General features: G+C 39.3%; 5 protein-coding genes across 6 annotated transcripts in view; 1 reads left to right on the top strand and 4 right to left on the bottom strand.

Annotated features, from left to right (window-relative positions):
* Positions 1-1,541, top strand: part of cnih2 (cornichon family AMPA receptor auxiliary protein 2) — an 8,746-nt gene extending 7,205 nt beyond the window's left edge. Inside the window, exons 4-6 of the mRNA XM_040150850.1 lie at positions 76-188; positions 267-410; positions 563-1,541. Coding sequence (XP_040006784.1) covers positions 76-188; positions 267-410; positions 563-590 — 285 coding nt within the window. The 3' untranslated portion in view covers positions 591-1,541. The remainder of the gene's footprint in view (positions 1-75; positions 189-266; positions 411-562) is intronic.
* A 7,432-nt stretch (positions 1,542-8,973) lies between these two features.
* Positions 8,974-17,942, bottom strand: tm7sf2 (transmembrane 7 superfamily member 2). Its single transcript, XM_040149652.1, is given in 13 exon segments — positions 8,974-9,600; positions 10,441-10,563; positions 10,798-10,878; positions 10,972-11,140; positions 11,276-11,395; positions 12,981-13,084; positions 13,944-14,138; positions 15,145-15,199; positions 15,478-15,674; positions 16,363-16,445; positions 17,641-17,672; positions 17,675-17,730; positions 17,733-17,942. Coding segments are annotated over 13 exon segments (1,431 nt in total). The 5' UTR covers positions 17,788-17,942; the 3' UTR covers positions 8,974-9,439.
* Positions 17,943-18,062: 120 nt separating this feature from the next.
* Positions 18,063-24,445, bottom strand: vps51 (VPS51 subunit of GARP complex). The gene is made up of 11 exons (XM_040151295.1): positions 23,952-24,445; positions 23,175-23,304; positions 22,934-23,080; positions 22,577-22,796; positions 21,165-22,080; positions 20,687-20,902; positions 20,457-20,540; positions 20,187-20,321; positions 19,948-20,069; positions 19,214-19,301; positions 18,063-19,128 (listed from the first exon to the last, which is right to left on the bottom strand). The coding sequence occupies exons 1-11, from the start codon at positions 24,141-24,143 to the stop codon at positions 18,868-18,870; spliced, it is 2,511 nt and encodes an 836-aa protein (XP_040007229.1). The 5' UTR covers positions 24,144-24,445; the 3' UTR covers positions 18,063-18,867.
* Positions 24,446-25,327: 882 nt separating this feature from the next.
* frmd8 (FERM domain containing 8) lies at positions 25,328-39,884 on the bottom strand. 2 transcript variants are annotated; one of them, XM_040150575.1, is made up of 11 exons: positions 39,438-39,884; positions 37,746-37,843; positions 37,482-37,649; positions 37,086-37,187; positions 33,284-33,342; positions 32,357-32,523; positions 29,851-30,066; positions 29,597-29,720; positions 29,294-29,443; positions 28,345-28,573; positions 25,328-28,197 (listed from the first exon to the last, which is right to left on the bottom strand). In XM_040150575.1, exons 2-11 carry the CDS (start codon positions 37,834-37,836, stop codon positions 28,085-28,087), a joined length of 1,419 nt encoding a protein of 472 aa, XP_040006509.1. In that variant the 5' UTR covers positions 37,837-37,843; positions 39,438-39,884; the 3' UTR covers positions 25,328-28,084. The 2 variants fall into 2 exon arrangements, with proteins under 2 accessions (XP_040006509.1, XP_040006510.1); XM_040150576.1 differs by lacking the exon at positions 39,438-39,884 and adding an exon at positions 38,724-39,380.
* A 2,264-nt stretch (positions 39,885-42,148) lies between these two features.
* Positions 42,149-45,422, bottom strand: rom1a (retinal outer segment membrane protein 1a). The gene is made up of 4 exons (XM_040151090.1): positions 45,273-45,422; positions 42,939-43,369; positions 42,564-42,810; positions 42,149-42,355 (listed from the first exon to the last, which is right to left on the bottom strand). The coding sequence occupies exons 1-4, from the start codon at positions 45,420-45,422 to the stop codon at positions 42,149-42,151; spliced, it is 1,035 nt and encodes a 344-aa protein (XP_040007024.1).
* Between the last annotated feature and the right edge of the window lie 12,153 nt (positions 45,423-57,575).

Raw genomic sequence — 57,575 nt, forward strand, 5'->3', positions numbered from 1 at the left:
GTGATTACCTAATCACTTCAGTTTCTAAGTAATATGCGGACCTTTAACCTGACTTTTTGTATCTGTTCTGGTTAGTTGGTGGTTCCGGAGTACTCCATCCACGGGCTCTTCTGCCTGATGTTCATGTGTGCTGGAGAGTGGGTCACACTTGGCCTAAATATCCCACTGCTCTTCTACCATCTTTGGAGGTACAGTCCCACAAGTGATGTCTGACAAGCTTCTGTATGTCTGGTGGATGAGTGAGTCAAACCTCTTTGCTTTTTTAGATTTTTTCACCGGCCAGCTGACGGGTCAGAGGTCATGTATGATCCTGTTAGTGTGATGAACGCTGACATTCTCAACTATTGCCAGAAGGAGTCCTGGTGTAAGCTGGGCTTTTATCTGCTCTCTTTCTTCTATTATCTCTACAGGTAAATATAAATTCACAATCTTTTCATTTATAGTATTCAGTGGAGATTTGTTATGATGTTGTATGAACTTACAAAATGGGAAAAACCCCCAGCTCAATTACGTTTTTCTCACGATTTTTTCATCTGTTGCCACGGTCTGTGTCCTGCTGAAGTATGGTCTATGCCTTGGTGAGCTTCTAAGACAAAGGAGATCTGGACCAAAAAAAAGGAAATATCTGTAAGAAAGACCCAGAAGAATGAATGGAGACATCAACTCTTCCTCTCTCCATGTGTCATTCCCATCTCTAGCTTGGGTTTTCAACAGTCTGACCTTGGACAAAACAAGAAGACCAATCTGAGTGAAAATGTGAATGTAAAGGTGTTGCGTCTGCTGCTGTCGGGTGGCTGGACAAAGTTTTGAAAGATGGAAGTGAAACAGACAGAGGAAGCAGCAGGTGTTTGTGTTGCCTTTGACCCAATATATGATTTACTAATATGAAGGGCTGGAGTTTTCCCATGCTGCTCTTACTGATCCAGTCACTCAACTCACTGTGAATCTCCAAACACTTTTAGGGGCTGGAAAACGAAATAGTACGTCTGTATTCTTTGAGTTTGAAAATGCTCTCAAAGCAGGATTGTTTTGGTTTCATTCCATGTATTTAACATGAGAGTCACCTCTGATATTAAACAACTGCTTTGATTGTGTTACAGGTAAATAAAACTGTAAGTAACAGGTTAAATTGTGCAGGAGAACATTAAAACACTGTAAGAAATGCAGAAGGCCTAACAGGGAAATAACAGATTGGTGTGTTTACACACCCTTTTAACCAGGATGAAGATAAAGCATAGACCAACACAACAGTTCCCTGATGCCAGCCTCTGTCAAAAGTCAAATTTCACACTGTAACTAAAACAACAAGGAATTAATCATAAGTTTGACTTTAAGAGTCAACGCTTGTATTGTGCATTCAAAATAAGTAAGTCCATAGCTGTAAGGACGTATTTTATGCTACACTCTAGGTTCATGCTTTCAGAGGAGCTTTACGCTCAGACATATAATGCCAAAAGTTTATATCTGAAAAACATTGTGCCAAATTAAAAAAAAAAAGTCAATTAGGAGAAGTGAAAAGAAAAATGATGAGGCTAGAGAGTGACTGCAGTATATTCATCTACACTCTAAGGCACTGTCAGTCCTTGTCTTTATTTTCACTCTTTAACAAACATTTGATTTTGGCACAATGTTTTTTTTACTTGAAAAAAACAGGAAAAAAAACTTAGTTCTGTTGTATCTTTTTGTGTGCAGGGAGCGCCTTATTCCTATTTCCAGTGAAGTTTACTCTTAGTCATCTGCATCTATACTATAGTCATTTTAGCACAGCAACTTTTCTCTTATATGAGGTAGAATATAGAAATCTCATGTACAAAAAGCAATTAAAAACAGAGAACTAGCAAGGTAATTTGATTCATGACACACATCGATGCAGTGTTATTAAGTGTATGTAATAACAGTGAGTGGGACAAAAGTGACAGATGAGACAATAATGTCTCTATGACCATGTCTCAATTATTTCAGAAGTGTAAAGACAATGAAGTCATCTCAGTACATCTACAATCATATATCACAGTTTCAAGGGACAGACAAAGACTTTTCTCAGCTGGTGCTGCCTTTGCTATCATGTGTTCATAAGTTTGATCTGTTTGTGGATAAGTGATGTTTCATGCGTGATTTTCAGTAGAAAAACAGAAACTCTGGAGCCTGCAAACAAAATGTGATGTTTGTCATAGGCCGGCTCCACATGTAGTAAATGGTGGTGATGACACATCTGGTACATCAACCGTGGGATTCGAAAAAGGAAAAAATGTGTTGAATACTGCAGCCAATGAAGGAATTTCTAATTATGTCAAATAACTGACAAATAAAATTCAAATTTTAACGTGCGCTTGCATGAATATTCTACAGTAGTTATATCACTGATCCATGGCAACCACTGACATTCAGGATTATTCTTAAATGGGCAAAATTTGTATTATTTTAAAAATGATTTTGCAGTACATGTCTTGTGTGTTACAAATATCTATAACTAAATTTTCATTGGAAGCACATATGAATACCAATATTAATTGAATACCAATACCAGTATAAAGGATAAGGTTGGCATGGTTCTATATTTTATTTATTGTCAACAAATCTAATCAAAAGACTAAAACCAACATGTTGTTGCATCTCTCAATACTTTCTGACTTCCCTACCCAGTATGTGGCAGTCAGCCCCAAACCAATTTGTTTCTACTGAAGATGTAAACCTTTAAAAATAGGTCACAAATATTTTGTTTAATATTTAAAAAGGCTAAGTAACTTCCTGAGATTACTGGGCACTGTAGTTTTTAGCAAACGTTACTCCAACGGGAGTAAATAGTGCATTTCTTGGGGACTATTTTCAGCAGCGGAATGATACGCATTTGTCGCACCAGTTTTTATGGCAGCAGGACAGTGTATGTAGGATTGACTTGAAAACACTAGAGTGCCCATATTTATCATAATAAAGGAACATGTCCCACCGGTCTAACACTGTGGCTCGCTGATGTGCTTTTCATAGTTTTTGGACAACAACGGAGCTCTATGGCACAGAGGAAGAAGCTATATTAGGCTTTTGCTCCACAGGCAATAGTAGAATAAATTAAATGTTGGTTTTGGGCTTTTCATCGAATCTGTAGACAATTAGAAAAATATAGCATATCAACAGTCTTATCCTTTATATAAGAGTCGAATTTCCATGACTTTCAAAATGGTCTAAATTCATTTGTATTGACTGATTCATAAGGTACATTTCATATGTTCTACATTTCAGGAAGCCTCTTTGCTTTTAGTTGAGGAAGCTCTGTGGTAGCGCTTCACACACACGTACACACACACACACACACACACACACACACACACACACACACACACACACACACACACACACACACACACACACACACACACACACCTCCTGTGTCAATCACAATCCATTTCATATCAGTTGTGTACTAATGAAGGGTTAGGGGGAGCAACTCAAACTGTTTGCATGATTTGAATTTCAACATTTACTTGACTGAAGCAACTTTAATAGTCTGTCCATGTTCACAAGGACAACGTAGAGAGTACATGCTGTGCCAAATGATGTTTCCATGAGAGTAATCACAGGACACTGAGACCACAAAACTCTGCCAACAATGTGAGTGTGTTGAGTCTGGACAATCACTATTAAAGCACAGGAACACGAGGAAAGGAGGAGAAATACAGCTCGGTTGAATGTCATTATGTAGTTGCTCTGAACAAAGCATTTTAGAAAATTGTATTTAAGTATATCTATTTGTATCTGTCTTTTATACATTTATCAGTGTATGCTACAGTACATTTGGTGGATTACTTTATATTTATTAGGTTACACTATGATGTACAGCAATTCACATGCTGTATTCTAATAAAACAGTAATGCCAAAATGATCATCTCCAAGTTTCTTATTTCTTGCTAGTCTGTGATGAGTTTTGTAGACGTGATGCTCTGCCAACCCCAGAGAGAAAAAAGTAACTCTGAGGATGATGAGGGGAATTCATAAGCGAGGACAATAAGTGGTGCATTAGACATGCTGTTGCAAAAAAGCTGCATTTAGAAGTGGTTTCAGACCCATTCACACAACCTATTAAAAGGCACCAAAATAACTGAATTCCCTGAAAATGCCTCCCTGATGTGAAAAGAGCTCCTACTGGAGAGGCAGCAAAGAGAGGATGATAGCCTTTCATTAATGTCTGTACCTCCACAATACTAACATTTCAAATTATAGGGCACTGCATTCCTGTTAGATCGCATAACAAAACTAAGCTGACAGAGGTCCTCTGCGCAGCAAGAAATCACTGATGAAAATGTCACTGTAGCTGTAATACATTTATAAATTGTGTGGTCGTTTTATGCTCGTCAACATTTTCTCCTTCTGATTTCGAAAAGAAAAAGGCAGCAGAGCAGAAAATGCTGAGTATGTCTCTGAGCCGGCTCAGGGACTCATTTGTAGGGTGTGTAAGGTTTGCCAGGTTATCACTTGTCTAAATAATGATTCAGACAGAAAACAGAGCAACAACGAGGCTTCAAGCTGTTTTCCCTCTGTTTGAAAAGGACATATCCTTCCCTGCTGTCACCATGGAAACTAAATTGTATTAGAGATTCCTGTTGACTCGCTCTGAGGCTATCACTCAAAAAAGAAAAATCCAATTCAAGTTGGTGTACATGCTGTACTGCTCGTCTGCACAATACATTTTTGGTTTTAAATTTGTATTACATCCGGTAATTATATAACAGTTTCATGTATGTGGTATAGACAACCACAACCACAGTGCTTCTATACATGACACCTGCTCATACACACACAAACACGCACGCAAACATGCTCGCTCATTCACAACACATGCATCTGCTTCTCATTCTGTCTCATTCCACGGCTCACACCATTTCACACTCATCATCCTCGGCGCTTCCTTTTTCAGCACCCTCCACCACGATAACTGTCTCAACTCCCTTCCCCTCTCTCCTACGTCTGTGCTCTTGAGATGTTGCCATGGAAACTGGCTACAACTGATGGGACTGAAACGTCACGATTGGCATACACAATTGGCAAGTGCACGCACATGCAGAGGTGCTTGCACAAACACACACACACACATAAAAATACACAGTAGGACACAAATTTTGCTCATTCATTATTATGCAAGGCACTCTGAGCTGTTGAATATTGTTATGGCTGTACAGACATGCATATTTAGGAAAACCGTAAGGACAAATATTAAGGTCATGCACTGGATAAGTAAACATGTAATCCAAGTTGCATGTTAAATTACAAGGAGGCTGGAGATACTGAGATATGATAGCACAACAAGCAAAACTAAACTATTTTATATAAAGAATAAGAAGAGAGATCTAATTGAGAAGGAAAAAGGAGAAAAGAGAAAAGAAATAGTTCCTTTTTGGCCTGTTTGGTCTGCATACTCACATTCCTGCCAAACACCAAATGAAATGTGTATAATTGATTTATATGCATACTTTCTCGTGACAATTTTCACCTGAAAATCAACAGCTTATTCACAAATCAACTCCAGTCCATAAATTAATTTTGGTTGATCTTTTTTTTTTTTCGGATCATTTCTATTTTGTCATAACAATATTAAGATATTGTGTTTGATTTTTTTGCATCGTACAAATGAAAAAGGAGCAGATGTGCTTTCTTGACAGTGGCTGTTTGTGTCTAAGAATGTGTCAGACCTGTTCACACTTATGTTTTTATTTGGACTGTGGATCGTCTGTCCAGAGACTTGAGCGTGACTCATTCTGACTGTCAGCTGCTGTCCCATTTATAAAAATATCTTTCGCTTTTGTGTGTAACTCAATGTAAGTTCATTTTCAATTAATCGTCTAATTTATAAAAAAAAAATCACAACATTTCACACGTCAATGAGGTGCAAATTATTCTATAAAACAAATTAGAAGATTTGACCTTCCAAATGTGTTTTTGCTGAAACAAAAACCAAGTCAGTACTTTTTATTTATTTTGATTAACTGTGGTGGGAAACAAAATCCATTTATTGTAGCCATGCTGGTGTTTTTGTGAGACGTCTTTAAGACTGCAGTACATGGGACAGGTATGATAGGGGAACATTAAGTCTGTTGATATATGGTGAAATTCCTGAGGCAATTTTAAGGCTATTTTATAGAGGAAAATTATTCAGCTCTAATGGTCTTTTTAATCAGACAGGTTTGCTTATAACTAATTTCAAGATTCAATTTTGAGATCAAATCCCACTATATTTTTCATGAATGAGGCCCTGAGGCTTTTCTATCTGATGTTTCTGCTGTTCCAAGTTTATTATCTTCACTAAAAATAGATGAAGAGCAGCAGTTCAGTGCTGTGTGTTTTGATCAAAGGTAAGAGAAGTACTCCGATCCTTAACTTAAGTAAAAGTACCAATTCAAGAATGTAGAAGTACTCCATTACAAGTAAAAGTCCTGCACTAAAAATGCTGTGTATTATCAGCAAACTGTGCTTAACAGTATCAAAACATTCTGCACATAAATGCCCCTTGTAGCTTATACATTATCCTATATGGTATTATTAGAGTATTACTGATGCAGTAATGTGTAAAGCAGAATTCAACAGCTGTAGCTGCTCAATGTGGAACAGATTTTGACTACTTTACTTACAGTTATTCCAGTGGTTCCGAACCTATTTAATAATCACACACGAGAAATGGGAGGAGATATCCAGAATGTGAAAAAAACCAAACTTTCAATATTGGTGAGAATTAAACTTGAAGAATGTTATTCATTTTTCTTTCTGTACCCCTCCCTAAAAGCAGTCGTATTCAAATCAGACTGTCTGCTGGACATCCTGTGGGAACACAGATGCAAATCCTCTTCACATATATTGGAGTTGTCCCATTGTGGCTCCATTTTGGAATAAATAGCATCCTGACTGTCTTAGTGAACAAAACTGTGTTGCGTTTTTGAGCTGATGCACTTAATTAAACTGGAGAAACTTGAATGGAGGAAGAAGGTTAAATATTTGTTAAGAATACTGATGGTGGCTTGTAAGCAATCCTTGACTAAGATAGGGCTTAAAAAAATACCTTGATGCATGGATTGACCTGGTATACAACATCAACGTATTTACTCTAACCTTGAGAACCCGGAATGATACGTTTGTTTAGAACTGGACAAAATGGACAACTTATGTCTCAATCTTCAGACCAGACTTTGTGTAAATACAAATCAGAAGAACATTCCAGTTTCTCCCTTTGGTTCTTATTATTCATGTATAGGTTTTTTTCTTTTTCATGCATAAAAGATCCTTATGGTGTTAATTTTGCTTTTGTAGTTTTTTCTTTGTCTTTTGAGTTTGTTGTAAAATGTTGAATAATTTGACCCCTTTGAACAATTATTTAAATGAAATCAAGTTTAGAGAATTTTTTCACATCAAAAAAGTTGGAAACCACTGATTCAATCTTTACAAATGTGTTGTATTTTAAAAGTTTATCCCGTTTTTTTAAATGTAAAATTTTACAAACTCTTAATCTTAATTTGAAAAGTAACTAGTGTACAGCTGTAGTGAAGTACAAGTAGGAAGTCGCATGAAATGGAAATACTCAAGTACAAGTACCTTAAAACTAATTAGGTACAATACTTAAGTAAATGTACTGAGTAACTTTCCACTGCTTGTTACGATGGGACTATATAAATAAAATGATAGAGTGAGTTGTCTGTATTAACTGACTAATAAAAATAACTCATCTTGTATGAGAATTACAATTTTACATTTTACCGTGCACTTTTCTTAACAGAATTATAAAGTGATACGAGAGCCATTCAAATGAACCGGATAAAAAAAATAAATGTACACACAGTAAATATACACACATATACATAAAGCCTAAGAAGCTTATATATTAATTCATAATGAATCCAGGCACCATGTAGACAGCCGTGGCATTATACAAGCACATTCCTAATTAGCACTTAGCATATGAAAGACAACACAAAATAGCTTGAGTGCTGTGTGGGCGAAGCCAGAGGCCGACTGTACTGTAAATGGGTTGAAAAGGGGAAAAATGAAGGTGTGCAGAGGGCTCGCCATCAGTATGCACACACCTCACTGCATTCGAGAGAAATATCCTTTGCAGTGTAAATGCAGGGTGATTCATAATTGAAAAGGGCAAATATGATTTTCAGACAGAACTGCACTGTATGGAATAGGGGTCTAAATCTGTTTAACAAAAATAACTCCAGCATTAAAATGCCATATGAAGCAGGTTGCTGCTCATAATAGCCAACTATTTACTTCTTAGTAAACACTTATTCAAAGAACCTTCAAGATGATGCACCAGTCCATTAACAATAAAATCACCCGTCACCTCACCTCCACAGTGACTCAACATGCTCAGAAGCCCTACTTCAAACGAGAACACTGCTTTAATGCTGATTGAGATCATTTCTCAGGCGCCCCTGACTGCATTTCCTCGCACTAATACAGCTACCCAGCTACTTCTTGTTCCTTCAGAGTAATTCGGAGCAGAACATATTCAAAGCTGAAGTCTGACTGACGTTAAAAAAGCACAGAGGCTTGGTGAACATCTGCTATTAACGTCTGTCTGCTGGAGAGAGAATCCATTTAAACAGGGATGATAACAGGTTGGAAAAGGTTATTGAAAAGTCACCCAACTATTAGCTGATATTTGTACAGGCTAATAGCTGTTCTGGTCTTTCAGCTGTCTCTCATAATTTCAAAAGGTGTAGATTCAAATCTTCACACAAAGCAAAAATGCATTTTTCTACATATGTGATGCAAAGTAATGACATTAGTACTCCCCCACAATGCTCAGAGAGGTTCAAATAAAGGTCTGTCCAATAAGTGCAATGAAGATGCATGATAACGTGCTGTTCTGTATTTGTTTATTTCAAATGTAATTCACAGGTTAACAACACATTTCACAAAAATGTAGACACTGTAAAAAAAAACATGGTAAAATGATGTGACCCAGTCTTTTTAGATTAAAAAAGGCACTGATATTTACCATTTTGGTTCAGTTTTTCAGTTAATGTTTTCCCATTCAAAGTAAAAAGAGTAAAATAATAATGTTTTAAATAATATTTTTTACCCTCATTTTGATACAAGATCTCATTTTTATGACAAACGAATCACAAGGCTGACAGCTTTAGCCTCTTATGCTGGGATGCTTGAGCTGTGTAAACACAGAAAAGAGACGTGTATTGCAGACTGCCTTTACCTACAGCAGATCAGATTGCCGTGAGGTTTCAAATTAAAAATGCAAGGAATTAGAAGCAGTGATCCATCATTTTGTAACTGGACCGTAGCCTTACAAATGAAGGCTGATTAAAATTGTGAGCTCCCTGCAGATTCCCAGTAGCAGCACCAGTTATTACTTTTGGTCCATTTAGATGAAAATGGATTTACATGTATTGCTGGGTTTCTGTGGATTTGCGTAGTCACAAGGATCTCCTTTCTTTTTCAGTATATATAAGGGAAGATCCTGTAGGGGACGCGTCGGCAGTAGGTGTCCCATGCTAGTCCGTATTTGGCCCTACACTGTCTCTCGTCACGGGCCTCTCGGTGAATCAGCAACACGGTGAAATATATGACATAGAAGTAAGGCAGCAGATGCGAGAATCCTAAAGAAAAGAGAAGCACACAGACTTTTTAGCAGGACGAAACCAGTATAAATTATATTTCAAAAAAACAAAACAACAAAACAACATGGTATCAAAGAAAACTATAAAATATTTATCATTCACTGACGAAATTATGAATTTCAAAAGACCATCAAAGCTTAGGGAAACTAACACCTTTTACTATTGACATCAGTGATTTACATAAAACAAGCTGAAAGCTGAAAGAGTACACCCTCCTCTAGTAGCTGTACTTATAAATTTCAGTCTGTATCACACATATTTTTTATATATTTCAGTCAGTGTTTCTGCAGTCAGGGTTTACATGTGACTACTGTTCCTTTTTGCCAGTGCAGCTTTCATCTGTCATCATTTTTTTTTTTTTGAGTGCATAATTTATCAGTTTGTGACTTTTGCTGCAGTAATTAAGCCAGAAACAGCTGTACATCTCAATTACAAAGGCAGCTACACAAGTGAGTCACAAAAAAATCGAATACCAATGAGGGACCGTGTGTCAGTTGTAACAAAAGTCTGACAGTCACCATTTCTTCTGCACCAGTATTAAACACAGTATAATTACAGGAAGTATGTTGACAGGAAAGAAATCTGAAAAAAAAAAAAAATAATAATAATCACAATAACTACGGCTGGGTTTCAAAAAGTGCTTTTGGGATACAACCACTATGGTGATAAATATGGCTGGATATGATTCATACTCAGCCTGACATTAATCTTATCTATGACATCATCCACATTTTTGAATAGAACCTCTCCTGGGCTTGTGTTATGTCCGTGTGGCTTGCGTGCAAGACGAGCCTTGCGGTGGCTCTTAAGTTGTCTCACCACATGGCAGGGACCAAGCCAGGGCCATGAGGAGGTCACCGAGATAATTGGGATGACGGACGAGACCCCACCAACCAGACACCAGCAGCCGCTTCCCTGTTGCTGTGGCGATGGTCTCGAGTCCTGCAAGGAGTCGTGGAGAACGACAATATTTGTGAGTTAAATCAGTCGCCTCAATAAAGTCACCTCAGAGATCAACTCCAAATCGCCCTCTCCATTTTGACACAAAGAGGAAATGCATTTAATCTCTTCTTCATATGTGCGGCGTGAGTTTCAATACAATATCAGAAATAAGACATGAGCGTATTTGTAATGATTTGGAAACTATATTGAGAGAAAATTAGAAAAATAACGGACTTGCAACACTTGGATGTGTAGGGTCTCGTCTGAACTGGTTCTTCTGTGAGTTGGATCTTCTGAAAATATAATATCCAACACCTGATTGCAAAGACAAAAATGTTAGCATCACAATAGTTAACCATGGAACACGGCATTTTACATCCTTACGAAAAAGAGCTGACACGTGATTACCATTCAGGGCTATTATAGCTGTGGCTCCAGGTGAACTTAGGGCCTGCGGGTGCACGACCAGGAAGGCTGCCTGCAGGCCGTATGTGAAGGGAACCCAGGCCAGGTCTCCAAAGACCAGCATGAAGCCAAAACCGTCATGCACAATGTCCATGGTTGTCAGAACAGCCTCCTGTTATAACACAATGAAGCATTAGATTAAGTCAAAGTACAGGGATAGAAGGCAGAACAGAACAGTCTCTGGAGCTGTGTTTTGGTGTCCTCATTTTTAAATGAGAATTGAGGTATGACACTGCTGACCCCTCACCTCGTTCCAAAGAGCATCTGCCACATACAGCAGCTGGAAACTGTTGACCAGTATCATGGCGAGGGAGGGGGAACCTCGAAGCTCCACCTCTTTTATCAGCATGCCGAGGTTTAAGACCACCTGAGAGGAAGTGAATACTGATCATAGCTGTGGGTTTCACCTGCGCTCCCCGAGTACTGGTAGACAGACTCATCCTATGGTTAAGTGATTCAGAACTAGTAGTCCACTGTCAGGTGAAACTTTAAACCCCCAAAATGTATCTGTCAGAGCTGCAGTGTGCAGCAGTTCAGGAATACCGTCACTCGGGCTGCAACTAACTGACTAATTATTCATATTGTTGATTAATCTGCTGATTACCTTCACCATTAATCAGTTTGTTGCTTTAAAAAAAAATAATAAAAAAAATAGTGAAATTACATTACACAATTTCCCTAAAGCCCATGCTGACAAATGTCCTGTTTTTTCTGAGGAACAGTCCATAACCCGACGGTGTTCAGTTTACTGTCATAGAAGTGTAAAGTACCATAAACCATCAAACAATCACATTTGATATGCTGGAACCAGTCAATGATAAACTGGTTACCAACATGCCTGCTAATCAATTTTCTGTCAAGCGTCTCATCGATTAAGCAACTAGTCATAGTGTGACACAAAGTGACACATGTTCAAAACCCAACCGCTGAAGCTGCAGTATTTTCCTGAGACCAGGAGCCTCAGCGGCTGCACAAGAACAGGGCTGTACTCAAACTGTGCTCCCGAACATGAAGTTTATACCCAAGATACAAGATATCCAAGATAATAATAATTGTCATGCAATCCATTAGGTACCCTGGGGCTCTTAAAAACCCTTAAAATGTTCATTATTTAGGACATTAGCAGCAATTGTAAGATGATTAATGTTAAAAGTAAATAGTTTTAACATGCAACAGGAAATGAAAATCTCCCACACACTGTCTGTAGCCAGTCGGTGGAAGCTTTTTCTGTACTCTCCTACACACATGGCTTTAAAACATTCCGATGTGCAAAGGTTTTACTGTTTATACTGTCAATACAGAGAAACAAAAAATACTATATACTAATAATAAATGACTCATTTCATTTCCCAGAACGCCCGGATCCTTTTACTATCAATGCTGTTTTCTGTGACTAGTTAAGACATGGAGAACCTTGCTGTAATTCTTGTTAGGGTTCTTACGCATAATCTTCGCCAGAAAATCTACATCTTGTCTTATTTGGTCTGAAGACTCAAGATACAGATGATGTTGTGCACCCCTGTCCTACAACAAATCTCTCACTGTGTCGTGTCATCAGGGAGAAAAGGTTCTGACGTTGACCATGTCAAACACACAGACTGCAAACCATAGTGGACAAGCAGAGGAGAGCAACATCGCCACCTGTTGGGCTTCTTGGGTTCTCTAACAGAGATCACCATCAGTGTTAATTAATATTCACAAGTATGTATCTTAATTATACAGGCTTACAAATAAAGCGAAAGATTACAAAAGTATTTTGTTTTAAGCATTTCACTCCAATTGTCAAAACAGATTTAAACATATCAGCTTTTTATTTTAAAACACACACAGTAGTTTTTTGCAAATAAAGAAAAACCTCAGAATAGGGTATAGTTTACATGAACATTTTACCTGAAACATTTATCAGTGTCCAGATTTTCAATTTATCAGTTCACTCCTGCAGGTCAACTCACCCAGCCAATCAGTCCCGGTCTGAGCTCACAGAAATATTTAAGGTCAAAGTCTCCAATCCGGGGGTTTAACTCCCGTCCGATGAAGAAGTCATACAAGGGATTTCCTAAACAAAACAGAGGGATGAATGTTCAAAAAACAGTCTACGGGTGGGTTCTGAAATACTGTATAATCTCCACGTACATCATGTGAACAAAAAGTGAAAAGGGAATTAATATCAGCTCTTAAAAGGTGTCATGTCAGTGACTTTGTCCCCTAAACTAGCGATCAATTAATCAGCAATTAGCTGAAACTTATTTTTAGTCAGAAGACTGTTGGGACAGCAGTGCTTTGAGCTAAATGCTAACCTCAGCATGCTAACACGCTAACAATGACAATGCTGACTGCTGATGTTTGGCCGGTACAGTGTTTACCATGTTCACCACCATTTGGTTAGCGTGTTAGCATGCTAACATTTGCTAACTAGCACTAAACAGTACATCTGCAGCAGATGATTGATCTAATGAGAATGTCATTAGTTTTGAAGGAATTTGGTCATAAAACAAAGGATGCCACTAGCATGGCTAAAAATGCTAAAAAAAACATCTTGTTACCGTCCACCTCTTTAGCCACTGGTTCAATTTATATTGCTAAATCCAACATGCATGTGACTATTTTACATGTTAAATAATTTAATTTCATGGTAACTGAATCACGAAAAAGGGTTTTTCTTTCTGTTTGCTTTAGTATGATAGCATGGCATTGCAAACAAACTGGTCAGCTTACATGAAAGCGAGTGTTCACTTCATGCCTGACGCCTGCAGGCTACTGTGGAGCTTGGCAGTTAGATAGTTACCCATAGGAATACGAAAATCCTCCGTCAGACAAGAAAACAGGCCTACAGACGCACAGTGCATCACCAGTAGCTGTTTTTAAACAGTACTTTAGGGTGGATTCTTCCTTTAATGACGAAGCTCAACTCTCACCTGTGTTGCCTCCCAAAGCGAGAGCATGGGAAGGAGCCCAAAAGGAGCGGGTGTAGAGGTAGATGGAGAGCAGGAATGACACTGCTATTGCACACACTGCCAGAGGCAACAGCAGCTCAAACAGATACCCGAGAGGAGCCCCGAGCCCCAGCAACAACATCAGCAACACACAGCTGATGCACAGGCCATGAAAACCTGAGAGAGAAACAAACAAAACTTAATGTTGTAGCCCAGGGGAGAGAGACAAGCAGACTGAGAGAGGCTGGTATTAAAAAAACAGGTAAATGTTGGAAAAGGTGAGACTTCAGATTGTGTAACTTAACTAAACTGTAGCGCAAGGTTAGACCAGGCAAAAAAGTTTAGAGGTTAAACTAAAAGATACATAGGAAAAAAGGGATTTTGATTCTTCCTCAAAATAAAATGTAACAGCGGGTGATTTTTTTAGCTATACAAATGTGAACAAAGCACTTGCACTCAAAATGTGTGTAAAACTCAAGCATAGCTGTAAAATATTACAGTTATTATAATATTACTTTATCGCACTACAGTACTATAAAACATTTCACATTAGGTTATGACTAAGAGATTTAAAACTGTTCCTTTAACACAATCAGATTACATCCTAAAAATAAAAAATGATTTAAAAATAAATAAATAAATAAAAACCGTGATGTGTTTTTACTCATGTATTTTTACTTATCAGTGACATTAAAGGTGCTATATGTAAGTTGCTGCCATCACTACAGAGCCAACGTTAGCATTAACAGCTGTTTACTTACCAAGAGCTTCAGCCCTGTTGAATTTACAAGACAAGAGGTTACATTGCGCCCTCTGAGCAGCGCTTACGTCTTCATCCTCTCATGCTGAACTGAGCGCAGACTGGAAGCTAAAGTGACTCACTATAACAAAGTACCATGACGAGACAGGACAGGACAAGGCTGGCTGGTTAGCAGCTAACTTCAGTAGAGGAAAAGAAGTGACAGAAATAGAAGCTAAACAAGACTTAACACCGGCTCTGCTTTCCACCGCTGGAGACAGCTGCTGATGAGTGAAAGAATGGAGTTTGATACTGAACTCTCAACATTTCTTCTAGACTGGTAAGTAAACATCTATTAATGCTAACATTGGCTATGTAGCGGCAGCAAAAACTTACAAATAGCACCTTTAGAGCCTATTGTTGTCTCCCCAAACCCAACCATACCATTTATGGGATACTTGAGGCGTGTTCCATCCCTCAGCACTAATCCTTCAGACACCTGCAGGCAAATATACTCATTTGAAATCTGAACACACTAGAACACAAATTATGCCCTGCATATATATTAATAATTGATATTTCAATAATAGTTTACAGACAATATTATTGGTATCAATTATCACCTTACAATGCCATTAAAAATCAGTGTTTATCATTGATTATACATTGGTTTACTTTAACACACAACACACGATTCTATGGTTGGTCATATGATCAAAGCCACAACTGCTTTTAATGCAGGTTTCATCTTGAACCAGGCTGATGAACGTGTCATACCTTTCCTAATGGCATTAAATAGAGAACGGCATGCAGTGCGATCCATCCCAGCAGAAGCACAGGGGCCAAAGGGTCCCAAAGCTGGTCAGTCGAGGGAAGGGGCGGGGGCCAACGGAGAACAGTGGCCTCAGGGGATCGACTCACACAGATCAGGAAAAGTACCGTCAACGGAAGAAAGATGGGAATGCATAGAGCACCTGAGACATGAATACAAGTGTGATGCTCCTGGTTCAGTTCAGTAATGTCAGATCAGAAGTCTATGGAAATCTCATCTGTCAAAGCAGAACATTCATTCAGTTCATTTCATGTCTACAATGACAAATCTGACTTGGGTGGTTGTGAGGATTCTCAGTTAGAGGTGTAACGAAGCATGCTGATGGAGTTCCTGCTGGCAAGCTCGTGAGCTTTACTGCAGTGAAGGATTCATCATCTAATCGTTTTTATTGTGGCAGCAGTTTTGTGATCCACCAATCTAGCATTACCTTTACACATTGCATGAAACACTACATAACAATGTCTTTGTAGCACAAATAGTAAATTAGTATAAATGTTCTTCTGTATGTTAGCTGTTAACGACACCACCTTTCATTTCTTCCTTTCTTTCTTCCTAAAATCAGCTTTTGTTCACTAAGAAATACATGCAACTCTTCAACGTGTTTGACCTTCGATGAAGTTTGTATAGAAAAACAGTTGTTACCTGTAGGGCAACACATGGTAATGGAATGTAACAATTGTGCACTCACCATTTGTAAATAGAAGTATGAACAAGTGAAAGATGCTATACAATGTGGTGGTCATGGTTATGTAAAAACAAAACATCTCAAAATAAAATGAAAGTGGAAGCGTCAAAGTGGCGCCTGGGTAAGACCCTCTGCTGTGACTCACCCAGGGTTCCGCCAAATTCCCTCTCTGTGTCATGTGAGGATCTGTGTTTGGGTGCTTGACTGTTTGGTCTCATTATTGGTCTCCTGTGAAAATATTGAGGCAGATGTATTTCTGTCAAAATCAAGACATCTGAGGAACAAATAAATACCAGTAATTAGATGGTACATAACAAACAACATACATTTTCTAGAAAGAATCTTGACTGACAATTACTATAATCCTTAGTATAATCTGCAGTAAGACTTATTGCAATTAACCTCTGAATCTTATATATTAACACAGAGTTTTCCTCTTTAAACATGCCATAAATGGTTTCAGTGTAACCTTGGACCTCAGCACAGTCTAAGCCTCTCTACAAATTACCATAAACCCTTGTTAATAGCATGGTGCAAAGTGACTGAGCACATTTACTCAAGTTCTGCCCTTAAATACGACCTTGAGGTAACTGTGCTTTACTTAAGTATTTCCAATTTTGCCACTCCACATTTACTTAACAGCTGTAGCTAGTATTGACTTTGATTTGACATCCTGTACAAAGCATATGATCATTATTATAGATTAAAGGCCACAGGTGTTTTTTTTTTACAACTGTACTAATAAGAGTGATAGTTTGAGAATGATGGTGAGACAGATGTCAGCAGGTTATAAAATAGTTCAAAGTAGCTTCACTCAACCAGCTCCATTAAAAATGCTGCTTACCTTATAACGCATCAGTGATAATAACTGCTAGTGTAACACATTTAAAACTTTGAAAGGGGCTTTTATTTTGGTAGTAGGTACATTTGGTTATAATGCTTCTATACCTTTACTTTAGTAGAATTTAGAGAAGATGACCATTACTTGTGGTGGAGTATTTTTACGTGATGCATTTTCTACTTTTACTCAGTAAGGATGTGAGTAATTCTTCAGCCACTGGGAAATGGAGACATGTATCCTCTCACAGTCTTCTTTCTGTATGTGCCCTTCTGGGCCATCCCTGAGAGCAGCTCAGGAAAGCCAAGACATCGTTGCCTTCAAATACGTTGAGGAAATTCTATATAGAGTTGATCCCAAACGGACAACCCGACAAAATACACAAATAAATAAACAATTAAGGTGAAAGCGCCGTTAGTTCCTGTGTGTCCATGCAGGGACATTCCTGTTACGGAGCGTTCACCTTTACCTGGCGATGCAGAAATGATCTGAACGCGGGAGAGACAGAGGCTTTGCAGTAAAACGCAGCGTATGTAAAGAGTAAAAGGCTGTTTGTCTGGTAATACAGCAAGTATAGGGCCTTACCGGTGTGTGACATGGAGGCGCAGGCGGGACTGTAGGCATCAATGTAGCTCCTGCTTATCCATCCAGAGGCCCGCGGATGGAAACGCCCCCCGACCCGGTTCTCAGCACGAAATTGTCTCTCAGCCAATCAGATCCCTCCGTGGCCATCACAAGAGGGTGGAGAGAAGAGGGTTTAGCCAATCAAATGAGCTCTTCAGGTGGCGACAGTCAGCAGTAGGCCACATTGAAGTGTGGCTGGTAGTTGTTGTAATATACACCTGAATGGCTTGTTGCTGGTTGAGTTCAGCCACTTCTGAAACCGGTCAGTCAACACTGAGGCTGCAACTGCAAAATTGCGAGTAATTACAATATTCTTATTATGTTTTTTACTATGAGACTCCTCTAGTTTTGTAAAGGAAGATAAACACATTGTGAAACCCACATTCATGCACTTTTATTGTGGACACATACATTTAAACCGTTGCTAAACATACTGTTTATCTGCGCAAGACATGCACAGAAAACAGAGAATCAGCCTGAAGGCAAGAGATGCTGTAGTTACTTTTAGTGTTAGACATGAACAACATAATCAAATGACATTGAGATTGCAAATCATTCATCAAGAGATGCCCGAGAGAATTTATTAATACATGAGATTTCCACTGGACACAACTTTTCTCTTTAATCATTCATACTCTGTATTCACATTAAACACATTTCCCTCAAGGGGAATATGTGCTTAAAAATTTAGCTTGTATCATGGATACAAGGGGTTTCTGCTCTCATATTTTATGATTTGTAAATGACCACTACAATATTAAACCATAGCCCTAGAGGCTTGTAATGCTTTTTGAGTGGCAAGCCCCTGGAATTTAATGTAGATTTGCCCCAAATTCACTGCCAGTCAGTGACAATCCTCAAAGTGCTATCCCTATGGCTCAAACACAAGAGAAGATACTGTTAATGCAGAGCGTTTCATCATTTTTTAATTGAAGACTGAAAACTGGGGTTTAGCTGACTAGTGAAAGGAGTATTGAGATCTTGAGACTTTTTTACAGTATAATTTTGACCCTGTAAACACATTCTGAAACAACCATTTTATGAATCTAATCAATAATGTTCACATTGACAGTAACTGTGTCCCAGAAAGAGTGTTTAAATTGCACGATTCCAGTGTATATTTAATTCTGTCTGTATTTGTGTCATGGTGTTTTGCGTGGACTAGCTGGCTGTGCTGCACTTTGACTCTTAACCTCGTTCACAGATGACTTCGATCACACTCTGCTCCATCGGAGCAGGATCCAGGCAGCGGTGGGCCGAGCTCCCCACTATCTCATCCAGCAGGAAGTGTACAAGGTTCTCATCGGAGACAAAGCGCCACAGGTACATCTGCAAGTAGTGGCAGTCGACTTGGATCTGCTGCAGCCCGTAGCGGCCAAAGGTGCGCAGGCGGACGCATTCTAGGAATGTCTTTAAACTGATTTTTATGATTCCCGTCATCACAGAGACCTGGAGCAAGGGAGGGGCGTAAGAGAGATGTTTTTCACTGAAGACGATATTAAGATTTAAGAGCATAACAAAGATCTGCACTCACCTTGTTGAACTCCACTGAGCTGAAGATGTCTATTCTCTCAGAAAACAGCTTGTGGATGTTGCTCAGTAGATTGGTATCCATGGGAGCACTGCAGGCACATAAAAGACAAGTCACTCAAATAAATAACCATCAAAGCAATGACCTTACTCTTATGATTAGATTCTGCTCAATAGCAACTGCCCCCGTGCAATGGAGGTAATACAGATAAGCTGCATGCTGCTTTTTGTATGCCTTTCACACAAAACATTTGAATAGGCCACTCATTGGACTATATTTATCATTACTTCATCCTGGCTGGCATTTTCAAAATTATTCAATAATGGAACAAAAAGCAGATTTTTCAATATTAATATAATTATCTGTACATCATGCGCTACATTGGTATAAGAAGAGTACCAAAATGTTTATTTATCTTGGATGCTGAAGAATGGCAATTAAAACTGTTGCCCCACAGTAACTCTGCAGTATCTAATGGTTGATATCATCAACAAACACAGCTCTAACCCTCCATACAGACATCTGCAGTTGAATCATGCAGCTGTCACTAAACACTGTTTTGCTGCAGTATAACTGGGCTGTCTGCAACTCTGGAATGAATTCATCATTCTATCCCTGAGAGAGTCTGATAAGTTAAAAATACATTAGAGGGTTGTCAATAAACCAAACAAAACCAAAACTGCTTGATGACTCTTCTCTGTCTCACAACCTAACCAGTCTGTTTGCAGCTTATGTACCTTGGAGTGTAGCTGGCAGCATAGCGGGGCTGCTGCCTAGAGCTGCTGTAGACAGAGAAAGTCCTTTTGCTGGAGTCGCTGCTGTGCGCTTTCCTTACACCTTCTTCATACAAAAGTCCCACCTACGGTGGAGCACACAAAGTCCATAAGACAGCCTGCTCGTGCATGATGATAAAGCATAATGACTGGACTGGAAGACGTAGTGCACATGACGATGTTGTGATTATCCAGAGTTTTACCTGCACATCAATCGAGGTAGTGTCCTCTACGACTCTCTTCATCACAGCACGGACATTTCGTGGCTCGATGGTGTTAACCCAGTCTCGCGTTTCGACACTCTTTCTTAGCATCTGTGAGATAATCAGGCCCTGAACCTGCAAAAACAAAGGACAAAATATACAAACTTCTGACAAAAGGGTTATTCGTAGAAGAAATATTTTCCTGCATTGATGTCTCTGTTTTCCCTCAGTAGGAAAAGTAACTCGGTGAATGTTGTTGTGAAAACCTGCCTTGACATAATGGTTCAGTAGTTTCTGTGCTGCCTCCCTGGCTTCTGCACATAAAGTTGTGACGGATGTTACAGGACTGTGGTGCTGAGAAAGTACAGAAACAAGAATACTTGTAGTGAGATGGTAGTGAAAAAGGTTACCATTAGGAGTGAACTATGTTAATTTTACGGACTTCTTAAAAATACATTAAAAAATGATATACTGCATTTATAAGGTAACAAGCCATTTACCTGCACAAGGAACTGTTCATCTGTGAGCGTGAGTATGTAGGAGATAGTAGAGGTTTCATAATCCAAGCAAAGGCGAGACAGGAGCAACAGGAGGGCCGGAGGAGTTGAACCTCCTTTGTCTCCTGCGGTCTCACAGAACTGGCGAGAAGACTGGCACACAAACTTTATAAAGCTCACCACCAGGCTCTCACGTACACCCTGACTGCAGAACTCACCCTACAAGGAGAAGACAGACAGAAAGGATTGCCACTGTCACTGTGCATAAACAAAACAAAAGGTTACAATTACAAAGGATGTCACAAATTGAACAATGATTTCATCCCAATACCGAAACTCAGTCTTTATTTTATCAATTCCTGTGTGTTCAGTAGTGCTTTTAGCTAGTGGTCGAGCTTGAGTTCATATGGGGTAGAGCAGAAAATTATTTTTTGGGGGTAATCTGTTAATTTATCAGCAAATAAACAGATACATTATTTACCTTAAAGTACGGCTTGTTAGAGAATGTAATGTCCTTGGCTGTGAAGAGATGCACTGATGCCAGCACCGACTTAATCTGATTGAGAATAGAGGCTGACAGGGAGGAAAGCAGCTCTGGCAGGCTGGTCGGAGCATCTCTACCAGAGGCTGGCCCCCCAAGAAGAGCTCCGCTACCAGCCACTGAGGGACCAGCCACAGAGAGCCGCGGTGTCGCCAGGGCCTGCCTCACATCCGTCAAACTGTCCATGTAGAAGCTCTGCAGAGCAGAGAGGTACTGCTTGACTCGCTCTGTTGCTGCCCGTATCACAATCTCAGTCCCCTTGTTTGGCACGGCAGAGCCTGGCAGCAGTTTGGCCACAGCTTGAAGTCTGCGGTGGAAGCGGTCGAGCGCGCGGACCAAGAGGGAGTTATCCCCGACCCCTTTTTCCTCTTGTATCCTCCGCTCCACGAGCGAGAAATAACGAGCTGCCAAGGCATCCACAAAGGCATGCAGCTTGCCATTTGCCATCTGTGGGATATTTTTGGACGCCAGCTCTCCTGTCTGAGCATGGTTGATAAAAAGTTCTTGATAGGATGTAATTACTAAACATAAGCTGCTGACAAATTCATTGCAGCCTCTGTCGATAAATTCCAGGATGTCAGTGTTTGAGCTGGGAGAGGGTAGAGTGCTTGTTTTAAGGGAGTTATCAGGCGGAGATCCAGCACCCGCAGTTGATGACGACCTACGTGCAGAAGCATCTTTCACAGCTGAGGCCGAAGGGTACGGTCTTATCTCTGCTTCCAGGCCCTGTAGGTCCGACTCAAGTCGAGATCGTGCATGGCTCAGGAATTTATCACAGAGCTCCTCCGCTGGCTCATCCAACTGTAGCAGAAGCTCCACACACTCTGATAAATCTTTGGCGCTTGACCCACCATCCCTGTGAGCACAACAAAACGGGCAGAAATTGTTGATCTACAAGAAATGTAGAACTCGGGACACAAATAAAACTCTTTTCAAAATTTTTCAGTGAAAGTGCAAAACGAATTTTGCACAACCATGTACTTACATCTATTGATGACAAAGCATCTGTACCTTAATGACATCAGTACATGCATATACAATGTGGAAAGTTGTATAGAAAGAAGAAGACTAAAAAGAAAGATGTTTTACTGCCAAAATTTTCCATCAAACCATTAGTTAAAAATGATAATTATTTATGATTAAATCTGGGCAAAAGTATGTCAAAAGTCCGAATGAACAAAATTAATATTTGTCATTTTCTAATTATTTTATTTAATCTTTATTTCTTTGGTTTAGAAAATCTGCGAGGACACTTGTCGGTCACACTTCTTTCTAGATGTAAACAGGACTCTTTAGTGTCATGTTCCCTCACAGTGGCATCTCTAACGTGAATAACCTTCAGAAATTCCCACCTGAACTTCTGTCGAAGCTCCTGCGCCAGCTTGTCCATGATAGCGTGACAGTCATCCTGAATTCCTTTGAAGGAGGGCAGGTTGCTGTACTGCTGCAGCACACAGCGGGCATGGCGGTGGGAGCTCACTGCCTGAGCATACGCCTGCAGCTCCAGACACTTATTCAATCTAGCAGGCAGTTCAAACAGAAACTGCAGCTTCCTTAAAAGAGTATGAACCCCTGAAGTGAAACATGGCAAGACAAAAAAAAAAAAAAAAGACGTGAAAATAACCATCATGAAGCGACAAGCCGCACGCACGCGCGCGCGCACACACACACAGCTGACTAAGCAAAATACACTACAGCTTAGGTCTCACCTGAGAGTTTTGTAATCTGTGCGTGCTGGTCTTGAAGAGTACCACTGATAGAAGCACTGAACTCTGTGATTGCCGCCATGTTAGCAGACAGGCAGTCCATCTCATCTTCCATCTTTTTGAAGTCATTCTTCATTTTTCTTATAGTGTCTGGAGACACATGGAAGTATGGCTTAAATGTCTGGGTGTGCACGGGTCAACAAAACTTGAAATTTCAACAACAGCGTGTGACACGTTCCCTCACCTGTAGCCGATATGAACTTGTTGTAGTTTTCATACACCAGCGTCTGCATGTCACTGTCCAGAGAGCGGATCTGCTTGACCATGCAGGTCTCCTGGTCCATCAGCTCCGCAAGAGAGCACTCTCTTCTAAGCTGCATTTTCACATAAGACAAACAATGGTCACGGTCACAGTTAAAAAGAGTAGATGTAGTGTCAAATTATTATACACTGTCAGGAAATGTTCTAATATTCAACCACTACCATCACCCTGCAAAAACAGGTCATATTTGTATTCCACTTAATGCTTAGTCACTTCCTTGAGATGTAAAGTCAGCCGAATGAGCAGTGGTTCATGTATACATTGTTTGGTAATGAAAATTCAATTATATTCCCACTTAGTCTTGTTTCTTTTGGAATCGCAACTGTCTACATCTTTACATCTAAATCCATATTCCCCGGCACATTTCAGGAGACTTTGTAGCGTTTCCTTTCAATCAAATACTATTATAATTTTTCCGTATTGCATTACAGCAAATGACAATCCGGGTATTTGTATTTATATGCACTGATGGAGACAGCAACTTAGAGATTCAGTAGGATTCTTATAGAAAACAGGCTGCATCTATATTCAAATTTCGCTTGTTTAATAACAGCGTATCTATGTTAGTAGGGCTGTAACCTTAGAAGTCCCATGTAAAGCTGATATTGACTTGAGCTTTAAACAGCACACAGCGCAGAGGCCATTATGTGAGTAATTAGACAAATGTATGCAGAGGACATGACAGTAGAGGTCCCTCACCTTGTTAAGGTAGAGCTCGGGGTCAAAATGAGGCCCGTTGATGTCGCAGGGATCCAGGGACTCCGGCTCCTCTGCGGCCTTTCCTTCCTCGTTCAGCCCGTAGTAGAGCTTCAGCATGCCGTGCACCCTACGCCTCCTGCCGGGGCCACAGTCCCCCGAGTCCACCACCGTGCCGTCCGCGTCGACGTCCATTCTACACTCCGGCCAGCTGAGAAATGTACAAATAAAACGACGATAAACAAAGACGACAGGCGTCCGGCTGGCAGTAGACAGCTCTCAACCGCTGCCTGCACACGGTAAATTCTTGTTCAAGAATGACTGATATCCGTGTAGCTTAGCTGTCTGCTAATATTAACAAGGCTTCTCAGAATAATAATTAGAAAATGTCATATTTCTCCTAAAACACAAGCAGCTGGCTTGAAAACGTTATTGCTTCCGGGTGTGTAGCCTATCCGGTGTTACGTCGTCAAAGAGTCAGTGATGTCACAAAAATCGCCCGTCGCTTAAGGGAGGAACTTCTTGTAGTTCTGGTCGGGAAGTGCGCAACTGCGCATGTCATAGTCTTAACTACAACGGTAAACTGAATCAAAGATTGAATGCATTTACTAAATAAATATTGATATTTTTTGTTTGCTAATACTCAGAGGTGATAATTACTACAATGAAAAAAAACCAATCAAAAACAAAATGAAACCAAATCAAAATTATAAAATGAAATTTTAAAAAATCATACACATAATGTATTATGTATGTGTGTTTGGAATACTGTATGGTACTCTAAATTGTGGCCTTAAGGAGAAAAACTGCATGCAGATATGCACAAGGGGAATGAAGAAGAGGAGACATTTGAAGGTAGAAAAAAAAATTCACAAAGATTCAAAAGCTGACAAATATCTAAATATTAGATCATGGACAATACTGTGACAGTGGAATATATTCCTGGGATTTTGGTCAGGTATTTTAAATTAATTATTCAAAGTATAATAAATAATATTTTTAAGTGAATGTAAAACCTTTTCTACAGGAGTAATCCCAAAGCAACTCTCTAAATAGTCATTGAAAATGTTAAATAATGCTTACGTCCCTGCACATTATTACAAACATGAAACTTTAACAATACAATATTTTTCCAAACTTTATTAAATGTATCTAGTTGAAATGATACAGTGTGTGTATCAATTAAATTAATGGTTTAATTGTAAAATAAATCTACAATAGTTGTAAAAGCAGAACACGTGACAAAAAAAATTGATGCTGAATAAAATCATACATATGATAACATGTTAGTTAAAATGAGTATGGCTTCAGTACACTAAGGGTGTAGGTAGGGAGGTCGTGAACACAATTTTTCACAGCTATTCTCTGAGAAACAGGGCCACTTTGCATCTGTTTATTAAAAAGAAAAAAAAAACAACATATCGGACATATTTCAATGAAGGCAGAACTGACTGTCCACTGCACTGAAAGGAATCACCATACACTGTTCAACAGGCAGCCCAGTGTAGTTATCCAGTTTATCTATATACTCACATCCGCTAAGAAAGATGAAATGCATTGTCTAGTTGAAAATGTGGGAAATACATTACAAAACACAAATCATTTTTTTTTAAACCATAGCACTACCAACATTCCTGGTTTCCAAGCACCAATGCAGTCATTCAGATGCCAACTTACAACAAACAAAAAGGCACTTTATGTTTCTGCAAAGTGATTGCTTGAGAAGATAATGCTTAAAATGACCTCTTCATTCTAGTGTACAAACACTGTCAAGTATATGAAAAAACAAAGTAAAAATATTCTCTCATAGATACTAACAATCAATACAAAACAATCTGCAGATGTAAAAGATTTAAAAACAGTGTATTAGTATTAATAGTGCAGAATCACATAATGTGTCATCTGTCGGAATGCCTATTCTACAATGTGACATGCATAGTGTACATTAGCAACAATATACTGGACTGCTGCAGTTAGGGTACAGACAGTAGCTGACATACAAGTCAAAAGCATAGAAATGTAAGAACATTCTGCAGTTTGCATGCACAGGAGAATCAGGAAGAGTACATGATGTCACCACATGTCAAATGAGGAGATATGGCAGTGTTATATAGATGTATAACTTCTTTCACGGCCATTTCTGAGGTGAACGTATCTGTTAAATGTACAGCAGAGACAGAAACTGCCTGTATCAGCATTGGGGGTGAAGTTCAGAGAGACACCTGGAGGGACTCTGCCAGGTGGAGACTGAAATCCGTCTCTGGAGCGTTAAGGTAGCATACTGTGTTGCAGCATGTTAGATAGGCTTGCTTTGGTGTACAGATGTAGATTTCAACAGCATAGTCAAAGGTTCTTGGTCAGTTCATCCCTGCTATATACACAGAGTAGACTGTCACTGTGAAGTGACAACCACATATCTCAGAATTAAATGGTTTTGAATTTATCAGATAAACTTGGGCATTGAATTTTTCTTTATGGGTTGAAAAAATTGTCCTACTTTCTACCATGACTAGTTACATGGTTTTCTCCTGAAAAAAACCCACGGGAGTGTTTGAAATAGATTGTCACACAGCAGAAAAACAGGGCGTCAACAACATTATACAAAGATAGTGTTCCCTGCCCTATTTCAAATGTCAACCATGATTGTGTTTGTGAGAAAAACAATCATTTAAAATGGCTATCCAAAACTTATACATTTTAAGTTGCAGTTTGAAGTTTGAATTTTTTTGTGTAATGTAGTGCTGATAACAGTTTAACAGCAAGGTTTCTTTTATTTTAGTCTCTCTCATGTCAGACGTTGCAGAAGAATGATATTGCATCAGTTTTACTTTGCTAATCAGGTCTGACCAAGCCAGTGAGAGTCAAGTCCAGACCTGTGCATGGATGTCACTTGTACTGATGGTGCTGATTAGGAATATTAACTTGGATATGCAAACTCGAAAGCAACTGCAGACTATTTAGTGGCAGGAATAGCAGCATGGTACAGTACGTTAATTGCTTGGGACGAAAGCTTTTATTAGAGTAATTGTCAGTTCTTTTTTTTTTTTTTTTTAACTTACTATATGGTTTGGGTAGTTTGACTGATTTGATTCTTTCATTGGAGTGAATTAACTTATGCTCCCCAATGAACACTTAATACTATGAACTTGCAATTCTGGCTTCTACAACTGGATTCTGTAAAACGCCTGTTTTATCCTGTTATTTCACGTTTCGACCAAATTCACACTATTCTGCTTTTACAAATAAAAATTCTTTTTAAAATGTGGGATGTGCCACTTGCATTTTCTTTCCATAATAACTAGCTGCAAATAACATCAAATATTAATTATGTCAAACTCTTAAATACATGAACATACAAGAATCTTCCACAATACAGCCAATGAGCTCCCATACAGACTTTTTAAGATCAGTAACACCACACACTAAACATTTCTACCAGTACTTTTTTAAAGTGGCTTCACCCTTTCATGAGAACAAGGCACTGGCAGTTTAAAAAAGCAGAATAGTGGGAACATGCCCTTATATCGTCCCCTGAAAGTGTCTCTCATGCTGACTGTAAAGAGCTTCTGTTAACTCTTACAGATCTGAGGAGCATGTTTATTGTATAAGGGGGTATATTGCGATGTTCTTGGTGTTCAATCCCCAAGGAGAGTTAAAGTAAAAAGAGGTAATGCAGTGGTTATACTCATTTTAGGTTTAAAGTTTTTGAATAGTAGGAGTAAAAACTTCTCCAGAGCGCTGCAGAAAGGTCAAAAAGGTCATGAGATGTCACACAGTCATCATCTGAGGGTTTCTCTAAGGCTTGTCTCAGACGTATGAAGGAAGTCCATCACATGGTGCTCAGAGAATATTTTCCTTTATGTGAGGCCATCTAATGAATAGCCACTTCAGTTTAACCTGGGAAGCATAGCTGTTAATAGATCTTTTTCTTTTTCACATTGCTGTACTCTTTTAATCTACACAACTTCAAAAGATAAATATCGTCGCACGCACTTAGATCCCTAGCTTGGTCCTTTGCATGTTCATATATTATCGGTTAAATGTCTCAAACTCGTATCAAGTCTTTTCTTTAAATCTCAGTGTAAAATGTTCAGGTTTGGTCTTTGAGAGGAACGGGTCAGAGATGATCAGTGAGTTTATCCCTGCTCCAGACTCTCTGTCACTTGCACAGCAGAGTACGTGGGTGCAGACGCCTGTCGGGTGAAGAAGGACGCAGCTCTTTTCGGCTTCAAGCGTTTGATTTCTTTTCCTGAAAGACAAAAAAGGACCAGTATTGAAAAAAATTCTCCAACTGCAGTTACTACAGGGAGATTGACTTGGCATAGAAGTAGCTCTAACTCTAAAGAGATTACACCGTAAATAGGCTAGGACCACTAAATGTAACCATTAGACTCACCATTGTCCACGTAGCTGATAGTGTTAAGTGAGTGGACACGACTGCACACAACACTGCTTTGCCTGTGTAGCATCCCGCGCCGTCCACCCCGTCCGTTCTTGCTGCTGCCATCTTGCCCGGCGGGCTGCTGAGACAGACTCACCTCACCGTCTGTTTCAGCCGAAGCTCCTCCCTCAGCCGCAGACTTCAGCTCCACACAGAACTCAATGAAGCCGCTCATTAGCTCTGCCTGGTTCGAGAGAAAAAAATGACAAATTACTGAATCTAATCCTTAGAAGTAATGTAATTAACAGCTCTACTTAACTTTCTGATGGTTCATTATTGAACCACAGACATATAAAAGGTCACATTTTCCAGCCCTGGATTAGGGTCTGGTGTGATTATTTCTGACTGCCTCTACCACTATGTAACATCTCTTCACCATCTGTTTGCTCAGACAGTCTTCATCAACCCAAGAATCACTGAGTAAGGATGATATAGATAAGAGTGCAGGAAATTATTTGAACTTTTTTAGGTTTCAACCCTAATATCAAGTGTTGTGCTCCGGTAAGAAGAAATAGGTACAGCAGCTGCACCCGATCCTGAAGCGCTCCAAAAGACCAGGTGCACTGTGCTCTCCAGAGATGGCTGCATATCCTCTCCCCTTGTTGAAAACATTTGAAGTGAGACACAGATAAGAGGACTACATCTGTCACCCTCTCCAGCAGCAAAACGATGTTAAATTCATTCAAACTACAGCGGAGACGGTGGAGGTGTCACCCAGGTCAGGACGGGTGCGACCCAAAAAACAACAAACCAATAAACACAACACACTCAACAGTTCTGAGGCAATCTAGGCTACAGTATACGTGTTGGTTTGTCAAACTCCAACATACTGACGTATGTACAGATGTTAAATACATGGTTCATGATTTGTGAATTTAATTTTATTCCACAAACATTTTCTTACTTGTTTTGAGTAGATCTTTAGTAACTTGTTGACAGGAGTGCCGTCTTCCTCTCCATCAAACTCCAGCCAGAGAATGTGTGAGTCCCCCTCCTCCTCGGGGTAGCTGTGGTCCCAGGAGAGCTCACTGAAACGCAGGCCAAGCAGTACATGCTGCAAGAAAACGTGTTCAAGGTGAGAAATCAGGATAGTTTCATGAAGAGAAATAAGTGCTAAGTACACACACGCACATTGTGAGAAACATGGCGTTGTGTTGCCGTTTTACAGAGCTGTCAAAAAAAAGAAAAAGAAAAATCCAGTGCTCACCTTCTCTTTGACATCTATCACATAAACTCCCTCCAGGCAGATCCCTATGTTGACAGCTTTGCGTTTTCCCCTTTGGAGGATCCCTTGCACTGGTTTGTCAATCTCCCCACAGAAGAAAGCACACCTGTTTGTGCAGTTAATGTCAATTAAAAAATGTCAGTTATTTGAGGTATATTTATCATTGCCTTTGAGTTTTAGAACAATCTTTTGTAGACAAATATAGAGTATAGATGGCTCATTACCCAAATTCTTACCCATAATAAGGCAGAGTATGACATGTGTTGAGGTACTGGTGTAGGAGTTGTGTGGGCTCAGGAGGGTTTCCAGCAGATGTGCTGATCTTTCTGTACTCCTCCAACAGGTTCTGCTCCAGCCCTGCCTGACGGCTCGACTTCCCTCTCAGAGTGGAGAGTAAACCTCCACTCCCAATGGCAACATGTGCAGGCAGAAAAGAGGACAGCTTCTTCTCTCTGTCGAAAGTAGAGAAGAGAATTTTATAGTACACATTTAGTGCATTTTATCTGTGCAAATCCGTACAATGAAATCAAACAATTCATTTGCTAACATTCACCTCTTAAGTTCATGTCGTCCTTTGCTTCTGTTGCTCTGTCTTCATGCTTAACATGAAGGTGCATCAATGCATCGTACTGTCTTGTGCCAGTGTATTTTTTTTCTTTAATGCCTATTTCATTTAAATATTCTCTTCAGTGTGTTTTAAGAGAAAGGCGACAGGCCAAAATGCATTGGTCTCACAATAAAGTTCCTTAAAGTACAAGTGTTGCCCATGTTTTGACAACCTCTCCTCAATTGCTACCACTCACATCCTGACAAAAAAAAATCTCCTTAAGTGGGACAGCTTCTGTTCTTCAGCGTCATAAAGATGCAACTGATGATTGCCTGGAGATGCTCTGAAAAGAGTTTATAATCTGCAACCAGTAATTATAATACTGTAATGGTTCAATCAGTAGGTACCCAGATGATCTGATTTGGCTCTACTTCTGACATTAAACGTCATGTAATTTATATGTGCAGGATAAACTAAGTGTCTTTTCTGATCTGCTCTACTGCATCATGATCCATGGTCAAACAGAAAAAGAGAGAAAACAGAAAGTAACCTTTGGACTTTTGGGACGAAGAGCTAATGTTTGTTTTGATGCGGCACACACCTAAAACTATCTATTTCTGTTTAATAATTATTTAACACCAAAACGACAGATAAAAAACACTGACAAGCTAAGACCTTATTAAAACATTGCAAGCAACAAATATCTATTCAAACTATCTATTCAGATATCTGTTACTAACTGTAGGCAGCCAGTAATGTCTTACCTAAGTACCTAAATTAACAACAGTGACTACACTCCTTTAATATTTCTATATTATATGTACAGTGATTCGTAGGCTCTGTCAAGCACTTACTGAGCCCTTTAATCTCAATCAAATCGCAAAAGGCTTTAGAGAGAAAGACAGAAAAGCACTCCCATGATCATCCCGCTCCAATCAAAAATGTCATTTTGTGCATTCTTGCGCTTGGCACGTACAAACCAACAAGCAATTGTAAATTACTCCACTCGCACAATATGAGCGTTATCAACATAGGAAAAAATTAAAGCCTCTACCCAAAAAAAAAAAAAAATTGCCTTGACTTTTTTCACAGCGCATGTGGATTTTCATCCAATTCCAATGTTTTGTTGTTGATTGTGCCACAGTACTTGTAGCTGCTAAATCAACTAGCTGCCCTTTAAAATATCTGGGTTTATGGACATGAGATTAGTTGTGCTTTTTACATCATCAAAATGTTTCTAGTACATTGAGCTGTAGCTAGGCATCCTTTCAACATCTGATAAAAATCAACAGTATAGCCATGATGTACTTCTTCATTTTCTAAAAGGGCGAACGATAATCGAGTCAACTTTGAACTGCACAAAAGGTTAAGCAAATGCTGGAGCCAAAGAAAGGAAAGTCAAGTATGAGCATGTTGATTATCTTACCAGAAGATGGCAGATTTTAAAATTAATTTCAGTGTATGTCCATATAGTTACACCACATGTATCTATTGCCAACTTCATTTTCATATATTCAGCATTTATTTCAAAAAAGGCTAATTTGTTAAAAGAAATAGTTGAACACATTGGGAAATATGCTTATTCGCTTTCCTGAAGAAAGTTATCGATACCACTCTCATAACTGTTCATTAAATAAAAAGCTACAGCCAGCATCTTGTTCGCTTAGCTTAGCATAAAGACTGGAAACAAGGAGAAACAGCTAGACTAGCTCTGTCCAAAGGCTAAAAAAATACCTCTACATCTATATAAGAACCGAAGTGGAAAATCGATAAATTCTGGTTTCATGAGAGGTTATGTACTGGTCTCTCTCTTGGATTGGAACTTCAGGAAGACATTTCAGTTTTAACTAGTGAGCACCTCTATGCTCACTAGTTTTTGCAAATTAAGCAAAAATGTTTAATCTACATAAACTAGTGAGCTTTAGTGGTGCCTGTAGATAGATTAGAGCCAGACTAACTGTTTTTCATTGTTCCAGTCTTTATGCTAAAATAAGCTAAACCAACCATCATCCCCAGGCTGCAGCCTTACATCGAGTGGTATTGATCTTTTCAACTAATTCTCGGGGAGAAAGCAAATAAGTGTATTTAGCAAAATGTCACATTATTCCTTTAAGAGAAAACCAACTGTAAACAATGCCATCATGTATAGAAAGAAAAAAAACTTAATTTTTGTTTTACCAACCTTTCTATCTTACCTTATAGTATATGTAAACTGTTGGCTGTCCAGACCAGTTCCCTCATCAAGAGCAAGAGACAAGGCTCCAAGACCTGTCCAGTGCTCAGGATCGCAGGGGTATCGACCTGTGAGGATGTTGTTCCTGGCCTCCTCATACAGAAGTTTCAGCACTCCCTCATCCTCGATCTGCTCAGGAGTGAGACAATGTCAACAATTATCCAACACTTACCTGGACAATTAGTTGTTGACAGTTAGTCTAAGCCCAATATCTTTGAAAGAAAAATTTTTTTAGGTTTTTTTTTTTTTTGAATCCATTTTTTTTTTTTTTTTTTTTTAGGTTTTTTTTTATTATACTTAAATTGGTTCTAATGAGCTAATATAACATTTTTTTTTTATTTCACTTTTCTGCCTTGCGTTAAGCACTTTGTAACTTTGGGTTTTGAAAAGTACTCAGTACATAAAGATTATTATATAACAGAGCAAAACATTTTTACCCCAATAGCCCTTCTGAAGCCAATGGAATGGCAGTTCTGATTTACATGAAAAACCCATTATGACCACTGCACTCTAATGACTTTCATACATTAACCAAAAATCTTCATTAACATCCACTGAGCATGTTATGAGTCAAGAGTTTTACTAAAATTGGATCTTTAGTACCAAGTGAAAGATGGGGAGGCTGTTGCTCAGGAGGTAGAGTGGGCTGCCACTAACCAGAAGGTCGGTGGTTCAATCCCCAGCTCCTCCAGTCCAAATTTCGAAGTATCCTTGGGCAAGATACTGAACCCCAACTTCCCCCTGATGTATCATTGGTGCGTGCGTGTGTAGAAAGCACCGTCCACTTATAAGCGCGCTATATAAGTATCATAACCATAACAGTGCCTTCATAATTTGCTCATACCTAAGATTAATTGAAGTTTTTGCAGAGAATTAGAGTTAATAGTACCTGCAGCTCTTTAGATTTAGGATAAAACACATTCCGTCTGTATTGGAGGCATGGCTCATCTGAGGAAAAAGCAGAGGACAATGATGCGTTAGGATTAGGTGATTGCATTTTCAGATCATTCAAATAGATGAAATTCAGCCGAATCACCCAGAGTGGAGGAGTGAGGGTATAGAGACAAACACTGCAGTAGATGTGGGGATAACATCACATTTACGACTCAAGGCCCCTCCAACCCACTCTGCTATGGCTCACAGTCCTGTACTGTGGGTGGTATCCCTACCTACTCCAGAAAAACACAGTATTTTAACGATTATGCAATTATTCGTGATCCTTTTTGTTTTATTTGTGGTAAGCTGTCACTGTGTCACCAGTTCACTGGACGAAAGGCACACAAAAGTGTGGGCTGTTCTACTTTGACCGGCAAAGTAATCAGAAATAACACCAGACTCACACTTCACCAAAACTCCACTGTGGCTAACAATTCTGACAGAGCAATAACCAACAGTTGTACTTTGTAGAAATAAAATCCTAGTTGGGTCTTGTCCCAGTTAACTTAACAGAAAGTTGAATCCTTGACCACATTCATTAGATACATTTTGGTTTCCTTCATCAATACTAGACTATGGAGTATACTGTATACTGTATAACTGTATAACACACTGCATCATAAAAGTTGCATTCAATGTCAAAAGGAATTGTAAGTATGCATTACAATTTCTCTTAATCACAAAATGTTATCATAAATTTTTATGATCACACATTGTAATGCTTTATGATTATTATAGGACATCATAATACACTGAAGGTTTGTAACACCCATAATAATGCATTATGCATGCATTTAAATTGATAAGTTTCTATTACACATTAAATGGTATAAGATTCATTTGACTCCTACTCCTTGATTATCTAATCAGTTGATTAATCAACTTTCAAAAAGTGGTTCAAAATGTCTATCAGCTGGAACTAGGGAACTTTTGGCATTTTTCCTTGAAAAGTGACTAAGACGAATAACTATTTATCAAACATGTTGCAAAAAAAAAAAAAATCTGTTGATTGTTTAATCAATTTATTGAAGGATTGTTTCAGCTCTACTCAGATTAACTTACTTTAAAATTGGAAACAATAATACTGTTACACACTCTATATGGCCATCTCTGTATGATAGACAGGTACTTTCTCTAAAACAAAAAGGGTAAATATAGTACATGACATTTTTTTAATGTTCAGGTTATCTAATGTGGAAAGGATTTGTCAACATATGGTTGACGTTACTACACATTGACTGTAACATCCCTAATCCTAAAAGTGCTTCAAAATAATAATCATATATGGTAAAGATTTAAGGGTAGAAATGTCTAAAAAGCCAACAATATCTACTCTATACTGTAAAAATATCTCATGTTGTCTAAGTTATATTACTTCTCTTCGAAATATCCACTTAAATGCAGTAACCGTAATCTTTTCTCACTTTTTTCCTGTTCAGCCACAGGTGTTAATTGCTTATTGTGCTGACTACTACTTTTCCTTTTATTTATCCAAACAAACCTGATATAACTTGTATCCTTTAGTTGCCCTAAGTAAGCTAGAAGGCACAAACAATTTAAGTAAGCTACATATGCAGAGCGAACAGCTGAGAAAAAAGAAACAGGCGGTGCTCAGCGTACACAGACACACACTGTGTTTGGACATAAGAAACCAGGTTACCGAGAGGAACAGGCTTAATGCAGAAAATCGTGTAGTAGTGCATCTATAGTGGATATAAAAAGTCTATACACCCTTATGAAATTGCAGGTTTTTGAAATGTAAAGACAGAAATAACAACAACATAAATGTCAGACCTTTTCCATCTTTAATGTGACCTTCCAACAAACAAATCCAGAGAAAAAAAGATTTAGTTATTAAGAAAAAAAAACAAAAAAAAAAACTACAACACCCTGACTGCGTAAGTATGCACACCACACCCAACTAATACTTTGTTGAAGCACGTTTTGCATTTATTACAGCTACAAGTCTTTGTGAATAAGTCTCCATTAACTTTGCACATCTAGACGTTGGCATTTTATCCCACTCTTTTGCAAAAAAATTCTAAGTTCCTCAAATTGCGATGGGATCTCCTGTGCAAAGCTCTCTTTAGGTCATTCCACAGGTTTTCAATGGGACTGAGGTCTGGACTCTGACCGGGCCATTCCAAGATTTCGATATTTCTTTCTGAAGCCATGCCTTGGTCGACGGATTTGTACTTTGGATCAGTGTCATTTTGGAAGGTGAAATACCTCTTCATCTATAGCTTTCTGACAGAGGCCAGCAGATTTTTGCACCAAAATATCTTGATATTTGGAACTATTAGTTATCCCATCTATCTTGACAAGAGCCCCTGACCCAGCTGAAGAGAAGCAGTCCCAAAGCATGATGCTACCACCACCATGCTTCCCAGCTGGTATGGTGTTCCTTGGATGATGAGATGTATTGGCTTTGCACCTAACAAATACAGTATCTTTTACAATTAAGGCTGAAAATTTTGACCTTTGTCTCATCAGACCATAACACATTTTCCCACATTGTTTGGGGTGACTGAATGACTCTTTTGGCATAATTTAGATGGGCTTTGATGTTCCTTTTTTGTAAGAAATGGTTTCCATCTTGCCACCCTAACCCACAGCCCAGACATGCAGAATACGGAAGATGGTGATCACATGCAAGGAGTGACAAGTACCCACCAGAAATTCCTGTAGCTCCTTTAGTGTTGCTGTTGGCCTCTTGTTAGCCTTCCTGATAAAATTTTCTCCTTGTTCTCTCATCAACTTTGGAGCACTACTGGATCTTTGCAACATGTCTGCGGTGCCACATTTTCACCACTTATCGATGATGGTTTTGACAGTCCTCCATCGTACATGCAATGCCTTTGATATTCTTTTATATCCCTCCCCCGATTGGTACTTTTCAACAATTACTTCTCAAAGTTTCTTTGGGAATTTTTGTTGGACCACAACTCTCCCAGCAGGATACAGCAACATCTGACTTTAATCTGGGTTTAATCAGAATCACTTTCACTGATGGTAGGCGTATGCTATTTACCTACATACATGATTTTTGAATGGATTGGTTAACTATGAACACAGATACAGTCCCCATTATGAAAGGGTGTGCATACTTATGCAATCAGAGTGTTGTAGTTTTTTGTTTTTTCCCCTAATAATTAAATCTTGTTTTTTTTCTCTGGATTTGTGTTTGTTGGAAGGTCACATTAAAGATGGAAAAAGTCTGACATTTTTCTTTTGTTATTTCTGTCTTTACATTTCAAAACCCTGCAATTTCATATTTCACAATAAGGGTGTGTAGACTTTTTATATCCACTGTGCATACATCTTGACAAGCTGGATATATGATGGTGTATCCTGAAAAGAATGTAGCCTTTTTTTCTTTTTTGGATTGAGTTATTTGATGACGAAGGAGAGGACAGGGTCTTTAGTCAGAGAGCCTTACTTTATCTTATTTTGAACTTTTTTTTTTTATTCCACAAAGAATCTACTGCTTAGCTGTGGGAAACAACATGTGGAGTTCTTCATTTCAGTTTCACTTTTACTCGAACTTTGAATTTAAGGCATATTGTTACAAGTAATGATCTTTCCTTTTCTTTACGCTTTTTCTACACTGCTATCGCAGCCACTTTCTTTCCCTGTCCTCACTCACTTTCATGCCTTGATTAAAAAAAAACAGGTTTCTTGTTTTGCCTACTGTCAAAAAATCTGGCTACAAATTAGTGCATATAAACACAGCAACATACAGACCAAACTCTTACCTTGTGAAATGTCTTCCTCTGAGGCCTCAGTGAAGCGATACAGCAGGTCTTGCCACTGCCGACAAAGTTTGTAGGGTTGATGCCTCACCTTTAACTGCAATTCTGAGGAGTATGGACAAAATAAAATGAATACAGAGATATGTCTGTTTCCCTGCTCTGATTCTTGTGCTATATTTAATATATATCAAGTCTTTATCATTTGGACCCAGACATAGAGACACATATTCTGCCTGACATACTGCGAAAAACATCATATATTATGCAATATTTGGTAGCCACTTTTTAAGATAGAAGCATCCATATACACATCAATATTCTCATAACTTCAGTGTTTGCCTATCATTTGACCAGATAAAGAGTGATAGCATTTATGAGTGTAGAGTGTAAAGTTCTTACCGAGCAGTGGAGAACACAACCAGAAGGCAAAAGCATCCTGTGCAGACTCAGGAATACGGAGAGCCTCACGAACACCGCGGCCCAGCTCCTGCACAGTGACACTGCCTAGCCCTTCTACAGATAAGTGGACTGCACTGTCACCAAACAGGTATATTAGCACATCTTGAGCTGTGTGAACAACAGCAAATATACAAAATTAATCAAAAAATAAACAAGAAAAGAAATAAGCCAAACAATACCACATTACTATTTGCTGCATCATACCACGGGAAAGTGTTGCAGAAGAAGCAACACTTCCTCTTTGCGAGTGATCATCTGATGAGTCTGGAGGAAAACTGCAATCATCTCCTTCCATCTCTAATCTGAAACACAATGGCCAAATTCAAAATCAAAGTCAGGGTACAGTTATATCTATAAGTATTTGGACAGTGACACAATTTTCATAATTTAACCTCCGTACACCACCACATATTTTGTAATGTACATGTTATGTTACTGTGTATATACAGTTAGGTTCAAGTATTTGGACAGTAACACAATTTTAGTCATGTAGCCTCTGGACACCACCACAATGGATTTGAAACGAAGCCATCAAGATGCGACTGAAGTGTAATTATTTTTTTTAAACGGTTAATGCAATATTTTCGTTAAATGCCTTGAATTAAAGCTGAAAGTCTACACTTCAATCACATCTTGATGGCTTCATATCAAATCCATTGCGGTGGTGTGCAGAAGCAACATTACGGAAAATTGTGTCACTGTCCAAATACTTATGGACCTAACTCTATATACACAGTAACATAACATGTACATTACAAAAAATATTGAAAACAGCCTGAAAAAGCCTATAAGCCTGGACTTGAAAAGTAGTCCAGACTCCAAAACAGCATTCATGAGTGAGATGGGTTAAAAAACAAAAAAAAGATGATATATACTCCACATATGTGGCAGATACACAAATGCCAACATTGGCAGCACGTCTGCAGGTGTGTCCTATCTAGCTTTGCAAAATGCTCTACCCATACTTCCTATCCTTAACTGCCTGATGAAGGACAGAGGACCTGGAAGGATTGTTTTGATTTATATTTGTGATGAGATAGGATATGTACAAAAATTGGTTATTTTGTCAACACAGAACTGGTTTCTTAAAAATCAAATCAGAGCGGCCAGCAAATGAGTGTATGTGCATGTGGTGTTCATATTAACATAGTTATATGTAATACTTTTACTTTAGTCTCATACCTTCAAAAAAGGCCTCAGTAATTGCTTCAGTGATTACTAAACAGATAGAAACACGAACGGGTAGGTCTTTCTCAATGACATAAGCCACTTTATCCATTTCCTTCAGTCATGCTTCAATGCAGAAGTAATCAGGCTAAATTAGCCCAGATTTCACCATGCACCAGTGCCCCCATGTGGAATTAGACGGGAAAGGACCCTATACAATCGGAACATCCCAGTCGACCACTGTTGACCTCACCCTATTGAACTGAAATGATCGTTTGGCCCCAAAATTTCACTGTTACTCAGTCCCATTTATGTATTATTTTAATATGGCTTAGATCATTTACACAATAGTCTAAATAACGTTTCATGGTGATAAATACAGGGGTATCACGGGAATAGCCCGAGGCCCGTGCGACAAAGGTTAGCTAGCTAGAAAAGTTTAACTGGATTGTTCTATACATGCCTAAACAATGGCCAAGATATGCCAGGCAACTACTCAACGCTACTAAATTCCATTTCGTTGGCGTTAGCTAAGTTAGCTTGAAGACAGGGGACTGTGCTATTTATTGACGCACTGCCATTGCTACGATACTTTTAGACCTATTAATACAATAACAATTTAGTCGCCTATCTGGTGAGTTAGCTAACTTTTGGTGTTATCTCAAACAGTCTGCTACAGCTACCGTTAATGGTAAGTGATGGGACAAAATGTCTCTGTTGTCCACCTACCTGCCAGTTTCCCTATATTTTCCTCCACTCGCTGCTTATCCTGGGTATGATCCCGCTAATTCTGTAAACAGTGTAGCTAAATACATCAGCTAATCAGCGAGTCGCTGGTATTTCCCTGGCTAGCTTGCTGTCTAAAACTAGCTTTCCGGGCAGCAGCAACAGTTACAGAGAGAGTGACGGTCGAACGATCCGGTTGTTCCAAAACTGCTCTTTCCTGGGTGTGACAGTCAAGCTGTGAGATTTGAAACACCCCAGTAACTGACGTACTCATAAATGAAGCAGCTATTTAAAACATCAAATACCCCAAGCTGTTTGTCGGGAGCTAATTTCGACGCACGCCCAGTGACAGACTGAGTACGTTTTGAACGATTTTACACGGGACCGGTTCTAAAAGGTACGATCCCGAGAACGATTCGAAACGCCAGACTGCTAGTCGTCGTGCCGTCACGTGATCAAAACGTCGTCCCGGCTGTAACTACGCAGGCAGCAGACGCATTTTTTTTTTTTTAAATCTGCTGTAGGTTGCTAGTATATTTATTCACTAACAGTAGGTTGCAGCCAAAGTTAAACCAAAATTTTAATTACAATTTGAATATTAGACTGTTTATAACCAGACTCATTCCCTGTCTCGCTGTGGAATTACAAAATGCTCTGCGGGTTACGTTATTTACACTGTAATACATTTTAGTCCATTGAGTCATGCACCAATTCTGTGGTAATGTTAGTAGCACGTGGACTAGTTGTTGTTGTACCATACTGACATGTTTGTTGTAGCCCTCCAGGTTGATTTAAAAAAAAAAAACCCGTATAACTCTAATGCAATCAATTCCCACCACATGCAAAGGCTATCGTAAGCCACAGCCTAAAAAAATACCATTAGTCAACACCTCTCTGACACCTTCACAAAAGTAATATTTATTGCATGATTGTGACTTAATTTGTGTTATTGTATGATTCTAGTGATCAACAGGTGTATAACCTGCCACCACCTGCAAATATTACATAAGTCTGACATCAGTTTCAAACAAGAGTAATGAATGACTTACACAATACCATATACAGTATAACCAAATTGTGGAAATAGTGGACATCTAGTGGTGAATAACAACATTAAAGCTTAAAAAAAAAGACAAAATAATGCATATATAACAGCAATTATAGTAATAAACCTGAGTCCCAACTAGTACTGATGATTACTTTTACTTATTAAGATATGCATCCTGGCTGTTTTGCAATAACAATACATGGGAAGCCTCTCACAGCTTTATTGATTCTACACCCAAATGTTAAACTCTTGTTGTTTCAGTGGCAGTCTGCTTAGCCCCAAAAAATCAGTGAATACACAGTCATTTTTTTAAAAGGGCTTTTAATAAAGCTTTTCACATGAGTTGATATTACAAATAGATTCCAGAGATGCACCAATCGCTTGTTTCTGGTTATAAAGAGAGTGTAGAATTCTTTTATATTTACTGAAGGGCCCTGAGGGAAATTAAGGGGTAAATACTTTAGTGCGTTGTATTGTTTTTCTCAGAAAATCCCTTCATCAAAGGCCCAAGGAGCCCCGAGATCACAAACTCTCAGCACGGTATCTGCATCTGAAAAGTTAAATCTCAGTTTGATCAAGCTGAGATTTATTTTTTTTTTTAATCATTTTTTCATTATTTAGTGTTTCATAAGGGAAACTTTGCAGTGTGCTGTGCGAAGGCAGACAAAGCCTTCGCATAGTTCACTCTGCATCTTACTTCCACCTTACGCAGGTGTCTAACTGCAAGGGTAGCAGGCTGAGTATTAACAAATGGGATTAAAAGCTTTTACAAAGGTGAGAGAACAGAGGACACACTTGATGGCTTTCACTGCATTACTGACTTCGATTAATCAATCTTCTTAATCCTATTCTTGTCATTGGGAGGGAGAAGAGAGGCAGAGAGAAAGTAGCATCTTGGAGCACTTATTATGGAGGGTGACATATGAAGTTTTAAAATGTCTCCATGTATTATATTTACATTAGAGAAAGAAGGAATTAGTGACTTTACTCCATAAGGCAATTAATAACTTCAAACTTTAATAAGTCATCTGTTATATCATGTCATAGTCCTGTTGCACAGTGGAGCTTTGTGCCTCTTGTCTCTCTACAGTCAGCTTTACATCCTTTTTTTGTGCACTACCTTGTGAATTACTGTTTACCTGGTGATTGATTGGTTGATGATTGATTTATTGCTTTTTACATTGACAAGTATCGTAAGAATTAAATTAGTAATGCACATCACCTTCAAAAGCAATGAAGTGATTTGATGTATTTGTGGAACTGTAAACAAATTTAACAATAAGGGGTTTATCATTCATGTAAATGACAGAAAAATAAAACTGAGAAATAATAAAAAATAAAGAATGTGCTCATTGAGTTTGACCATATTATTCATTTTAAGCAGTACTGACAAGTATCTCAAAAACAGTAGAAATCGTGGATTTACAATAACTTCTTAACAGAGAAGGTATCATTTCAGCACATGAAATTTGGATGGGCAAGTATAGTAATATAGTAAACATTTACTTTACCTGTTATTGTCATCTGACAATAAAAAATACTATCCCTAAATCTATGAAATTCATAGAAATCTGTGTTTCATGTTCTCTTTTCAAATTTAAATGATCACGCATTGGTTGCGCTCTCTTGGTAAAAATTATTTACATGTGTGTACATCATATGTTGTTTAGGTGGTCGCTCCTTCTGCAGGAGTGCCCTCTTCCACCTTGTTTGTAAGCAGGAGGAACTTCAGCACAGGGTCGATGTACTCCATGATGGTGTCTTTCACGCTTTTTTCCAGCAGGTACCCTTCTGTCTCGATTTCGGTATTTTCCTTCCCTGCCACTGCTTCCATTGCGGTCTGCAGGAACCGCAAGCTTACCAGCACAGAACCCTGGGAAGGAGGAAGGCAGAGAAATGGGGGAGCAAGTTAGATGTACAATGCCATCCATCACATTGTTTTATAACCTCTTGGCAGCTGTACCAATCCCTAAAAAGCCAATTTTCTGCCTTGTACAACCGCCAAATTAAAAGTGCACTGTAGCACCGCCAGCCCTGCCTGAAGTCACTGTGGGACCACTGTAATTCTTCTCATAGTGTACCTGTAAAAGGAAGATTGACAGCACTCCACCCCCAATGGTGTTCATCAGACCCATATAGTAGTTGACCAGGGCCTCTCTGCAGCCTCGGAGGTAGATGTTGAGCTCCTCTGTCTGGTATTCGTAGTTGTAGTGAGCTGAGTTGTTGGTGAGTTGATACTGGATGCATGGCCGTGGAGAGCTGGGGTTGCAGCAGCTGAATGGGACACCATCTACCAAGTAACGGCCATCCACATTGCTCTTGATGCGGCTAAGGAAACAAAGAAAATATGTGTGTCAGATTGCATCTTGAAACACAGTACTGTAATTAGATGTCCTTCTTTTCCCATAAATATTCACTGATGTGAAACTCACTCCTACCATTTTCCCACAACTTACTCTTTCACTTCCTTAGAGCTGAAATCAAGGTAGCGGTTGCTGATCCACTGGACCTCAAACCAGTCCCTGTAGTCACTGTTTCCACAACACTGAAACTGCATCTGCAGGCGATCAATGTTCTGTTTCTGGAAGCAGCGGCCCGGGGTGTCTGTGTCCTTGTAGAAGCGGATGCCGTTCCTCAAGCCAACCTTCAGAGAAGACTCCAGACTGCCCTTCATTGCATAGCTCATGATGACAGCTAGCAGCATGAGGACAGTGAAGAAACACGAGACAGCAAAGTAGGGCTTCAAGAAGTTCTTCCAGCGAGGAAATCGCCCAGCATCCAGGGCATCCTGACAGATCTTTGATGAAAAGTAGTTGATACCCAAGGAGGCCAGACCAACTATCATGAGTGTATTGGGCACAACATGTATGTCTGTGTTATCCATCACCTGTAAGCAAGTCACACAGTAATGAAATCAATAAAAGTTACATTTGTTTGAGATGGAAAAAATACATAAGAATGTATCTCATTAAAAATGATGGACAATCTTTCAACAAATATCTGAACATATGCTGTATTAATACCTGACAGAAGTAACGCTTTTGCATTAAATTATCTGAAAATTCAAAATTCACCTGGAAATATATGTTGACATCCATAAACAAATTAAATTTAATTGGTTGTTTAAAGAAAAAAAAATTCACATCATTTTTTTGGTATTTGTAAAATATTCAGACTTATAATTCTATGGCTGCAATTTTAAATGTAGATGGGAATAAAGGTATTGTGCCTATTTTTATATACATCTCCAAATAATTCAGCCTGACTGTACAACCTTGAATTTAAAGTTAAGGGAAGATGTGCTAAATGCACATACAATAAATGTCATTCTCAGCTTTACAGTCAGTCACAAATACTCATAATTAATAGCATCTCGGTTTAATACGAGTCTATTTAGCACTCCAAGCTGTTGGACCTTAAATGTGTTGTTCAAGCACACCTACAGCTCTGTATGTTCTGTCCCCTGTTAAATGTGCTAGTGCCCTGTGAGGTTATGAGACTTTATGTTGTGTGCAAATGTGTTTCTAGGTTCTGGTTCCTGTTTTTTTCTACAATTGCAGAACTGAAAAAGATAACGTGGACTGATGGCTATATATTCAACAGGAAATGGGTGAGCTCCATAAACAGGATGTGCAGTATCCTCTTACTTTAAAGTGGTTGATTTTAGTTAAAAGGAAATTTTTGGTGCACTTTTTTAAAGACGTCTTGCATTCTGTGAGAGTGATGACACTGATGTGACTTTTGTGCAAAATAATGGTGTAAACTGCAGTGTAAGAAACATTGTGGCATGACATGATACATTTCTGGTAGCCTCATAAATTCTGTTTAGTTTATTTATTTATTATAGATGTCTTTCATTTTCTTTTTTCTTTTCCCATCCATAATGTTCACATATCCATTTACACTTTTTACAGCCATTAAAGCGTGTAAATAGAATACTATCATAACCCCCGCTATCAAAAGATTTAACTATCAAAATGGTTCAGGGCCCTTCTTGTCAAAAAACTTCTTAATCACTGAAAAAAAATTTTTTGGTAGTTTTAAAAATGCCAGAAACAGTTCAAAAGACTGTGATAGCATAGCTTTCACACTGAAGATGATGTTTTTGAGGCTGAAAATATTTTATTGCAAACTATTTCCATGCGGGAATAAAATACAACGAAATAAGCTTAAAAAAAAAAAAACTGTAGTTTTGTTGATGATGCAAAGTTGTGATGACAGTCTTCGAAAATGTGGATTAGGATGATTAAGACTGACAGAGCCTGGTTTATTAAATGATGAGTCAGGATCTAAAGTGGGTCACAGGTGTATCTATCTCTCCATTAACAAGGATATTTCTTTGCCGGTATCAAAATTTAATTTATCCTTTCAAAAGACTTTGTCCGATTTTTAAGTTCTCTCCCCAAATGATTGCAGCAGCATTTTAAAAGTAGGTCAGGCACAGATGGCATTTGTCAGGTATACTTGATGTTAATTATGTAATCAGTGCATTAGAGTGTAATCACTTATGTTGTCCCTGAACGTAGATATTTAATGCACAATTTCGAGTTTAGAATCATTATTAGCAGTTTATGTGTTATCTATTTTCTATATAGTCTCTATAGACTATATAATCTCTATCACGCTAAGAAAATATCATTACATGTCACTCATTTTACAATTAAACAGTAATTAAAATCATTGCAATTTTTTGGTAAATCAAATGTAAAAAAAAAAAAAAAATGTCTATAACAACAAAGCTTTGTAAGTATGAAATAATGAAGTCTGTGCATTTAAATTTGAAAAAGTACCTCTGCCCTCCGGCGGAGCTCCAACTTAAGGATGCACCCCAGGCTGAAGGTTACAGCCCCAGCCATTGTGGCACACCAGGAGAGAATCCACAGTCCCTGGGCTAGCTTCACCCTTTTCTGAAAGGGGAATTTCATTTTCATCACCACCATGGTTGCAGCGATGGGCTCTGAGTCTTACCGGGGGAATAGGGGAAGGAGTGCGAAGAGGCGACGAGGGACGATGCTGTGCTTTGTCTGTGAGAGAGGAGCAAAGGTGAGAGGCAGGACTCCAAAGGCTCAGAGATGAAGATGACAACGATGAAATACAACACGGAATTTGGAAAATGGACTAGTAGCAACAGTGCAAGCACAATCAAAAATAGCTGATAATAACTTTGTGAGAAAAAAACCTTTTTTCAAAAGAGTCAAGATAACTTAGCACAAAATCCTTGGAGAATAAAGTTTTAAAACTTTATATCCCAACTGGTGCATCTCCAACTAATCAGATGTTAGTGCATCAAAGTTCACCTTATTTGTCTCCCCAGAAAGTGCTGAAAAAAGTCCAGTTATCTCCACCGACCACTGTGTACCGTCCAGTGTGCCACACAGTGGATTTGGCACACTGGATTTGGCAAACCTGGATGTCAGGAGTGTCTTACCTCTAATACCTACCTATCCTATTAAACTGGTATGTGAATCCAGGCCATTGTCTGCTCAGCACCCATCACTCATACCAAGGATGACATGGATTCACGGACGACAAACCAAATTGAACCTGACAGGGAGATGGATATTATTACAATGCATTAACTGTGTAACACATATCCTCATGTCCTCATGACACAACATGAAATGCATGTGTAAACTGGAATAATTGTGACAAAAGACAATTAGACAAGATAAAATGAAGAGACATAGGAAAAGGATGTTTTTATTGTAATTCCAAAACATGTTGTACATGAAAGGGAACAAAATGACATAGTCAGGCCCTGATTTAGGTAATAGCAATAATACAATCAAGAAGACAGCACACAACAAGTCACCATTAAAGAATAAAAATAAGTAAATAAATATATAAATACAAGTGTAAAGTGAGCAGAGGGTGAAGATTGGAATAAGACTGTAAAAATCTAAAAGATAAACAAGTTGCCGAAATGCCCTGATATGGAGTAATAGTAATAATCGCAGCATTGTTCAATGAGATGCAGAATTTGTCAATCTCAAAGCATCCAGGAAGGAGTTGTTCCTGGGCCCGGTGGTTCTGGCCTTGATACTACAGAGCCTCCTGCCTGAAGGGAGGGGGGCAAACAGTGCGTTAGCAGGGTGGGTAGAGTCCTTCAGGATACAGGAGGCCTTTTTCCCGCACCTGCTTTTGTAAATGTCACTGATGGTGGGTAGGCTGCTGCCAATGACCCTCTGTGCAGTCTGTGCCTGTCTGTCCTCAGCAGAGCAGTTACCGTACCACACGGTGATGCAGGAAATGAGGATGCTCTCCACCACACACCTGTAGAAGGAGATGAGGACTGAGATGCCAGGGCCAGCGCTCTTCAGCCTCCTAAAGAAATAGAGGTGTTGGTGGGCACTTCTTCACCATGCTGGCTGCTTTTTTATGCTCTAGGTGAGGTTATCAGAAATGTGCACCCCCAGGAATTTAAAGCAGGAGACCACCTCAACAGCTGCTCCCCAAAGGTGGATGGGGAGAGGTGCCGGTCTTCCTAAAGTCCACATTCATCTCCTTAGTTTTCTTCACATTGATGTAGAGGTTGTTTACTTTCTACCAGGCCTCCAGTTTTTCCACTTCCTGCATGTATTCTGACTCATCGCTGTGAGTGATGATTCCCACCACTGCCGTGTCGTCAATAATGATTGCTCAGATAATGGCTGAGCAGTCGCAGGTCAGCAGTATGTACAGTAGGGGGCTTAGGAATAAATACCAGCTCCTCCCTGGGGGGACTGGAGTCTATTTGTTAAAAATTCCAGTACCCGGTTCTATCAGGTTTGCAGGATGATGGTGTTAAAGACGGAGGATTCCTTGCTCTCCAAGTGAGTGAGGGCCAGGTGAACCACAGATGAGATGGCATCTCATGAGCCTGGAGCCAGGAGAGGTGTTGAAATCCTCAGGCGTTAAGGGCATCAGGAAGAGACAGGTCTCTGGGGCATTTTGCGTCTCTTCTGGTGTAGTCCGGGATGCTCTTGATGCCCTTATATATGCTCCGGGGGTCATTTGTGGAGAAGTGACCCTGGATTTTGAGAGCATAGGTAGCTTAGGCCCTCTTCATACTTAAAGTGAGGTTTCTCCCTGCTGCTTTGAGTGCAGATACATGTATTTCAATAAATCAAGATTTTTGATAAATATCCGAATAATTTATTTTCAAACATTTTATTTGATTCCCATTTCTGCTTCTTATAATTATGTGTGAATTTTAAAGGAATTAAAAAAAAAACTCCACTAAAATCTTTGGTCAGTGAATTAACATTAACATCGAGGAAATGTTTCTCTTCAGCCATGGCACAAACAAATGTGTAGTGGCAAAGAGAATAAGTGTTGATTATCTTATAATACCTGTGAGGAGCTCAGAGGGATAAATATAACTCTCTGGTGCCTACATGCTGATCATAAGGTTGCAGGTTGTCTGCAGAAGTTAAACAAGTTTCAGGCAGAACCAATGTAGCAGGAAGAGACTCTTTATGCCACCCTTTATGCCACCCTGAATATGGTACAAGCTTGCCTTTTTCTATAAACCAAAAGCAGGAACAGGATCCATCATTTCAAAAATATGAATTTTGATTCACAGCTGAGCTGAAAATGGTGCTCTCAGTCACCAGTGAAGGGGGGCCCACTGGTGATTCAGTATAGTCAGTTTACTTCGTAGATTTGTTGATAAAGATTTGTTCGTACGTCCATTGAACACTTTTAACTGTGGGGTCCTGAGTGTTGCTAGCCAGAGCTTCTCACCCCTAATAGAAAAAAAGTATAGTTAGTTTATATAGTACTTCTAGACTACACTTCATAGCATGTAATCTAAAAGTTCTGAATAAGTACCAAAAATATATTGTAAGTATTCTGTAGTATGGATAGAATCAGATTTGTACAATTTTTAATACAGTTCATACACAAACAAGACTAAAATTCTCCAGATATTCTAGCGGATGTGTGGCTGTAAATAGGAACAGCTTTGCTAACATTCTCACAAGGACACTGCTAACATGCTGATGTTTAGCAGGCATAATGTTTACCATGTTCACCATCTGAGGTTAGCTTGTTAAAATGCTAACATTGGCTAATTAGCACTAAAGAAAAAGTAGCCTACAGCTGAGGCTGCAGGGAATGCCATCAGTTTTGCAGGTATTTGGTCATAAAACAACAAATTAAAATTTTGACCTGATGATATTGCTAGATGAGAGGTTAGGGGATCACCAAAGTTATAACAATTCATCCTGAGGAGGACATGAATGTCTGGACCAAATTTCATGGCAATCTATCCAATAGTTTTTGAGACATTCTCTTAACACCAAATGTGATAAGGAAAAGTCAGGGGATCATCAGTGTCATTAGTTTTCTCCCTTTTAGCACCATAAAATATTCCATGGCATTCCTCCATGCACTAGTTATTGACATACTACACTCTGGACCTAACTAACTAACATTATCACTCACTGAGCCGCAATTAACTTGACTAAAAATGTCCTTTATTTTCGAAAAAATATGCTAATTGTCACAGGTGCACTGTTTTTGGTTTGAATAATGACTAAATCAGCACATCAACTGTATTTTAATGATAATAATTGCATTGCTTCCTGTCCATTGTCCTATATAAAACATGAAACCTGGATAAGATCCAGTCCTGAGGCTAGAAAAGACCTGACACTTCACCCAGCTACAATCTCCTTTCACAGCTTGATCAGAAATAAAACAACTGTTGACAGCTGCCTCATTGTTTCTTCATCTTTTTTATTAGATGCGACATGGACAGAGTTACATGGGTGACATTTACACAGGCTTGTAGAGTTTGCTTTTCTTTTGGCAGGTTAATTATTGTAACCAGAGAAAATAAACATCTTGCATGAAGACAGGACAATACTCTTGCAATTACACATACCATAATTAAAGCTATTACATAGCTGTATTTGTAAGTATGCATTGTGTTATATAATACATGCCTACTAAGACTACTTTTTACAACAGGAAAACACAACAGGAGAACACAAAAAATCTTTCAGGAAGTTTTTACATTTTGCTTAAAATTTGGAGTGTACGACCTAAAACAATGCCTTCAACAATTCATAATTATGACTACCTATACAAGAAGTACACCTTATATGAATATATAATGTTTCATGCAATAAAGCAAAAAGATAAAATAGCTACATTTTTCAGCTGAGATGAAAGAATAGGAAAGGAAATGTCTATATCTGCATTTATACAACAAAAGTTTACATTTTACCAGTAAATGACCAAATCTAAGTTTAAGAGGATGTTTCAAGGTACAGAAAAATATTGTTTATGCTTAAATACATACAGTATATTATTCATCTGCATTCAATGCCACTTAGCAGATGCTGATAAAAAACTTTTTTAATAGGTTTGGTTAAAAGTGAGAGTGTGTATTGAATATATGTAATATGATTATTCATTTTAGTGCGGATTTTTAATGAGAAACAAAGGAGGGAGCTCTATGTGCTGTCTGAAAAGTGTTAGTTAGAGACAGGCTGTCAAAGTAAATCCAGTAAGTCTTACAGTTTGAATTCAAAGGTTAAGTCTCCTCAAACCACATGTAAATAAGTGAGCTGCTGAACTTTCCCTGGTAAATTAAGATCAAAGTAAAGTATGATTCAGACACAGCAAACAGTTCCCTCAATTTACTGTCACAGCTGTGTTCGCTCCCCTTTCAACACCTCGTCCGGAATCCCTCCTGTCCAGCCGTGCACCTCAGCCCTGCCCTGACCTTTTCCTTCACGGGACTCAGGTTCACATATGAAGTGGTTGAGCAACTGCTCAACTGACTGCAGGCTGGGCAGGCTGCTATCTGCCTCTGACATCCTGCTTTCTATCGGCCTCCCAATAGCTGCCTCCCTGTCGTTGCTTGTTCTCCAGTGATGAATGATCTCGTTATCTAAATCCTCGATAGCGTCATCCCCCGGGTGGTGGAGGTCCATGATGGCCGCCGTGCCTCTCATCTCCTTTCGCATGTGATGGCGTGCCAGAGGAATTTCCTCTAGGCTAGCTGAACGGATCAGGATAGAAGAGCAAAGGTTTGGACTCGAGGTGATCCTGTAATTGCACTCACCTGCAATGCCTTCAGACAGATTCTTGAAGCCAGAAGGGCAAGCGTTGGTTTGGGGTGACTGTAAAATCTCATTGTGGATGGTGAACTGGAGATGAGGTAACTGCCGCGGTCGCGCAGAGTGTTGCCTGACAGTTTCCTCACCCCCTGACTCGCTGTCTTTGTCCACGTCTCCTTCCTGGTGTCTCCACGCTTGACTTCTGTTTGATCCTGTCAGTATAAATCGCGGGGTCTCCTCTCCCATCTCTGACCAGTCAGATTCCTCCTCCTCTGGAACTGACCCAAGAGATTGCTCCTGCCCACCGGCTTTAGTCTTTCCATAGTTATGGCCGTCCATGAACTGAGCCGGAGGGGGAGTGATGGGGAGAACCATCTGATTAATGGCATCATCTGACTGAAAATGGAGGTTGGTTTTTTGCAGGGCCAATGTTGCCTACAGTAAGTAGAGGTTACAAATTAATGAGCTTATTGATTAAATGATACAAAGTCAAATAATAAAAAGAGTTTTTTTGTATGAATAAAAGTAAGGACTAATGCTGAGTGTTGTGTGTACATTAAACAATTTCACAGATGCTTATCAATATTTCATTTGTATTACTTATTCTGTCAATTCTTGCCCATAGTGGCTAACAGAAATGATAAGGAATGCCAAAATATTTTTCAGTCTGGTTTTTCTGGTTTTCCTCCCCTGCATCTGAATGTGTTTGCGCAGCCACTGTCTGCCCAGAACTCAAAGGGAGGTAAAGATCTTACGTTGAGTGTTTCCACACTGTTGGCACTTTTTGCATCAGCGAGCTGCTCTGTCAGGGCTGAAATACGCCGGTTCAACCTCTCACGTTCTTGTTCCATACTATGAGCCTGACAAAGAAATTACAGAAAGTAAAGTTGTCACAGATGAACTTTTCAGTAAGTTTGGGACTTTAATATGCTGCAGGAACCCCGTCCAAAGATTTCTAATAACTGTAAACCAAACTTAGAAAAAGGCTCCTACATGTGTCAAAACTTGTTTCTATGTACTCGTGAAACGTAGAAATACTAGCAATCTCACCACTGAGTTAAGCTTTTGCTGCAGAAGATTATTGGTCTGTTGTGTGGAGGAGCAGTTATCATGTAGTCTAAAAATAAGGCACAGACAGAGAGACAGAGAAGCTATTCAACAGTAGTATAGTATATTGCAGTGTAACATAGGTATGCAGATCATCGTTTGCAACTATCATCTTAAGTCTAAAACTGCATGCTTTACCTCTTAAACCTCTCTGTGAGGTTGCTAAGCTCAATACGTGTCCTCTGTAGCTCTGCCTCCAAAAGCTTTTGGCTGCTCATGAATTCCTCTCCTAAACACTCCATCCTCACTGCTGTCTTCAGCAAACTTTGATGCAAACCTTCATTCTTCTCCTGTAGTATCCTATCAGGATGGATACACAAAAAGGCAAAGTAAGAAAATGTACAAGCTTCGATTAATTCATTTAATGACAAATTCTTTCACATTTGGCCAAAGATTCTCATTACTTTGGATGCAAAATCACAAAGGTTGGCGTTCTCTGTGATATTCCCATCCTGTTATGGCTGTGGCTTGGACTATGACTTTAACTGGTTAATAAAACCAATAGAGTTACATCACACTTACATGATTCTACCCAGCTCTTGTGCCTTTTCCTGTATTAAAGAAAACAAAATGACTTTGACAAGAAAAATGACATTCAGGAATACTATTTAAGATGCACAACATATAAAGTGAACAAAAGTTAGCTGTAAAATGAGAGAAGAACAAAGCATTAATTTGGAATGTCAATATGATTAACATTAGTTTGTGCATGATAACAAATCTATTGTCCTGTAAAACCTAATCTATTGTCCACAGTGACATGCAAATGGGTGCCCAAATCAATAGGCAAACAAATGATTGGAACATTATTGCATAACATGTTAATCATGCATGTAAAAGACAAGCAACTATTGACCTGCTAATAATTTCACACTATATATAATATAATAGGGGATTACACAAAAGAGTATAGTCTTGAAAAGTAATATCATACTTTATGAAATGATGAGTCAGTGAAACTTGTCTGTTCCTCATCCTGGCTGGAGGGGCTGCTAGTATTCCTGGGTGACTCTGCCTTGCTGGAAAGAGACTCTGGCTTCTTGTGTGAAGGTGGACTGCCGGCAGAATACCCCTTTAAATGAGTGTGGTGGTCATCATGTCCACTGTGGACAAGGTCACTGTTTTTGGAGTGAGATTGTTTGTGATGTGATTCAGGGTAATGTCCTTGGTGATGACTTGTATTATAGTAATCTCCATGGTGATGCTGATAACCTGAACTGTGGTGGTCTCCATGGTGATGCTTATGAGATTCACTGTGGTGGTCTCCTTGGTGATGCTGTTGAGCTTCATTCTGATGATCTCCATGGTGATGTTGATGGCCTGGACTGTGGTGGTCTCCATGGCGATGGTGATGAGAATCACTGTGGTGGTCTCCATGGCGATGCTGATGAGATTCACTGGGGTGGTCTCCATGGTGATGTTCATGATCATCACTGTGATGGTCTCCATGGTGATGCTGATGAGAATCACTGTGGCCGTCTCCATGGTGATGCTGATGGGATTCAATTTGATGGTCTCCATGTTGATGCTGATGGCCTGGACTGTGGTAGTCTCTATGGTGATGCTGATCATCTTGACTGTGCTGGTCTCCGTGGTGATGCTGATGAGACTCACTGTGGTGGTCTCCATGGTGATGTTGATGGCCTGGACTGTGGTTGTCTCCATAGTGATGCTGACGAAATTCACTGTGGTGATCTCCATGGAGATGGTGATGGCCTGGACTGGGTTGGTTTCCATGGTGATGCTGATGAGATTCACTGTGGTGGTCTCCATGGTGATGATGATGGCCAGAGCTTTGATGCTGAGCAAGGCCATGGTGGTCTCCATGGTGATGGTGATGTGATGGGTTGCGGTGGTCTCTATGGTGATGCACATGTATTTCGCTGTGATGAGCTCCTTGGTCAGTGGATAGGCTGAGGTGTCCAAGGTGATGCAGTGTAGTAGGGCGTTCAGTGTTTGGGTGGTTGCTATGGTGGTGGTGACCTGAACTGTGAAGGTCTCCATGGTGATGTATTGGGGAGTTGTGACCTTCATGATGATGACCTGGGTTGTGGGGGTCTCCATGGTGATGTGTTGGGGAGTGGTGACCTTCATGATGATGAGCTGGGTTGGTGGGGTCTCCATGGTGATGATGATGAGTTTTAATATGGTCATCTCCATGGTTATGAGCATGGCCTTTGTGTTCTCCATGGTGATGGTGATGAGCATGACCATGGTGGTCTCCATGGTAATGGTGACGAACAGGGCCATGATGGTCTCCATGGTGATGATGATGAGTTGCACTGTGGGGCTCTCCATGGTGGTGACTTGGGCTGTAGCGGTCTTCATGATGATGGTCTCTATAGTGATGGGGATCGGATGTGCTGTGGTGCCCTCTCTGGTGCTGAAAAGTCTTGTGGTGGTCACCATGGTGATAAGTGGGGCTATGGTGATCGTGATGATGATGATTATGGCGGTGTCGATGGTGATGGTGATGACTTGTGTTGTGGTGGTCTCTGTGGTTATGCTGATGACTTGGGCTGTTGCAGTCTTCATGGTGATGATGATGATGACTAGAAGTGTGATCCCCTTGGTGACAATGGTGGTAGTGCTTATAAGAAGCTGACCGGGAGTGACGCTGATGAGTTTGAGACAATGACTGACGTCTTTTCAAACAGCTAATATCAGTTCCGCTTCTGGGCCTGTGATACATATGATGGGGTGAGTCTGCAGAATGGCTACTATGGTGGCGGTGGGACGATTTAGAGTGAGAGAGTTGACCAGAGTGTTCGCTGGTATCCGAGTACTTGCTAGAGCTAACTGAGTCTGCACTGACAGGCCGACTCCTCTGCTTTCTGTGTTTGTTAGTGCTGGTGTCTACCTTACTGGATCTAACAGACCGTGGACTAGAGGGTCTTTGAGCATCTGTAACCCCAAGAGTGGTGAGTCTCATCGGACTGAGCACCTGCCGGGTGATCTCATTAAGGAAGGCAGAGAACTTCATTTTTTCCTTCATTAAACTCTTCTTGGCTTCACTTTTCCTCATTTCTTGTTCATTTTCATCCTCATTTCCATGCCCTTCTCTTTCTTTGGGTCTGGTGAGAGCCTCCATTGACTTGGATTTTCGGAGACTCCCATCATTTCTGGAGCCTCTTGTAATCTTCTGTGTGTTCATAAGGGTGCTCCGGGTAGGGCTACTTTGAGAGGACTTGCATTTTTCCCGTTTCTGTTTGGCAAGGACACTGCTTGGATAACCTCTTTCATCTATCAAAGGGGCTGTGTCGTCTCCTTCTTCAAAGTACCCGTGTTTCCTGGAAATGTTAGTACAGGACTGTGAATGCTGAGGCTTACCAAGTGGATATCTATCCAAGCGCTCTCTGCTGGTCTCAGAGGACAGGCTAGAGGAAGAGGAAGATGTTGAAGAGGAGGAAGAGAAGGAAGAGGGGGAGGAGGAAGGGGAGGAGTAGGAGGAGGATGATGAAGATGAAGAAGAGGAGGAGGATGAAGAGGAACCAGTTGAGGAACTCAAGGAGGTTTCTGAATGAGAAACATGGTGATGATTTTGCTTGTGATGGCAGTGGTGAGTGTGAGAATGAGTCTTGTCATTATCACATGGATGTCGAGGGTCGGGATGATGATCACTAAAAATGCTGTCCTCTGCTGTTGAATGGGTGCTGTTACAAAATGAAAACAGGGTGTTAAAGACACACGGGATACTCTGCTACTTTAATCCTTCCTATATATGAACTAAAACAAATTAAATACTGAATCTCTACATCTCTTAGTCTATTTAAAAATTAAACAAAGATTTTATGAATGAATTAGAGAACAAGCGTGTAATTACGGTAGAAAAAATTGCCAGACTTACTCTAGGCTATCATTGTCATGTGACTTTTGCTGGTATTGGTGATGACGGTGGTCTTGATTTTGGTGATGGTGCTTCATTTGTTGGGATTTTGAGTCAGCAGTCTTCCCATGCATGTGGTCTTTTTCTTGATGGTCACACATTTCAGAATTATGACCTTTGATGCCTCTTTTGTCCTGATCGAAATGTTTCTCCATCAGCTGAAAGTCGTCCTCAGAAACCAGCACAATATCGATCCCTGGGGAAAGATTTTTCATCTTTACAATTTTGTTACATAATTCACTCTACCATGACCATTATGCTCTTCCATCCATTTACTAACTTTTCACAAAAATAGAAAGATGGAAATATTTAAAATTAAATTTATACTTTTGTTGTACATTAGGAACACATCACATGGTGATGATGAAAATGTCATTAAATGTTATATGATTCATAACTACTTTTTCATAAAAATGGTTTACTACAGCAGTAACATTGTTGCAGATTTATGCGCATAAATTCTGACTTGTACTGAAGTACGATTAAAAAATTTAAATTCTTTGTGAAACATAATGAATGCATGCTGCATGCTGTAAAAAGGCAAATGTTTAATAATCGTCCCATTGCGACTTCTTTTTGCAAAATGCAGCTTTGTAAATTACAGGCAACACTATGACTATGAATTATAAAACAAGTTTTAGCATTCTAAGCCAGTTATTTCTAGTTCAGAGCGCAGATACAGAGACATTATTTCAGATAAATGTCTTAAACTTCTCTACAATACAGCCAACATCTGTACTTACGTTCTCAAAAAAAGCCTCAGGAATGACACAGGCAGAGGTGTTCACTGATGCTTTGTATCAGAAACACAGCGATTCTCTGTCTGTGACTCAAACACTCACAGTCAAACATCAATATATACTCCTGTGCCATCCAATAACAGAGGGGCCAGTTGTTGCACGCTACTACTTTGAACTGTAATAAACTCTACTGTATACCATTCTGTATATGATGGCTTATGCGTGTATTTTAAAGATACCAACATGAATGAGTAACATGCTGTACTGTAAATATATAAATTCAAATACTACAAACAGATGATCAGTACATGCTGTAGTATATTTGTATAATATACATACAGTTCTTCCTGTTGCTTGTTGCACACAATGAATGAATGAATTAATGAATGAGTTAATTAAAATGTTTTAATTAAATAATTATTTTTGCACGTAATTAAAAAAAAAAATTTAAAAATGCTTTCTTTTCTGGATCTTTGGACAACAACACAAGGATTACAGACATATTTTTGGGTTTTGTTTGGTAAAGCAATGCAAACCTGCAAACCATGCTTAATATCTATTATCTGTCTCACTGTATCTGAATGTCAGAGGTAAACTCTACATAACTTGAGGGATGGTAGTGTGTGTGCGACTATCAGATGTCACCCATTACCTTCTTGCATTACCTATGTTTGTAGAATACTCACAAAACACTCTCCCGGTTCTCAGAATATTACTGCTTGCTTTGTTAATGTGAAAATATTCGTGTGATTGGGCTGAGCTAAGAACCATACAACTCTGAAGTAAAAAAGGCACAAAAAAGGAATCCCTCCAGATGTCAAAAGTTCATCTCAATGGTAATTGTTCCACCTGTGATTGTCGTCATCAGAGTAGAGCAGAGGTACCAAAAAACTGTTCTGCTTACAATGTGCACGTTAACTACAAATTGGCAAATTATTGATCAGGATGTCCCTATTATGTCAGTGCAATGGGCAATCTAATAACTCAGGGTTACTGAGAAATAATTGAACTCCAATAGAGTGACAAAGGCAATTACACACCATATGACATCATGATGTTATATTAAACCACTCATGACTGAAACAATTTTATATGCCAAGAAATATATTCAGACAATACAAACCACAGCTTTGTGCTGTATACAAGTGCCAGATCTGTCATCCTCATTGGAAATTGTGTGCATGTATTATTTTCGTTGCCGCCGGCAGCTTTCCCTGCATCAATGTAATATAGCTCAGATCCACTGACAATCAATGGCAAACCTACACTGCTGTTACTGTTTGCCAGACACAATGGAAAGTTACAGGA

This window comes from Xiphias gladius, chromosome 17 (genome assembly GCF_016859285.1).
Source record: "Xiphias gladius isolate SHS-SW01 ecotype Sanya breed wild chromosome 17, ASM1685928v1, whole genome shotgun sequence".
NCBI classification, from domain to species: Eukaryota; Metazoa; Chordata; class Actinopteri; order Istiophoriformes; family Xiphiidae; genus Xiphias; species Xiphias gladius.

Coding starts and splice junctions, on each gene's coding strand:
- vps51 (XM_040151295.1), bottom strand. CDS start 24,143: ATGGACGTCGACGCGGACGGCACGGTGGTGGACTCGGGGGACTGTGGC. Junction 20,903..21,164: donor CTAACAAGCCGTACTTTAAG/GTAAATAATGTA, acceptor TTCTCCTTGTAG/GGTGAGTTCTGCAGTCAGGG. Junction 20,541..20,686: donor ATGAACAGTTCCTTGTGCAG/GTAAATGGCTTG, acceptor GTACTTTCTCAG/CACCACAGTCCTGTAACATC.
- frmd8 (XM_040150575.1), bottom strand. CDS start 37,836: ATGGAAGGAGATGATTGCAGTTTTCCTCCAGACTCATCAGATGATCAC. Junction 29,721..29,850: donor CATACTCTGCCTTATTATGG/GTAAGAATTTGG, acceptor CTGCACAAACAG/GTGTGCTTTCTTCTGTGGGG. Junction 29,444..29,596: donor TGATAGATGTCAAAGAGAAG/GTGAGCACTGGA, acceptor GTTTTCTTGCAG/CATGTACTGCTTGGCCTGCG.
- rom1a (XM_040151090.1), bottom strand. CDS start 45,422: ATGGTGGTGATGAAAATGAAATTCCCCTTTCAGAAAAGGGTGAAGCTA. Junction 43,370..45,272: donor AGCTCCGCCGGAGGGCAGAG/GTACTTTTTCAA, acceptor ACTTGCTTACAG/GTGATGGATAACACAGACAT. Junction 42,811..42,938: donor AGCTCTAAGGAAGTGAAAGA/GTAAGTTGTGGG, acceptor TTGTTTCCTTAG/CCGCATCAAGAGCAATGTGG.